Below are 72,089 nucleotides of genomic sequence, written 5' to 3' on the forward strand. Positions count from 1 at the left end.
TCCTTTCAATGGTGCCCTGTTCCTAAGAGCAAAGCATTAACCCGATATTGCCCTGAGTTGCGTGACAAGGAGCACTTGCTCCCTCTGGTTGGAAGAAACACACACAAATATCAAAAACCCGCTACGTGTTACTTTCACCGACTCAACTCCTTTTCCATCAAGCCTGAAACCACAAATGGATCTGCCAAAAGGCAAGGATCCACTTTCTCCAAAAATCTCACTCCTACTAGACCAGATTCTACTTTATCATGTCCATTGATGCCAGGTTTGGGCTCCGACCTATTCACCACACCTTCCACTTCACTTATCTTGCCATCACTCACTTCCATTTCACCTCCAGCACTCAACTTGGCATACTGCTCACTCTGTACTTGACACCAGTCTTCTTCACCCCCATCTCCCTTTCTTCCACAATCTTCATCAAATTCAACCTCAGCTTTCCTCATTCTCTTCGACGCCTTCTTCCTCTTTTTCATCTTCCATTCCTCACAGCTAAAAACAGAAGACTGTCTCCTGCAGCTTAGGTAGAGGCAGTAAATCCCCACACTCATAACAGAAGTTCCTGTCGTTCCCGCTTGTCTCTGTTGCCATTTTCCGCTCTACTGTCCCCACAAAATCCATGCTCCTGGATCCGCCCCTGCTATGTAGTTAGCTAACGTTAGTTAATGTTAGTTAGCAAGATGCTAGCTACAACACAGACCCCAGGGACATTCCTTCTTGGCCTCACTTGGAATAAAATGCACTTTATCTGCCAGGAATGTAACTAATATCATTGGCATGTGTTGCTAGGAAAATACAGCAGGCAAAATATGAATCGCTTCCTCTTTTTTAGTGAGTAGGAGATGAGAAAGGCTTGGACTGCCCACACGAAGTCCAGCAATGATATGGAGAATCATGTTTATGTCATAGCCAAATCTAGTGTAAGTGAACGTTTTAAATTACACACACACCTAGCAATCTCATCATGGATCATCAGACTACTCTGTAACATTGTATATGAGTAACTGAAATTATTGGTAAATAATGATGACCATCTCTCATCTAATGTTATCGTATGAAGTATGTTAAGTATGTTATCGTTCACTTCTGAAAAGGAAGAATACTTGTTCCTGGTAGCAAGGTTGATCATTCACTTAAGGGACATTCGTACGTACCCCACATACTTTTTCTATCTGCTATGTAGTTCTGGTTCACATTCAGATTTTAGAGACAGCTATTCTGTCGAGTCGAGTTACGTAATGGACTGTGTTTTGTTTCGCAGATAAAAAGGCGCAAGTAGGAGGTCCTGGGGCCTGTTTCAGAAAGCGGGTATAGAGTTAGTTGACTCAGAGTTTAAGGAAACTTTTGGTTTTCGGTTTCACAAAGCCAGTTCAGCTTAACTCTGAGTCAGTTTCTATGGCAACATACTCTGTGAAGCTAACCTGCTCACTGGCAGGTTTTCTTCAACTAACCCTGAGTTTCTCCTCCTCTTTAGCTGAAGCCTGCAGACTGAAGGAGGTGTCATCTACTCAGACATGGCGTGTCCTTTTCTTGAAGAGCCAGTTGATATTGAAGCAGAAATCTCAGTTGGGAGAGGGTGATCAGACCCTGCTTGGATGTTGTATCATTCCCTGATGATTATCTGTTTGAGCGTTTTCGTTTTTCTGCACAATTGATCATTCATCTGAACAATTTTCTCAGGCCTCATATCGTTCATATAACACATCGTGGTCATGCTCTCAGTTCGGAAAACAAATTCTTTGTGTTGCACTTCGTTTTTTTGCCAACGGGAGTTTTCTATAGAAACTCGTGACGCTGAGCATATTTCCAATACACTGAAATGTTTACTGTACACTTTTGTGGTGTTCCCAAGTCACAGACCCACAAGACTCAAAGAATTCCACAGAATTGCAGGTATCAGTCTAAGCAATAATTAATTAATTTAGTATGAAGCTTTGAGACTTGAAGCACTAATCAGTTAATTTGATATATTTTAAGATTTCCAGGTGTGATTGGCTGCATAGATGGCATTCATATTCCTATCACAGCTCCTTCAGTAAATGAAGTAGAATATGTGAATAGGAAGTCTTTCCACAGCATTAATGTGCAGGTAGGCCTAAATAGTAGCCTTTGGTATTCCAAATGAAAGTTACATCAGAATACAGCTACTGCAGCTAATTACTGTTCTGCACTGTGAGGTCATATGTGATGCAGCCCACATCAGCCACGTGGAAGCAAAGTGGCCTGGGTCTGTGCATGACTCGCACATTTGTGTGTATACACTGAGCGCTAGATTTGCCCGTGGTGAGTTATATATATATATATATATATATACACTGCTCAAAAAAATAAAGGGAACACTTAAACAACACAATGTAACTCCAAGTCAATCACACTTCTGTGAAATCAAACTGTCCACTTAGGAAGCAACACTGATTGACAATAAATTTCACATGCTGTTGTGCAAATGGAATAGACAAAAGGTGGAAATTATAGGCAATTAGCAAGACACCCCCAAAAAAGGAGTGATTCTGCAGGTGGTGACCACAGACCACTTCTCAGTTCCTATGCTTCCTGGCTGATGTTTTGGTCAGTTTTGAATGCTGGCGGTGCTCTCACTCTAGTGGTAGCATGAGACGGAGTCTACAACCCACACAAGTGATTCAGGTAGTGCAGTTCATCCAGGATGGCACATCAATGCGAGCTGTGGCAAAAAGGTTTGCTGTGTCTGTCAGCGTAGTGTCCAGAGCATGGAGGCGCTACCAGGAGACAGGCCAGTACATCAGGAGACGTGGAGGAGGCCGTAGGAGGGCAACAACCCAGCAGCAGGACCGCTACCTCCGCCTTTGTGCAAGGAGGTGCACTGCCAGCGCCCTGCAAAATGACCTCCAGCAGGCCACAAATGTGCATGTGTCTGCTCAAACGGTCAGAAACAGACTCCATGAGGGTGGTATGAGGGCCCGACGTCCACAGGTGGGGGTTGTGCTTACAGCCCAACACCTTGCAGGACGTTTGGCATTTGCCAGAGAACACCAAGATTGGCAAATTCGCCACTGGCGCCCTGTGCTCTTCACAGATGAAAGCAGGTTCACACTGAGCACATGAGCACATGTGACAGACGTGACAGAGTCTGGAGACGCCGTGGAGAACGTTCTGCTGCCTGCAACATCCTCCAGCATGACCGGTTTGGCGATGGGTCAGTCATGGTGTGGGGTGGCATTTCTTTGTGGGGCCGCACAGCCCTCCATGTGCTCGCCAGAGGTAGCCTGACTGCCATTAGGTACCGAGATGAGATCCTCAGACCCTTTGTGAGACCATATGCTGACACATGCACATTTGTGGCCTGCTGGAGGTCATTTTGCAGGGCTCTGGCAGTGCACCTCCTTGCACAAAGGCGGAGGTAGCAGTCCTGCTGCTGGGTTGTTGCCCTCCTACGGCCTCCTCCACGTCTCCTGATGTACTGGCCTGTCTCCTGGTAGCGCCTCCATGCTCTGGACACTACGCTGACAGACACAGCAAACCTTTTTGCCACAGCTCGCATTGATGTGCCATCCTGGATGAACTGCACTACCTGAATCACTTGTGTGGGTTGTAGACTCCGTCTCATGCTACCACTAGAGTGAGAGCACCGCCAGCATTCAAAACTGACCAAAACATCAGCCAGGAAGCATAGGAACTGAGAAGTGGTCTGTGGTCACCACCTGCAGAATCACTCATTTTTTGGGGGTGTCTTGCTAATTGCCTATAATTTCCACCTTTTGTCTATTCCATTTGCACAACAGCATGTGAAATTTATTGTCAATCAGTGTTGCTTCCTAAGTGGACAGTTTGATTTCACAGAAGTGTGATTGACTTGGAGTTACATTGTGTTGTTTAAGTGTTCCCTTTATTTTTTTGAGCAGTGTATATATATATAGCTATATCCAATTGTTTCCTCCTATTGCAACTGAAAATGTCAACTGTATCCTCGTATTATCATAGGAGAGTTCGATGGTTACCTGCTCGGTGACAGAAGGTACCCCTGCCAGCCCTATTTGTTGACCCCTTACCCTGATCCTGAGCCCGGCTCTCAGCAACGTTATAACTTGGCTCACTGCAGGACACGAGCCAGGGTAGAGATGACCATTGGGATGCTCAAGGCCCAGTTCCAGTGCCAAATTTGAACATGTCCAGTAAGCACACATTTGGAGACTTGTATGTACAAAGGCATTTAGGTGTTACTTTCAAATAGACAATATTAAATACTGCCAGTGTTGGGATGGCTGAAAATGCTACTTTTTTTTTGCTTTGAAAATTTCCCTAACTACTTAAATATCACATGTTGAATGTAGCCACTGAATGATGTTTAATTAGATAGGGTAGGCTAAACAACATCACAATTGCGTGTAATGAAATTATACCTCACCTGTTTGGAGTATATTTTTATATTTCATCTTCAGTTACTGCCAAGTACGTTTTGTGCTTGTTGGGTTGCACCTGCATAAATATTAAAACACACACACACTATATAAATGTTGAATAAGTGGAACACTCAAGATAAATGCTTTTTTTTTTGCCACGCCAGCTCACTTTCTTTTGCAGCTGCTACGGGATTGCCTTTTTTCTTAAATATATACTCATATTCTGCATACACATTCATTAATATTTCTAACTCAACTGGGGTGAAGTAGGAGGTTTGAGACCTTTTTTCTCCTGTTGCCATGATTAATTATGTTATTTAATTAATTTCCCAAACGCCACTTTACCACTCTATATTGCTATAGAATGTTCACAAATGTCTTACTATACGTCATTCACAAACATTCTATGAATTTATGAAAATGTGAACAGGGCACCGCTCAAAGCGGTGTTCAGTGGGGTAGCGTTGAGCGTAGAGGTGGCTCAAAGGAAAAATAACATTCCTGGTGTTTGTGACGCCCACCGTTTGGTGATCCATAGACTCAGTGGCAATGGCGAGACTGAGAATAAACTGTCTGTTTTGTAGATCTTTGACACAGAGTTTCTATCTGTTGAGGTCAGGTTAGGTTGTACTGCTATGAAACCTCTACGGTGCTTTAGGTGCCAAGGATTCGGACATGTTGCAGCAATGTGTAGAAGGGAGACCCCAAGATGTGAGAGATGTGCAGGAGGAGTGTACAGTTGAGATAGAGAAAGCACTGTGTGTCAACTGTGGGTGCACCCATGCAGCTGGGGATCCGAAGTGCCCTATGAGAGAGAGAGACAGGTTGATATTGCCAGAGTTCGAGTGTGGCAGTAAGTTTCCTATGCTGAGGCAGTGAAGAGAGTAGAGGATAGCCCAAGTGTGAGTGATTAGACTGGGAGCCCCCCCAGTGAATAGGCCTGAAGAGAGAGTTTTAGTAAGGTTGGATTTCTTGTGTTTATAGCCATGGTGATCAACTGCACTGTACTGATGGAGTGGGAATCACAGGAGATAGCTGTGGTAATTGCAGCAGCATAGTTTTCCCCCTAATGGTCTTCCCTATGCCCTGTATGAACTTGTTCATTCCCTTTGTTATTATTCTGAAGAAGGCCATTGAAGGCTGAAACGTCAGTCTTTTAAACTTGTCTAATAAAACGATGTATTTTTATGGTGAGCAAGCGTTGCGCCTTTTCCTCTCCAAGGTTGCAGCAGCAGATACATATTTTGGGTGTGAGACGTTTTAGTGCATAAGATCTACAGGAAGTTGAGAGAAGGGGTTCCATCCTCCCAGGTCGACAGCCTGGCATGACCATTTAGGGCCAAGTAGTGGGATAGGGTGGTGGGTTTTTGGGATAGTGTATAGGTGCAGGGTTAGATGGTAGAGCAATTTAAGATTTCCCCATTCCCCTGTGACCAAAATGTGCAAACTGCACTCCGACCTGCGAAAGGCAGCAATACGCAACACAGCGTCTAGTCTGCCGGAAATTTACACGAAGAAGAAGACGTCTGCAATGGAGGTCCCAGGACTAGATAGCGACTGGAGAAGCCCTGCATTCCGACAGAAAGTTGTTGCACAAATGTGAGACAATTGTGTTTTATTAATACTGTTTGTAAACGTTGTGATTTTTTAGTTACTCCGCTATTATCACTACAGTGGCTAGCTAGCTCACCACAACTTCAGTCAGCGCTAACGAATTAGCAGCTAGCCGGGGCAGCCGCTAGTTGGCTTTATGGATCAGTCCATTAGCGGCAGCTCTGGTTACTAGCCAACTAGCTATGAAACATGCTTGTTATGAGGCCGTAAACCAACCTTAATCGGGGTTGATGTAGTTAGCTACATGTGTCCATATTTGCCATAAAGACCTAGCTAATTAGAGTTTTTCCCGAGAAGTTTTGAGACGTTTAGCTGTTTGGGCTATCAGCTAATGGTTAGTTAAACTAGCTAGTTACTATAGCCTTCGCTGTCTTTGCTTCGCGTGCTATGTAACGTTAACTTCTTCGGAGAGGTTTAACGGCGGTTGGCATCCAATTTATGTTGCATTACCGCCACCAACTAGATTGGGATAAATCCATTATAATTTGATACACAAAAGGGGGGAAAAAATTAAAACCTACACTCATTAAAACCCACCACCCTATTACACGATTTAACCCTATCTGGCCCTACCCCAGGACAATGGCCTGCGAGGACAGGACCTCAACACACCCTGTAACTCTCCTGAAGTCAAATCTCGTATTCACACATACTTCTCTGCTGTACAGTTGGTAACCATAGCTATGAACGCTAAGAATCCAAGCTTACTGAAGCATGTCACTCATTGACCTATCCCTCTGTGCTGGCACAGATCTACTATTATTAATTAGCAGGGATTGTCTCAGTATCCCTCACCCTGGATCCATCTTCCTCTACATTTTTCACTGCCTCAGCATACGACACCCTCTGCACTACTCTAACCCTGGTAACCTCAACCCGCCTCTCTTGCACCGGACACTTCTGATCTCCAGCACCATGTCCAGTCTTACAATTAGCACATACCGATTCTTTCCCCAATACTACACATTCCTTTGTATCATGATTTTCTGCACACTTCTCACACCTAGGAACTAACCTCCTACACACTGCTGCCACGTGCCCATAAGCTTGACACCTGTAACAATATAGTTGCGTGACGTGTAGTGCCTGCTCTCTCTGGTTGGAAGAAATGCACACAAATGTCTCAAGCCCACTATGTGTTACCTTCACTGACTCAACTCATTTCCCACCCAACCTGAAACCACAAATGGATCCACCAAAAGGCAAAATTGCACTCCTACTGGACCAGATCATTCGTTTTCATGTCCATCGATGCAGACCTCGGGCTCTGACCACTACACCACACCATCTACTTCACTTAATTCGCCATCACTCACTTCCATTTCACCTCCAGCACTCAACTTGGCATACTGCTCACTCTGTTTGTACTTGACACCAGTCTTCTAAACTCCCTATCTCCTTTTCTATCGCCATCTTCATCAAATTCAACCTTTGCTTTCCTCATTCTCTTGAACACCTTCCTCTTTTTCCTCTTCCATTCCTCACAGCTAAAAACAGAAGACTGTCTCCTGCAGCTTAGGTAGCGACAGTAAATCCCCACACTCATAACAGAAGTTCCTGTTGTTCCCGCTTGTCTCTGTAGCCATTTTCCGCTCTACTGTCCCCACAAAATCCATGCTCCTGGATCCGCCCCTGCTATGTAGTTAGTTAACGTTAGTTAGCAAGATGCTAGCTACAACACAGACCCCAGGGACATTCATGCTTGGCCTCACTTGGAATAAAATGCAATTTATCTGCCAGGAATTTAGATAATATAATTGGCATGTGTGCTAGCAAAATACAGCAGGCAAACTATCTGAATCGCTTCTTCTTTTTCAGTGAAGAGGCGATGAGAAAGGCTGGGACTGCACACACAAAGTCCAGCAATGATATGGAGAACCATGTCTATGTCAAAGCCAAATCTAGAGTGAGTGAACGGTTTAATTTACACATACCTAGTAACCTCATCATGGATCATCAAACTCTTTAACATTGTATATGAGTGACTGGAATTGTTGGTAAATAATGTCCATCTCTCATCTAAGTGTGTTATTGTTTACTTCTGAACAGGAAGAATACTTGTCCCTGGTAGCAAGGTTGATCATTCATTTCAGAGACATTCGTACGTACCCCACATACTTTCTCTATCTACTATGTATGTCTAGCGCACATTCATATTTTTCGAGACAGCTATTCTGTCAAGTCGAGTTACGTAATGGACTTTGTTTTGTTTTGCAGATAAAAAGGCGCAAGGAGGTGGTCCTGGTGTGTTGTTATTTTGCAAAACATGTTCTCCGTTACTAAAATACATTCAGAAGAATATCTACATAGCTACACATGCCACTGCACATGTGTAAATGTACACATTGCCTCCCCTCTTCCAGATCCCATGAATGCCCTGACAAATCTCCCAGGTGTTCCAGGGGTTCCTGGGGGCATCGGTATGGGGCCTCGGCCACCTGGTGCGCCCATGGGTGGCATGGGGCAGATGCAAATGGGTCAGCATGCCGTGGCTGGAAATCCTCAATCGAGTGAGTGTATCCCTGAAGCTATTTAATTTTCTCACTTTATTTCATGTTTATACCATGGCGTTGTTGAATACTCGTTTCTGATTGGCTTGAAGGGCAGTCTAGAGCCTGCATTATTTCACTATAATGCACGGTAGAATTCACATGTTCTATGTTTGAGCTGCTTTTGAAAGCAAAGGTTGAATTTAAAACATTGTTATTATTGAGTTAGATTTTCATAATAGCAGGCTAGGACTGATGGTTTGGTTAGTTAAACTAGCAAATCTGTTTGGCAAGGCAACTACTGTAGCTATTTAGTAAACTTGCTAGCTACTTCAGTGGATGTTGAACACATTTCTACCTGCAAATGAACACATTTCCTTCAGCAAATGTGTTAAAGTGGAACTGACAGCATTTGAACTATGTTTCTTTCATATCTGCAAAGTATAATCAGTCAATAAAATTCCCAGTTCATGCTTCAAAACCAACTTTGAGTTTTTAAAAATAGGTTATATTTGACAAATAATTCCATGACACAGTAAGGCATTGTTGGCAGAATAGATGGATGCAGTTCAATACATGATTAATATAATTCACCAATACTTGGTAGTCCAAAAAATATTGCTATCAGGTTGTAAATCAGGTGGCCTGGTACAGTGTTTGCTGCCTCCACCCAATCGGGGTGCACCGTTTGTTTCAATGACACAATATTTTGGTCAAAAACGGACGAATGTAACTACAATCAAACTAGCAAGGGCAATGATCACAAGTCAGTCATAACGTGGATAATAGGTTAGTGCACACGTGTAACAAACAAAGCCCGTGGGCCGACTTGGGCACACAAGCGAGTATAAAGGAGGCAACAGTTGAGTCATCTACTTTATGAAACTACAGGCTGATGCGCTTGCATCGTTGAATTCAACTTCAACTGCGCTGCTTTCGTGTGTCCCATTTAGAGCTTACAGCGCAGGGAAACTGTAGACAGACAGACACATGACACAGTCCTAGCTAGGCTGCTAAAATGTTGCATTCTGGTTTTGGTTTTTAAAGCTGGACAATGACCAAAAACTAAACCTGCAACAAAACACCCTGCAAAGAAGAAATATGTAGGCCTATTACAGCAACATATTAAGCAGTAGCCTAGGCTGGCTACTCAACTACAATACATTTTAAGTGCACCATACAGCAATGCTGCCTTCAACCGCACCGGGGATTCATGCAGTACAAGAAAATTGAACTACATGTTAAGTTTAAATGTTACAACAACCTATAGATAAGTTTTTGTTATTTGGAGTAATTAAATACTTTTTGATTAGGGTCACAACATTATGCACACCTGCAGGCATGGCAGCAAAGCTGGACAAATATTTATCTTTTGTTTAAATAAGTCAAAATGCTATATACGGCATCCTTGGTACATAAGTGGACATTATAAAGGGCCATATTTTGGCCAGTTTGGGTCGAAGTTGCACGTAAAAAATACATAAAGAGGCCATGTCTAGCCCGCAAATTCATTGTTTTTTTAATATGGCCCATTCGCTGATGGAGTTTGACACCCCTGGCCAAGCATATTTATTTATGTAGCTAGCTAAAATCACAAAGCCTAACATTAGCTAGTTTCTAGGAGGATGTCATGTCATTGGAGGAGTGGGTGAGTGACTTTCATTGTTTTTGGGTAGCTACAGCTAGAGATGCAGGTGGCCTTTGGTTAGCTAGCAAGAAATGTGAATCGCTTTGCTAGCTATCTAGTTAAGCTGAACTTAGAACGACTTATCCAGTGTCACGAACCGGCTCAAACCACGTAACAAACAAGGAGACAACGCGGAGATGGGGAATAACAAAATATATGTATTTAACTAAAGTAAACTAAATATAATGAACAATGGTGTGTGTAGTCAGTAATCAGTAGTGTGAGTGGTTGCGTGCATAAATGTGATAATGAGGGGTGTTGAAAGGTGCCAACGCAAACACTAAAAAGAGCCACAAAAATGCCACAACCAAAATTTGTGTCTGCATGGCGAGAGTCTCCTCAATGAATGGGGAAGAGGTGCATTTTTCCTGGGACACACCCGAGCCCAGGTGTGTCCCATTTCACTGACGACCCTCCCGACCTTGCCCACCGACATCCTATTAAGGTAAACAAAAGCAAAGAGAATTCGGCAGACAGTGGGTTGTCACCCCCCCCCCCCCCCCCCATAAAACCAGAGACCAACAAAGACCCCGGAACACCATTCTAGTCACACAACAAATTAATCCAGCCTTTGCGTCCCCTTGCCCCAGCCAACCTCGTCCTCCCCAGACCTCAGCAACCTTTGTACAGGAAGCAACCTTTAAGAGGAAAGAAAACGAGACCAGCAGAGAACAGACAGGAGCGACAGAACAGGACAATACCAGACAAAATAAAACACTGTAAAGGGAGCGACCACAGTAGAGAAGTTCCTACAAAAACTATGGTAATAACCAATCATTCCCAAGAAACGCATCAGTTCCTTTTTAGTAGTTGGTGGTGGAAAAGCATCAATAGCTACCACTTTAGCCCAAACAGGACGAACTTCACCCTGCCCAACCACCTTCCCACGGTATGTAACGGTCGCCTGAGCAAACTCACATTTAGCCAGATTGATCGGGAGGCGACCCGCAGCTTGGCGGTCGAACAAGGCTTGAATACGGGACAGATGTTCCTCCCAAGTATCTGCATATATCACTACATCGTCCAGATAAAGAGCGCACCCGGCCAGACCGGAGACAACCCTGTTCATAAGTCGCTGAAAAGTGTCAGGTGCATTACGCAGGCCGAAACTCATAACTGAATACAAGTACAGACCAGAGGGTGTAATAAAGGCAGAGATTTCACGTGCCCTACTCATCAGTGGCACCTGCCAATAGCCCTTTAACAGGTCATATTTCCTCAAACTTAGCTGGCCAACTTGATCAACGCAGTCCTCCATCCGAGGAAGAGGAAATTAATCTGGCTTAGTGACATTGTTTACCTTCCGGTAGTCCGTACAAAATCTGTTTGTCCCACCCGGTTTACTGACCAAGATACAGGGAGAAGCCCAACTGGAGAAAGAAGGCTCTGCCATCTTACTCTCCAGCATGTACCTGACCTCAGCATCCAGACAACGCAGTTTCTCTGAAGAAACTCTATAGAACCGCTGATGAATGGGGTCAGCATCTCCAATGTCAATATCATGTTCTATTAAGTTTGTATGGGTAGGTGTATCAGAAAACAAACATGGAAATCTCCGAATCAGACCAACCATCACTTTCCGCCCATCAACAGGTAGATGAGAGAGAAGGCTGTCTAAAATATCCAGTGTCTCTGAATTTTTCAATCTACAATCGTCGGGACCAGGAACATCTTCCTCCTCATGCACGAACCTAGCATGACAAGAACCCAGGGAAATAACGGTATCGGCCAAAAGAACAGGTTTACCGTCCTCTGTAGACTCCCACTGTTCAGTCTCAGAGGAACACGCATAATATGGTTAACAAATTTACATGGCACAGTTGGTGTGCTTTTCTCCGTTCTGGAGTGGCAACTAGATACTTTTGCTCAGTGTACTGGCGCACCACTGTATATGGACCTTGAAACTTGGATTGAAAAGGAGAACCAACGCTTGGCAGCAGAGCAAGAACCTGGTCACCTGGACTAAAGTGACGAGGCTCAGTTCGCAGATCAAATATGCCCTTCATCCTCTCCTGTGAAGATGATAGCTTCTCTTTAGCCATTTCACCAGCGGTGTACAGGCGTCGCCGGAAATCACACACATATGATAAACTGGGACTGAGGGGGCATCCAGTCATCCTGGAGAACAGAGAAGTCCACGCACCTTATGTCCAAACACAAGGTAATTTGGACTGAAACCTGTGCTCTCCTGTGAAACCTACCTAGCGGCTAACAGTAACCAAGGCAACCCCTCCTCCCAATCCATCTCAGTACAATAAGCTCTCAAAGACTAAAGTGTTTGATGGAAATGTTCCAGTGCTCTGTGACTGCGCGTGATAGGCGCTAGACAAATTGTGTTCAATATGGAGCTGATGGAGAACCTGACCAAACAGATTGGAAGTGAATTAGATCCTTGATCACTCTGAATGACCTTAGGGATTCCAAACAGTGAGAAAAACTGAGTCAAAGCTTTTAACACAGACTTAGTCGTGATAGACCAGAGAGGATAGGCAGCAGAAAACCTAGTGGTCTGACATTACAGTGAACAACTACCCTTTTTATAACAAGGCAGAGGAGCAACAGTCAATAATCAGATACTCAAAAGGTTGGCTGAGTACAGGAATAGGAAACAGTGGTACCGGCTTAATAGCTTGATTAGGTTTACCAGTTAATTGACAGGTGTGACAAGTTTTAATGAACTCATAAACATCCCTCTTTAACCTAGGCCAAAAGAAATGTCTTAACTTCTTGACGCACGGATCCCTTTAGCGGGATCATTTTCGTAAACAACCGCTGAATTGCAGAGCGCCAAATAAAAAAAAGCTAAAAATATTTATATTCATGAAATCACAAGTGCAATATAGCAAAACACAGCTTAGCTTGTTGTTAATCCACCTGTCGTGTCAGATTTTGAAAATATGCTTTACAGCAAAAGCAATCCAAGCGTTTGTGTGTGTTTATCAATCACTAGAAAAAACATTAAGAACATCTAGCAGCAATGTATATTGGTCACGAAAGCCAGAAAAGCAATAAAATTAGTCGCTTACCTTTGATGATCTTCGGATGTTTGCACTCACGAGACTCCCAGTTACACAATAAATGTTCCTTTTGTTCGATAAAGATTATTTTTATATCAAAAAAACTCCATTTGTTTGGCGCGTTATGTTCAGTATTCCACAGCCTTAGGCAGGTCATCAAGGCTTGACGAAAATTCCAAAGTATCTGTAAAGTTCGTAGAAACATGTCAAATGTTTTTAATAATCAATCCTCAGGTTGTTTTTAACATCAATAATCGATAATATTTCAACCGGACTGTAAACTATTCAATACTGGAGAGAAAGAAAATGTCAAGCAACCAGTGTGGAGCTCATGAACTAATGTAAGGACCTCCGTCTATCCACTGACGAGTTTTTGATAAATCTCGCAAATTTTTCAGAATAAAAGCTTGAAACTACAGTGGAGGAAACAAGTATTTGATACACTGCCGATTTTGCAGGTTTTCCTACTTACAAAGCATGTAGACGTCTGTCATTTTTATCATAGGTACCATATCATAGGTATCATCACCCTCGGTGCACAATAATTCAATCGCTTTAGCCACATGTTGCGATTTATTCATTGTTTAAATATTCAAGGGTCCCTTAGTTATTTAAGTACATGGATGACTTGTATGCTGTGTGATGACATGCAGGAATGATTGATGTACTGTACATTGAAGTAGGCCTTTATGCCAATAAGTTAGTTACGCTAAAACAGTTACAGTAAACATGACTCTTCGGCTTACAGCTCCATGTAATTTCAATAACTTAATTTCATTAAAAACCTTTAACCCACCTGCCCCTGAATTTACTGAAATATGTGTATTTTACACTCAAGCAGTAGGCCTACATTAAGATAACTATCATAAAAGACAAATTACTGAGCATTTCATCAAAGCGCCATGAACGTCTGCTGTGCGCTATGCATATTAACAGTAGAATATCCAGGACTCAACAAGTAGCCTACCAATAGCTGGCAGTCTATAAATACATTTAATATACACAATCACAAAGAAATCCATTAATATTTTGTTTAAGGTCATTCAAAAAAAGATAATACTAAGACAATTTACGTGCATGCAAGCGGCAAGCAGTGCTGCAGTATGATCCAACTTTTAAATGAGGAACACACCTTCCACATCATTCAATATTTTCCATAGAACGCATAGCGCCTCGTTGATTATCCCTTACTTATTTGAATTCTGTCTGTTAGCCCACAGAAACAATTGGATCAGTAGCTTACCAGTCATGACATTTTGATTTTGTATCAGGGACCTCCAAACTCATATTTCTGTGTCCTCCGTGAGGCTCAGAGCATGTGAGCGGAGATGAGTGGGAGCTAAGCGGGCACAGTTTGACTGGAGTGCGGGAAAAGACGTGGAGTGCTCTGTGAGATGAGCAGGGTGTTCAACTGCCCAACTCTGCTTACATGCACTGCTCCAGACTCTTATTTCTATGTGCTCAGGTGTCGGGCTTTTCCTCCAGGGCTTTCCCCAAGTTTTCAGCTGGAGGATGTGTCTGTTTTGTCCACATCCTCCCTGTAGTAGGAGGTCCAGGGCAGATGCAGATGCAGCAGATTGCCCAGCAGCAGGCCCAGCAGCAGTCCATCCAGTTCCAGCAGTTCCAGGCACAGCAGCAACAGACAGCCATGCAACAACAGCAACAGACGGCCATGCAGCAGCAGACAGCAATGCAACAACAGACAGCCATACAGCAGCAGCAGTTTCAGGTCCAGCAGCAGATGAAGCTGCAACAATTACAGCAGCAACACCATCAGAACCAACAGCTCCAACAGCAGCACCAAAACCAGCAGCAACAGCAGGCCCAAAACCAGCAACAACAGAACCAGGTATAAGCGTAAAAGCCCTGCCATGATAGCCTGCCTAGATGTACAATTAAAAGCAAACAGAGGCATGCAAGAAGGCAGTGAATTGGTTTATCTTTTGGTAAACAAGTTTGACATGAGAATAAAATATTTTTGGGGTTTCAAATAATGGGCATCTTAAGTATTTACACACCCTCCACATCTGTTTTCAGATGCACCCATCAAGGCACCAGCAACAGCAGATTCAGTTACAACTCCAACAGCAGCATGCACAGTCCATCCAGCACATGGTCCAGCAACAACAGCAGCAACAGGTTCAGTCTCAGTCTCAGCCCCAGCCGACCCAGCTGCCCCCCCACTCCCAGCAGCAGCAGGGCATGGTGCCCCAGTCTCTGGCTGGGCAGATGGCCCCCACACAGCATGTGCCCATCAGCTCGCTCAGTCAGCAGCAGCAGCAACAGCAGCAGCTCAAGATCCAAGCCTTGCAGGTAAAGCAGAGGTGGTGTTATTGAAAAAGATTAACTTAAAGTTTAGTTCAATCTCTGTAGAATAGTGGTGACCTTTTGTTGTCCACTCTAAATTCATAATCTATAGTATCTGGGATAACACACATTCCAGTAACTTGTTTACACACCCCTCTGCTTGCTTGCTTCCCTATGTGTGTGTATGTGCCATGTGTTTTTTGTATGTGTGTGTGCTTTGTGTGTGGCCAGGCTAGAGCATTGCAGCAACAGCAGCAGCAGCAAGTCCAGCAGGCCCAGCAGGCAGCGCAGCAAGCCCAACAGGCGGCGGCTCAGGCCCAGCTAGCGGCAGCTGTACCTGGCCAGGTAAGAGCACTGCAAGCTGATGTGGTGGGACTGATTGACTGCCACTGGTCACTGAGCCTGGCCTGGAGTGAGTGCATGCTTTCAGATTTACCTGTTTGGAATGACGACAGGGTTGATTGAATTTTGGGTCGCAAGCTCTACGCTGCCCTACCAAGCAAAAAGGCAGTAACTGCTCATAGCGTGGAACTGAGAAAAATTTATTTACCTTGGTTTCACAGCGGCTTTATGCAGTTACTGCTAACATGACCCCCATTTTTTTCTCTAACACAATACAATAGAGGCAGGATACTTGTCCACATGATTAAGCATTTAATGTAGCAAAAATGACATTAACAAATTTTCGACGAAATGAGCAGTTACTGCCGTTTTGCTTGATTATGGCAGTACATATTTAGTTTTCTGTGTTGCCTTTTGCCATACTAAAGCTGATGCCATAGCCAGAAGGTAGTAGTGGTTGTTATATCACATAGCATTAGCTAGAGAGACTTAAGTTTGCATCGATTCATATAATGGCAACTTTGCTGCTTAATGGCTCAGGTTTGGTTTGAACAGAATGATGAATCTCCTACATAACCCAGGGAATCAATTTAGTTGGTTTTCATTTGCATGTACAGTGCCTTCAAAGGATTCACACCCCTTGTCTTTTCCACATTTTATTTTGGAACGGCTTGAATTTAAAATTGAATACATTTATATTTTTATCACTGGCCTACACGCAATACCCCATAATGTCAAACTGGAATTATGTTTATTGACATTTTTACGAATGAATAGAAAATGAAAAGCTGTAATGTCTTGAGTCAAGTATACAACCCCTTTGTTATGGCAAGCCTAAATACGAGTAAAGAGTAAAAATTTGCTTAACAAGTCACATAATAAGTTGCATGGACTCACTCTGTGTGCAATAATATTCTTTAACATGATTTCTGAATGACTACCTCATCTCCACCCCACCACACATACAATTATCTGTATGTGTGGGGTAGTCAAGCAGTGAATTTCAAACACAGATTCAACCACAAAGGCCAGGGAGGTTTTCCAATGCCTCACAAAGAAGGGCACCTATTGGTAATTGGGTAAAAATATAAAATGCATTGAATATCCTTTGAGCATGGTGAATTTATTCATTACACTTTAGATGGTGGATGAATGTTCCTGAGTGTCCGAGTTACATTTTCCACTCACAGCTGTAATTTCTGCCAAAGCTGCTTATAAAAAGTATTGACTCGGGTGTGATTTATTTATGTAAATTAGATATGTCTGTATAAAATGTTCAATACATTCGCTAAAATGTCTAAACATGTTTTCACTTTGTCATTATTGTGTGTAGATGGTTGAGCAATATATTTAATCTATTTAGAATTCAGGCTGTAATGCAACAAAATGTTAAATAAGGGGCATGAATACTTTCTGAAGGCACTGTATGGTGCTTTTTGAGAATTCCCTGATAGGCTTGGTACTCATCTTATCGCTTCCTGGCAAAAGAGTGATAGAGCTAGGATTAATTTCCACAAGACACTTCCCCATCCCTTCTTTCTCTACCAAACTAGAATTAATGGAGACCTCTTCACCCCAACACTAATTCTCCTCCCTATTGAAGATTTCTCAGAATGAAACCCACAGATGGGCTGCTGAGAGAAATTAAATTCTCTCCCAGAGGATGTCTCTTTATTATACCTCAGACCTACTTTAGAATGTCTTGTTCCCCCTTCGTGCATGTGTGCTGTTCGTGCAATGAATGCTGTAACTGCATGCCTACTCTGTCCTGCAAACCAAATATATCCTTTAACTCAGCTGCTACATCTACTAGCGCTACTCTTAGATGCAAAGACATGGCATCATCAATTATTGAAGGACACCCACCATCTCATCCAATTGACCAATAGACACAGTTGGGAAATCACTGCCAAGCCTCTTACTGGGGGAAACAATGGGGTTCCACCATTGGTGGCCATTTTAAAATACTTAAAGCTAGACATACTAGATTACCAAAAATGATTATCTGTTATTTGTAGTCAGTTGACAGATGTTTACCTTCTGTACTTCGTTAATCCATTTAAATAATTGTCATACACACTGCATAGTTTGGCCTTTTGAATATAGAGGGAGCATGTTCCCACTGGCTGCAGCAGGCCTCATCACTGTTGTCATGGTATCACTGCCTGGCTGTGTCTCACACCAGGGTTAAAGATATGACTAACTGTGTGATATGTGTCAATGACTGTGCGTGCATGTGTGTCAATGAGTGTGTGTGCGCGTGCATATGTTTGTTCTTGTGTACCTTACAAGTGTTGTTCCTGGGAGCTTGCTTGCATATGCGTGTGCAACTGCATTGTTGTGCATGCATGCGCCTCATCTCCGCTGATGCACTGCATTTCTTGTTTTGCTTGTGACATGTCTGTTGTCCCCTCTGTCCTCCTCCAAGATGATGATGCCCCGCATTGGGATGCAAATTCCACCCCGGTTGCCCCGCGCTGCCTCGAACCCCGCCATACCTCCAAACTCTGCTGCCGTGGGAGGACAGCAGTTACCACAGGTATTTTCGCCAGGGTAGAGTGACCAGGCAGTACTCTGACCCTGACCTCTATGGTGACCACCACCTCTCCTAAAACCATTCCCTCTGGTGTGCTTCCTTATGCGAACTCTTAACCCTCAGTGCAGCCCTCTAATCTCCTCCCCACTCTACCCAAACCACCTCTGCTGCTCCTTACACAGACCAGTGGAATTAGATCTGATAGTGAATGTCTGTTCTCATGCTCAGTATGTAGTTGATTCATGAAAAGAGAGTTGTACCTTCTACAAGCAGGTTCCGATTTGGAATCCATGAAGGGTAGGCCTTAGAGCTGGGACAATAAACCCAAAATTACCGACACCAACATTGCCTTCCTCTTACCGAAGCATTTTGTGTACGTCTGTAATTATTTGTGATTTTGCTACACAACATTCCTGTAGATTGTTCTGAAACAATTTTTTCCCACAGTAATAGCCTATGCATTATCTGCTATGAAAGTATCTGCCTGTCCCTGTTTTGCTGTTGGCTGCTGTGTGAGTGAGCCACTCCCTCTCCCCACTGTGCACGGAGGAGGGAGAGATGCATTCTGAGAAGCACAAGTATATGACCGTTTCTCAAAATGCAATTGTGGGAAAAATACAGTTTTCAAAGCAACTACTGTTCCAGTTCCAGAGAGGAGTGTCACAGCTTTCTGTGAGTATATAATTTATTTCTCATCTCTTAATACTGAGTTCATGGCACCACTTTATAACCGGAGTAGGCTGTAAGCCTAGTATGGTTTCGATGCGCCCGAAGAGTGGAGCGCGCAATTTGCAGTGAATAGGCCTACATCAAGTAGCCTAGGCCTAGCGCTGGAAAGTTTTTGAAGGACATTAGCCTACATTTACTGATAGATTAATTACTTAGCCTACATGGCTATATAGCAACAATATCATATTTAGCCTGTAGTCCGATGTGCACAAAGAGGCTAAATTAAATCTGATAGGCTAATCGTGTGGCTCAGTTGGTAGAGCATGGCGCTTGCAACGCCAGGGTTGTGGGTTCATTCCCCACGGGGGGACCAGGATGAATATGTATGAACTTTCCAATTTGTAAGTCGCTCTGGATAAGAGCGTCTGCTAAATGACTTAAATGTAAAATGTAAATGTAATCCTAGGCTGGATCCTATTTTGACTGGTTGCACATCAAAATAACAATCATGCATTCCCTGGATATGTTAGATGAAATAGCTTACTTTTTTCATCATAAGCTACCATCTGTTATCTTACTGGGTACTGGAAGAAATTTGTCTAGAGCCCTGCTGCTAATGTAAAGTAAATGTCCATGACATCTTTTTTTTAATAGTTGTATTTATTATTATCCAGCAAAATAGTTACATTTATCACAATGACTTTTTGTACATATCGCCCAACTCTAGCACCTCCCCACAAAATAATAATTTAGTAATGATTTATCAATATCGCAAACTGGTCAATTTATCGCAATATGGATTTTTGTCCATATCGCCCAGCTCTAGTAAGCCTATAGATTTTGTTGGAAATGTAGTGTATTATTTTGCTAAGTATTAGGGCATCTGGCCAGTATTCATTGTTGTGTTTGGTAAGTACCAATAAGACACTCAATTATATTTTCTTCCCATCTTCCTCAGTAGGCACTCAGGCCCTGATCGGCGTAATGGCTTGAAGCAGGTTTTTTCCCCCTGCTATTAAGGTTGGATGGTAATGTGATGCAGCTTCCAACCAGCTGAACAGTTGCTTAGGTTCCTCTGATGTGAGCTCCCTTTTCTTTTCACCTCCTCCAAAGGTGCAGCAGCACCAGATGATGTCATCGCCCTCGCCGGTACAGGTGCAGACACCCCAGTCCATGCCCCCCCCTCCCCAGCCACAGCCATCGCCACAGCCCCCATCTTCCCAGCCAAACTCAGTCAGGTGAGCAAAGTTGGCATGCTCACTCTCTTATTGACTAGAATATGGCATTTGAAAGTTTTATTTCAGGTGTAGTCTTGAAATGGACTGACATTCTCTGGTGTCAACTGTGACCCTGTATTGTGTTTCTTCACAGCAGTTCTGGTCCCACACCATCGCCGGGGGGCTTCCAGCCTAGCCCGTCCCCCCAGCCCTCACATAGCCCAGCCACCGCACGCACCCCGCAGAACTATGGTGTCCCCTCCCCAGGACCTCTCAACACTCCAGGTACTGTCCCAACTCCTCACTGGAGCAGAGGTGTGGTTCTAAGCCCCTAAGCCTCACCTATGATTGTTTTCCTTACTAAAGTTGACATTCTTAATTGTCTTTATGTAGGATGTTGATTTGTATGGAGCTTCTTTAGTTTCCCATTTGCCGGTTATGCCAAATATTGGAAGCCCAATCAAGCCCATTCTCAGTGCCCCTGTATATGTATACACATATTGAATGTACAGTTGAAGTCGGAAGTTTACATACACTTATGTTGGAGTCATTAAAACTCGTTTTTCAACCACTCCACAAATTTCTTGTTAACGAACTATAGTTTTGGCAAGTCGGTTAGGACATCTAATTTGTGCATGACACAAGTAATTTTTTCAACAATTGTTTACAGACAGATTATTTCACTTATAATTCACTGTATCACAATGCCAGTGGGTCAGAAGTTTACATACACTAAGTTGACTGTGCCTTTAAACAGCTTGGAATATTCCAGAAAATTGTCATGGCTTTAGAAGCTTCTGATAGGCTAATTGACATCCTTTGAGTCAATTGGAAGTGTACCTGTGGATGTATTTCAAGGCCTACCTTCAAACTCAGTGCCTCTTTGCTTGACCTGGTTAATCCTTGGGAGCAATTTCCAAACGCCTGAAGGTACCATGTTCATCTGAACAAACAATAGTACGCAAGTATAAACACCATGGTACCACGCAGTCGTCATACCGCTCAGTAAGGAGACACGTCCTGTCTCCTAGAGATGAACGTACTTTGGTGCAAAAAGTGCAAATCAATCCCAGAACAATAGCAAAGGACCTTGTGAAGATGCTGGAGGAAACGGGTACAAAAGTATCTATATCCACAGTAAAACGAGTCCTATATCAACATAACCTGAAAGTCCGCTCAGCAAGGAAGAAGCCACTGCTCCAAAACCGCCATAAAAAAGCCAGACTACGGTTTGCAACTGCACATGGGGACAAAGATTGTACTTTTTGGAGAAATGTTCTCTGGTCTGATGAAAAAAAAAAATGGAACCGTTTGGCCATAATGACCATCGTTATATTTGGAGGAAAAAGGGGGAGGCTTACAAGCCAAAGAACACCATCCCAATCGTGAAGCACGGGGGTAGCAGCATCATGTTGTGGGGGTGCTTTGCTGCAGGAGGGACTGGTTTAATTCACAAAATAGATGGCATCATGAGGACGGAAAATTATGTGGATATATTGAAGTAACATCTCAAGACATCAGTCAGGAAGTTAAAGCTTGGTCGCAAATGGGTCTTCCAAACGGACAATGACCCCAAGCATACTTCAAAAGTTGTGGCAAAATGGCTCAAGGACAACAACGTCAAGGTATTGGAGTGGCCATCACAAAGCCCTGACCTCGATCCTATAGAAAATTTGTGGGCAGAACTGAAAAAGCGTGTGCGAGCAAGGAGGCCTACAAACCTGACTCAGTTAAATCAGCTCTGTCAGGAGGAATGGGCTAAAATTCACCCAACTTATTGTGGGAAGCTTGTGGAAGGCTACCCGACACGTTTGACCCAAGTTAAACAATTTAAAGGCAATGTTACACTCAATTAGTATTTGGTATTTAAACTTCTGACCCACTGGGAATGTGATGAAAGAAATAAAAGCTGAAAAAAATAATTCTCTGCTATTATTCTGACATTTCACATTCTTAAAATAAAGTGGTTATCCTAACTGACCTAAGACAGGGAATTTTTACTAGGATTAAATGTCAGGAATTGTGGAAAAACTGAGTTTAAATGTATTTGGCTATGGTGTATGTTAACTTTGGACTTCAACTGTATATGAGTATTCTGATTGTTGTCCCATGTGGTTGTCTGGTGATGTGTAGGGAACCCCAGTTCAGTGATAAGTCCAGTCGGGGCCTCTCAACTGGAGGACCAGCAGTACATGGAGAAACTCAAACAGCTTTCCAAATACATCGAGCCGCTGCGCAGGATGATCAACAAGATAGACAAAAACGAAGGTATACACTCACGCCATGCTTTCTTACTTTTATGTCCACTCTTGGCTGTTCCCACTCACTAAAGGGAGTTTGTGTTCTTAACAGATAGGAAAAAGGACCTGAGTAAGATGAAGAGCCTGCTGAACATTCTCACTGACCCCAGCACAAGGTAAAATAATACAAGTGTGTTGCTTATGAGTGTGTCAGTGCCCATCCATGTTGGTCTTAACAATGGTTATAGAACGTATCTCCTCTCCCTGACTTGCAGGTGTCCTCTCAGGACCTTACAGAAGTGTGAGATAGCACTGGAGAAACTGAAGAATGATATGGCTGTGGTAAGCGTGAGACCCGGTTTTTCAACCATGGTGAAAATCTTTGTGCTGTTATATTGCTCTTTGGCTCTCAAAATGTCTTTCTGTTGTGAGTTCATAAAGGTTAAGACTTTATTCTAAACTTGTTTTAGCCGACACCACCCCCTCCACCTGTGCCCTGCACCAAGCAGCAGTACCTATGCCAGCCCCTCTTGGATGCCGTCATGGCAAACATCCGCTCTCCTGTCTTCAACCATTCCCTGTACCGTACCTTTGCCCCAGCCATGACAGCCATCCACGGGCTGCCAATCACGTGAGTTTACCCTAATTACTCCATGTCCAGAAACCCTACAGGATGGACAGATTTCCGTCTGACATCTTGGAGCGACCCTGCTTTAGATCTGTCCATGTCTCTGTCATCGATACAAGACCATCCTCATTTCCTACAGTGCATTTAGAAAGTGTGTGAAAGAGTACAGTAGCAGTGGGATCAGGCCGTCATCTGACACTCATCTCTATTCTCTCCCACTCTCCACTCCACAGGGGCCCCACCATCGTGGCCCGGAAGAGGAAACACGAGGATGATGACCGCCAGACAATCCCCAACATCCTGCAGGGGGAGGTGGCCCGCCTCAATGCTAAGTTCCTGGTCAACCTGGACCCCTCATTCTGCAGTAACAACGGCACGGTGCATCTAATCTGTAAACTAGGTGAGTTTCGGGCAGAGGTAGGCAACTAGATCCAGCCACGGTTACATTGAGACACGATCACGTCTCCCTTTTTATTCGTGGGAACAGATTTCCTAAATGAAACAAATTTCTAGCTTAATTACTGATTTTACAAAAACGAAAATCCTTACGGGCCGGTCTGCCGACCCCTGGTTTAGGGCGTTAAGAGATGAAGGCTGGGGGAAATCACATTATCCTCCCTCAAAGATAAAATTGATGTCTGATGCTATTCTCTGCTTTTCTCTTCCAGACGACAAGAACCTGCCAAGTGTGCCACCTCTCCAGCTCAGCATCCCTGCAGACTACCCAGACCAAAGCCCTCAGTGGGCAGACGATGGGCAAGTGTATGGTAAGACACACTGGCTCTCTCTGTACCAATACTCAACTATGGAGCCTGTTTTAGTCAAATTGACTCTATTTTAACTTTGGTTGTAATGAAATGTTGCCCAATATTACCTAGTTTAAAATGTGTAACAAATTAAATGTTCAGCAAAATAACAATTATAATTTTTTAACCATACTGCCATGTCAGTAGCCAGTCTTTTAGGTTTCATGCATTTTCTAGTTGATTAATGCATCACTTTGTCTTCCTCTCCAGGTGCCAACCCCTTCCTAAAGAACGTTCACAGAAATATGACCTCCAAACTCCTACAGCTCCCAGACAAGCACTCTGTGACTGCACTGCTCAATACCTGGGCCCAGAGTGTCAGACAAGCCTGTCTTTCTGCAGCGTAGATAAGAGGCTCACCTCTTCATCAAACCTCTGCTGGAGACAACATAACTTATCACAGACTGTGCAAACTGAAAGGGGTGGGCTACCTCACCCTGGAATGCCAGCTCTCCCCTACCACCACTAGGGTGTGCTGCTGAGGCTTCAACACAAAATGGTATTATGAGAAAGTCCATTTGGGGTGTGTTCTGTAAAGAATTCTAAGGTGAGAAAATGTATAACCAATAACTGAACACTTTGCTGTGTAAAGCTTTGAAGTGTGTATATGTACTCGTAAGGGAATTTGTCTTTTTGTTATCAAGAATAAATACTTTTCTGCTCACCTGTTTTCATTAACCAGATCCATCCCCATCATCCTTTACCATAAGACGAAATTCAACTGACTTGACCAACCTACCAACAACGGAACACCAAAATAAGTTTAATAGGGAGAAATAAAAATGTATGTACATTGAAATATTAACTTTATATACAGTACCAGTCAAAAGCTGACACACCTACTCATTCCAGGGCTTTTCTTTATTTTTACATTGTAGAATAATAGTGAAGACATGAAATAATGTAACAAAGTGTTAAACAAATCAAAATATATTTTATATCTGAGATTCTTCAAAGTAGCCACCCTTAGCCTTGATGACAGCTTTGCACTCTTGGCATTCTGTCAACCAGCTTCATTAGGAATTTAATTTATTTTTTATTTTACCTTTATTTAACTAGGCAAGTCAGGTAAGAACAAATTCTTTTTTTCAATAACGGCCTAGGAACGGTAGGTGAACTGCCTTGTCCAGGAGCAGAACGACAGATTTCTTACCTTGTCAGCTCAGGGATTCGATCTTGCAACCTTTCGGTTACTAGTCCAACGCTCTAACTACTTGGCTACCTGCCGCCCCAATGCATTTACAACAGTCTTGAAGGCGTTCCCACATATGCTGAGCACTTGTTGGTTGCTTTTCCTTCACTCTGCGGTCCAACTCATCCCAAACCATCTCAATTGGGTTGAGGTCGGGTGATTGCGGAGGCCAGGTCATCTGATGCAGCACCATCACTCTCCTTCTTTGTTCACCTACTCTATCTCACAAAGACATGGCGGTTAGAACCAAAAATCTCACATTTGGACTCATCAGACCAAAGGACAGATCTCCACCGGTCCAATGTCCATTGCTCGTGTTTCTTGGCCCAAGCAAGTGTATTCTTTTTATTGGTGTCCTTTAGTAGTGGTTTCTTTGCAGTAATTCAACCAGTCTCCTCTGAACAGATGATGTTGATTTTTCTGTTACTTGAACTCTGAAGCTTTTATTTGGGCTGCAATCTGAGGTGCAGTTAACTCTAATTTATCCTCTGCCGCAGAGGTAATTCTGGGTCTTCCTTTCCTGTGGTGGTCATCATGAGAGCCAGTTTCATCATGGCGCTTGATGGTTTTAGTGACTGCACTTGAAGAAAGTTTCAAAGTTCTTAATTTTCCAGATTGACTGACATTCATTTGTGCTGTTCTTGCCAAAATATGGACTTGGGTCTTTTACCAAATATATTCTGCATACCACCCCTACCTTGTGTTGTGACAACTGATTTGCTCAAACACATTAAGGAAAGAAATTCCATAAATTAACTTTTAACAAGGCACACCTGTTAATTGAAATGCATTCGAGGTGACTACCTCATGAAGCTGGTTAAGAGAATGCCAAAAGTGTGCAAAGCTGTCAAGACAAATGGCTATTTTGAAGAATCTCAAATAAAATATATTTAGATTTGTTTAACACTTTTTTGGTTACTACATGATTCCATATGCAGGTAGCCTAGTGGTTAGTGTTGGGCCAGTAACTGGAAAGTTGCTGGATTGAATCCCCGAGCTGACAAGGTAAAAATCTGTCGTTCTGCCCGAGCAAGGCAGTAAACCCACTGTTCCCTGGGTGCCGAAGACGTGGATGTCGATTAAGGTAGCCCCCCGCTCCTCTGATTTAGAGGGGTTGGGTTAAATGCGGAAGACACATTTCAGTTGAATACATTCAGTTGGACAACTGACTACGTGTATCCCCTTTTCCCTTCACTATTTTCTAGAATGTAGAAAATAGTAAAAATAAAGAAAAACCCTGGAATTAGTAGGTGTCCAAACTTTTGACAGGTACTGTTAACATTCATTCAGTGGTAATTGAAGTCCTTCAATGGCCATAATAGGAGCCGGTCCTGATCTTATTTAAAGAGGCTTTGGTTCTGCGGTGCTGGCTGGCCTGCTGTACTGTTTGTCCCTCTCAATGCACTGTTCTCCTCAGCCTGCTCCTCTGTACAGCCTGGGTCCTTTTCTGCCTCTCTGCGATGCTGGAGCTCAGGTGCTGTTTGAGGGCTGGGAGGATCACCCTCTCTGTCACCCCTGCCTGGTTCCCAGACCTGGAAAGGGTACAGGGACATGGAGGATAGCTGTTCCACTACCAAGGTTATTGTTTCTGTATAAGAGATTAGGAAAGATTCACTTACATTCTCTTGGGAAGTGGTTGAAGTGCTAGTTGGGGAAACTTCTCTGCCTTGCTGAGAGGGAAATCAAATGTATTGTACAATTTACCTGTATTTAAAAAAAAAAAAAATGTAAATGACTTAATCAGGCGAAAAAGATGCCTACTAAACTGCTGTTTACCTGGTGCTGTCAGCAAGGTAGGCCTTTGTCATGATGTAGTTCTCAGGAGTGATTTTCTTGTTGAACACAATGTCTCGGAGGACAGCCTTCACACGTATAATCTATATGAAACAAACCATCAGGGAGAGTGATACCTCACTGAAAAACACTGACAGTCAGTTCTCCATGTAAACTTTACATTGAGTTATGGAGAACATGGTCAGAAAACAACTAGCTATTGGTCAAATGACAAATCATGCATGCCCTTGTAAATGTAAGACATTTATGTAGTTTATGGTTTTACAATGTGAATCTATTTTAATTGTCTGCTGCACGAAATGACCGGTTTTAGTAGAATCATTCTAAACCAGTGGTCGCCAACCGGTCGATCGCGATCTTCAAGGCATTCCTAGTCGATCACCAAATATTTCTTTAGAAAAGGCAACGAACGATAAAGGCTTGCGCTCCTTTAAAAAAAAATTGTGTTGACCTGTTACTGCACTTGATTCAAAAGACCTGCGCACCAGGTAAGCAAAGTGTTCCCATGAGACAAACTCCAGACTGGCAATTCTGTGACTAAATCGAGTGCACCTACTGCGCTGCCCAGTTGGATAGCTCAAATCACTGTGGTTACAGAGCTTCCATGACCCTGGCCACAGCGAAGTTAAATAGGCTACTAGCCTACATAAGATGTAATAACTTTTTAAAACCATGACCACAGAGAGACTGTCAATGAATACAGCAAAAAGCTGCTGTTTTTATGAGTGAGTTTAAGTTTATATTCAGCACTGTCACTGTTTTTATTCAACACTATTACAAAACACGCTTCTCTGTACTTTTGCTCAGGCTGCAACTGCAATGAATGAGTAGCCAAGTATCGATAGCCCTGCGTTTTATTATTTATTAGCAGCTCGACGTGTCGAATTTAATATTAAGGGATATTTAACTTTCTCTGGTCATAGGAACAACATTAATTTTCTGCATGAGGCAGATGCGGTGCGACTTGAGTTTCGACATCAGGTGGAAGACTGCCCCTCTCTCTGGTCAGTCTCACCGGAGCAAAGGAAGGAGAGAGCAGTTGGGAAAAATAGTTTTGAACGGTCATCGTCCTGATTTGACCTCGTTGACCATCAGATGCAGGTACCATTAGCCCAGTAAAATAAAAAAGATAATTATTTCAATTCATGCTCCACAGTGCCTCACAAGTGCTAAACCAACTGGTATATTTTGTTATCAAAGCTTGAGTTTTGAAATATAATATGGTCTGATTAACAATATTGGCAGGCCAATCATATAGCCAATATGCTGTGATAATGTATTAGGCTTACTGCCCAAACCTTATTCCTACAAAACTGTATGAGGTTAATGTAAAAAAAAAAAAAAATCTGAGCAGTAGATCTCCACTTGCTTTTTGACTGCGAAAGTGATCTGGACTCAGAAAGGGTTGGTTACCACTGTTCTAAACCATAGCTATGTTGGCCAATGCTAAGGGACTGTGCAATAGCATCAATGTGTCAGAGGATGACATCTGACCTCCTGAGACTGCAGGTTGTTGGCTTTGTAGAGCTGCCGTATGATAACCTCACATTCCTGCAGGGTGGGGGGTCGGGGGGGATGGGATGGGCTGCTCTGGATCCGGAGTGGCTGTAGAGAGGTGATGAGGCCTCCCCTCAACTCTGTCTCGTGTTCTTGCTTTGCCACTCCAGTGGTCTCAGTGTCGGCGTGAGCCACACAACCGTCCCCCGCTATACTGCTTCCGTGGGGGTCAAACAAGTGTTTTTAGACGAGACACTTTTGGAGAAGATGAACTAGGGGGTAGAGGTATGGATGCTTACCTGAGCCATGGGTCTTGAGATGGGCATGTGTCTTGTAAAGGTTGCTCCAGGTAGATCACTCTCTCTGTCTGGGCCTCACTGCCCTGTGTCGGTGGCCTTGTGCTCCGGCGGCTTGATCCTAAAGAAATACCTTCCCCAATAGGTAGGCATATGCGCCACACAAGCTTACACAATCATTGTTCTGTTCATTGATTTCTATTATGGGAAACTTAAAGAGATGTTGTGAAAAGTAAAATCTAACGACCACAGATCTGAAAGTCGAAGATCCAATGCTTTCTTGGTCCCAAGAGGATTATAGACCTAGCCCACTTGTTCCAGCATAGAGGTTGTCAAAGATGATTGAAGCCTACCTTTTCTGCAAGACTTTGAAGGCTCCATGATCAGCTTATACTGCAGCTCTGTAACATCAAAGTCAAAGAGAGGTCATGTAGAAGACATGACACAGAACAGAAGTAGACATGACAGGTGGCAGCAACAGCATACCTCAACTGTCGTGCTGTTTATAAGCTCTTGTAACAAGGTCATTTGAGCAACCTTGGCACTATGTGTCTCGCTGCTCTGACAGAGTGAAGACAGCGGACCCATGTGATTCTTTTTAACTGGATTGAAATATCTCTTTGTGGGGGGATAGGATGCGGAGGCGATATAGAGAAGCTTGTCTGTTCTGTAAAGTGATACTGCATTCCACCGCCTCCCACGGTGAGATACTCACCATCCTTTCATTTTCCTCATTCATTTTCCTCATTCAACTGTATCACTACGCAACCACTAGCGCTAGGCTATAGTGTGTCACCTCTGTCAGCAGTGCCTCATCCTCAGATCCCTGTGTGATTATCATGCTAAAAAGCGTGCAAACAAACATGTATTACAGATACAGATTCCCACTAAAGAAAACTTTATCATATGCAAATTATTGCTGGCTAGTGGCTACCCATAAAATGTAGGCCTATTAGGCTGTATGGAAAGAAAAGCAGTAGTCTAGCTTAAATGGTGGCATTGGTATAGTTAAGGGGAAAGGCCATACATTGTATATGCTATTTTAACTCAGTAACGTGATGTATAACGTTACTGTGCAAAGATGAAAATTATGGCGCTCAAACCATGACAAACAAATCTGCTGCCTATGATGACGCTTTTGGAAATCAAAAACATCAGCAAAGACACGAGGACAGGTTTGACTCACCTTTATTTTCCCGTCTGAGGTCATCTATTTCACCGTGTAACTTCTGAAGAGTGTCCTTGTGCTGTAGTTGCAGGAACTGAATATTCCTCTGAAGCGATGCAACGCGAGTATCCATGTCCCGGTGAGATGAGACCTCTCCCCCACTGTCCCCACGGGGTGATTCCGACAGCGGTTCAAGGTGGTTAAACGGGAAAGGACGTGGTTGTGGAAAGCAAGGCTTGTCAAGACATCCAACGCGGGACCAGTGGGGTAGATTTCGCACAGGCGGAAGACTGTTGCCTGACATAGCTAAGCTATACGGTTAGCTAGCAACACGACAGTTTTTTTAACTGGCTAGCTAACTTAGCTACATAGTAGATAGCTACACTAACAAGCAACAACAGGTCATTCTATCCGCATGAATAATCGTGCAGCCATTACCCCTTATCGTACACGTTCCCGGTTAAATGGATTCTTCACCTCCACAATATGCAAAGTTTAGAAACAATTTAACGAGATAGCTAGGAAAAATTAAAATACACCGACAACGATTTATTTCCCTTTTCACTGTCCTTCGTGGACATGCACTACTCCCATACAACGTTGCCATGACAACCATTATGTGTAGCTCCGGTGGCGGGAAATAAAAACGTATCTGAACATTCTACCATTCGAACGCAGCATTGTGTCACTGTAAATGTCTGTCTCGTCTTTGCAAGATCACATATAGACAAGCATACAGAAACGATAGAGGCAAATCATTTCATCTTCAATTAAATTTTCATTACTTTATTTCTTAGATGTTAAGTTCCCCATTTGGGGGACTTTGAGCGGGCCTGGACCGGTTCCGACTGACATTTTGGTGTACAAAGCACCCTGTGAATGCCATATGGTCCTATGTGTAGCAGAGTTTCCAAACCCAGAGTAGCAACATCGCGAGACTGGGGGTGCTGAAGATGGCGGCGACTGCAGACGAGATTTCATTTTGCTCCGAGTAACCTTACATTTTAGTACGTTTGAGAGGGATAAACGTTAACAGAACTTGGCTTATAGTAAACACAATAGAGAACAACGCTTAGTTGACCTCTAATTTGATCTGAAACTTTGATAAATGGAAGAAAAAAATGTGCGAAAGAGCAAAGGGAGGAGAAGGCAGTTGCTAGCTGAGCACTTACACATTGCAGAAAAACCACCACCTGACTCCTCAGGAGAAGAAATTGAGGATTCTGGACATTCGGTTGATTCTGAAAATCCAGTCAATTGTCCTGCACCCAAAAAGACACAGAAAGAATTATCTTTGCGCGAACTACAGGTTAACATAATCGATGCTGTCTCTGCAAAGATAAACGAAAGAGCCGATGGTCTGGAGAAAATGATACGCGAAAACACATCAAAAATAGTTGACCTCGAGACCTCTCTGAATCATGCATACAAGAGTATCGAAGAGCTTAAACTTGCAAACACTGCTACTTATGAGAAATGCACAGCACAGGAGAAGACCATCGCAGGCATGCAAGAGCGCTTATCGGAAGCAGAGCGATACTGGAGAAGGTGGGGGGGCTACGGCTTTACGGTGTCCCGGAGGACCAGGATGAGAATGTGAAGCGCTTAGTAAGAGACAACTGTAACCGTGTGGCACCGGACTTCCCCGATGGATATATGGGTATGGCTGTGGATGTCTCTCATCGTATTGGGAAGAAAAAACCTTTGAAGAAATAGCACCATTTTTACTTGAAGAGGCTTTAAAGAAGGGAGAACTACCTGCCTCTCTGAAGCAAGGGGTTATTAGTCTTATACCTAAACCACACAAGGATCTCTTAAAACTTCTTATGGCTGCAGTCCCGTTAACGGGATCGATATGACAACAGCCAGTCGAAGTGCAGGGCGCCAAATTCAAAAAACAGAAATCTCATAATTAAAATTCCTCAGACATTCATGTGTCTTATATCATTTTAAAGGTAATCTTGTTGTTAATCCCACCAAAGTGTCCGATTTCAAATAGGCTTTTCAGCGAAAGCACTACAAACGATTATGTTAGGTCACCACAAAACCACAATAATCACAGCCATTTTTTCCAGCTAAAGATAGCTTCACAAAAACCAGTATAGAGATAAAATTAATCACTAACCTTCGATTATTTTCATCAGATGACACTCATAGGACTTCATGTTACACAATACATGCATGTTTTGTTTGATTAAATTCATATAAAAAAATCTGAGTTTACATTGAGGCGACTAGATTCACTAGTGGCAAAAACATCGACTTTGCATAGCCACATCGTTTCAACAGAAATACTCATAAATATAGATGATAATACAAGTTATACACATGGAATTATAGATATACCTCTCCTTAATGCAACCGCTGTGTCAGATTACAAAAAAACTTTACGGAAAAAGAAACCCACGCTATAATCTGAGACGGCGCTCAAAAGTAAAACACCACAGCCGCAAAGATGGCGTCAACATAAACAAGAAAATATATGATAAATATTCCTTTACCTTTGATGATCTACATCAGAAAGCACACCAGGAATCCCAGGTCCACAATAAATGTTTGTCTTGTTCGAAAAAATCCTTTATTTATGTCCAAATAACTTCTTTTGTTAGCGCGTCTGGTTTACATATCCAAACGCTAATTCTGGTCAGCGTTATATCGGACAAAAAGTGATATTACCGGTCGAAGAAACATTTCAAACTAAGTACACAATCGATCATTAGGATGGTTTTAACATATAGCTTCAATAAAGTTCCAACCGGAGTATTCCTTCTTGTCTTCGTGAGCAATGGAACGTAAGTGACTTCGCATGATCAGAAAATGGCTGCTTGATGGACACCTGACTGATTCTGCTATCATTCTCTCCCACAACTTCATAGAAGTCTCATTATAATTTCTATTGATGGTTGACATCTAGTGGAACCCCTAGGCAGTTCAACATCATTAATAGCTCAAGGGGATTTCATTAGGGACTCTGGTGAATACATACAAGCTCAGATTTCTGGCTTCCTGTTTTGATTTCAACTCAGGATTTTGCCTGCCAATATGAGTTCTGTTAATCTCACAGACATAATTCAAACAGTTTTAGAAACTTTAGAGTGTTTTCTATCCAATACTAATAATAATATGCAAATATTAGCAACTATGACTGAGGAGCAGGCCGTTTGATATGGGCACCTTTCATCCAAGCTACTCAATACTGCCCCTTCAGCCATAAGAAGTTAAATAATGATAATTGGCGTCCAATCACACTCCTAAATAACAACTACAAAATTATAGCCTTAATCTTTGCAAAAAGGTTAAAGTCTTGCTTGAATGATCTGATTGATGAATGTCAATCAGGGTTTATGAAAGGGCTCCATATATCTAATAATCTGAGGCTGATGTTAGACTTGGTTGAGTATTGTGATCTATTGAATGACTTCCCTGTTAGCCTATTTTTGGATTTTCAGAAAGCATTTGATACAGTAAGTCACAATTTTATCTTTGATTGTCTTAAGCATTTGAAATTTGGTCATTTTTTTGTTGATGCTATTAGAACTCTATATAATGGTGGCAATAGCTGTATCAAACTCTGTCATGGAACATCCTCAAGGTTTAACATTTACAAAGGAATACGACAAGGTTGTCCAATTTCACCTTTTTTATTTCTGTTAGTATCTCAAATTTTATGTTCATTAGTTCATAAAAGTCAATTTGAAGGCATTACATTCCAGGCCAGAGAGATCAAGATATCCCAACTGGCGGATGACACCATTTAATTTTTTTAATTTTTTAAAAGTGTGTCACAAGCTAGATTAGCATTGGATATCGTGAAGCAGTTCTCCAAAATCTCAGCTTTGGCATTAAATCTTTCCAAATGTGAGATGTTTGTTTTTAAAGGAGCTGTCAATCCAGCAGATTGTAACATCTCTGAAAAAGATACTGTAACCTACCTCGGTGTAAAGATCATTCACAGCCTTAAGATTTTTGGTGATCTTAATTTGAACCCTGTAACTGAATCTGTCAAAAGAAAATCTCCTCATGGTTAGGGAGTGATTTAAGTCTTCAAGGAAGGGTGCTTTTATCCAAAGCTGAGGGGCTATATCGTGCATCCTATCTTTTTTCATCTATTTTTCATCCATTCCCAAATCCACTTGCTGTACCTTAGATAGGCTTTTGTATAACTTCATAAGGAAAAACAAGCCACATAAGATAAAAAGAGATGTTATCACCAACAGGGTTTGTGATGGCGGTCTAAATGTCTTAGACTTCACTCTCTTCATTCAGATATCAAAGGTAAACTGGATTAAAAGGTACATAAAAAATCCTCATAGTTTCTGGAATATTATACCTCATTTTGTTTTCAGAAGTTCGGAGGGCTTAATTTTGTACTACAATGTCCATATATTGTGGGTAAACTTCCTGTGAAACTGGTGGCTTTTCACAAGCAGGCTTTAATGTGCTGGGCATTGTTGTATAAACTCAGCTTTTCACCTCATAAATGTTTTATATGGAACAATGGGTCGATATTACATAGAAACAAGATGTTATTTAACCATAAAAGGTTCTCGAAAAACATTGTCCTTGTCAGCCAATTAGTTAATATTAGTGGGAATCTATTTACACAGAGAGAATTTATGGAAAGATACAACTTTGAGGTTTCAAGCAAGGAATATGACAGTTATTAAAGCTATACCTAGTGGGATAAAAACTTTACTTTAGAATAATGCATCTTTTGGAATATCTCCGATTGTAAGCGATATCCAGGTGAATGGCATTGGTCTACTAGATATGAAATTCAACAATAGTTTATGAAGGGATATTTTCTACAGGAAGTCTATTCCCTCTGCGATTTTTTGTTGGGCTTCATCGTTTGATGTAAAGTGGCGCCATGCTTGGCTCACTCCACACAAATTTATGGTGACCAATAAAGTAAAGGAGATCTCCTTTAAGATTATCCATAGATTCTATCCGTGTAATAGCTTGATTTCTAAATATATACCTGATGTTACCAGTGAATGCAGTTTTTGTGAACTAGAAACTGAATCTATTGAACACTTATTTTGTCATTGTTTATATAGTGAAGTGTTCTGGACTGATGTAAAACTATATCTTGGCCCCAAATTGCATACAACCATTGAAATGTCAAAGTTTGACATTATTTTACTACACTTATTCCACAATTGAACGTAAGTATGTCATAACTCTCTTTATTTTGTTAGGAAAAAATGTCATACACAAATCAAAATTTATGAAGAAAAAGGCCCTTTTCTTAATTTTATCTGATTTGGGAAACTATTTAGAGTCGTTAAAACGTATACAAAACAAAATGTCAACATTTTTTATTCGCTACATGTCTGTATTTCAATTTATATAATGTGGATTAGTTTAATTTTTTTCTAATTTCTTTGTGGAATCCCTCTGGCTGTTATGTTTTGCATGTTACTGTTAATAAAATTAAAAAAATTAAAACATTGCGAGACTTCCCGGCACGTTTTTCTCGGAAAGCTGTGAGTGCTATTATATGATACAGTATCAGTACTTGTTGCATTTACACAGGGGTGGAAAAGTACCAAATTGTCGTACTTGAGTATAGGCAAAGATACCTTAATAGAAAGTGACTCAAGTAAAAGTGACAGTCACCCAGTAAAATACTATTGGAGTAAAAGTCTAAAACTATTTGGTTTTAAATATACTTAAGTATCAAAAGTAAAAGTATAAATATTTTCTAATTCCTTATATTAGGCAAACCAGATGGCATGAGTTTCTTGTTTTTTTTCTTAAAATTTATAGATATCCAGGGGCACACCCCAACACTCAGACATAATTGACAAATAAAGCATTTGGGTTTAGTGAGAACACCAGATCAGAGACAGTAGGGATGACCAGGGATGTTCTCTTGATAAGTGCAAAAATGTGATAATTTTCTTGTCCTGCTAAGCATTCAAAATGTAACGAGGACTTTTGGGTGTCGTAGCGAGGCTATATAAAGGGGGTGCCGGTACCGAGTCAATGTATGGGGGCACAGGTTAATCATCCTCTGCCTGCATCCCTACCTGTAGCCTACCTGCCTCTGGTACAATGCATTTCCACCTCACTCTATTAGTCTTGATTGTCCATCTTCTGGAATTAAAATGAGATATTCAAACAGATCAATCTTGCTGGCAAAACGTCATTAAATATTGCGGTCATTTAGCTATAGTTATTGTGTATATGATGAGCACCCAGATGCTGTGTAGGCATCAGAATAATATCAAACGGAGACAAGTTGGCTCGGTGAAAACATTTACGGGCCGCCTTGGTGTTGGCTACTACACTGAACAAAAATATGAATGCAACATGCAACAATTTCAAAGATTTGACTGAGTTACAATTCATATAAGAAAATCAGTCAATTGAAATAAATTCATTCGGGCCTAATCTATGGATTTCACATGACTGGGAATACAGACATGCATATGTTGGTCACAGATCAATCAATCAAGTTTATTTTATATAGCCCTTCGTACATCAGCTAATATCTCGAAGTGCTGTACAGAAACCCAGCCTAAAACCCCAAACAGCAAGCAATGCAGGTGTAGAAGCACGGTGGCTAGGAAAAACTCCCTAGAAAGGCCAAAACCTAGGAAGAAACCTAGAGAGGAACCAGGCTATGAGGGGTGGCCAGTCCTCTTCTGGCTGTGCCGGGTGGAGATTATAACAGAACATGGCCAAGATGTTCAAAATGTTCATAAATGACAAGCATGGTCAAATAATAGTCAGGAATAAATGTCAGTTGGCTTTTCATAGCCGATAATTAAGACAGATACCCTTAAAAAAAGTTGGGGGGGGGGGACAGTCAGTATCTGGTGTGACCACCATTTGCTTTATGCAGATTGATCTCCTTCGCAAAGAGTTGATCAGGCTGTTGATTGTGGCCTGGGAAATGTTGTCCCACTCCTCTTCAATAGCTGTGCAACGATTCTGGATATAGGCGGGAACTGGAACACGCTGTCGTACACTTCAATCCAGAGCATCCAAAACATGCTCAATGGGTGACATGGCTGGTGAGTATGCAGGCCATGTGGTAGAATTGGGACATTTTCAGCTTCCAGGAATTGTGTACAGATCCTTGTGACATTGGGCTGTGCATTATCATGCTGAAACATGAGGTGATGGCGGCGGATAAATGTCACGACAATGGGCCTCATGATCTCGTCACGTGCATTCAAAATGCCATTGATAATATTGCCATTGTGTTCGTTGTCCGTAGCTTATATCTGCCCATACCGCCACCATGGGGCACTCTGTTCACAACGTTGACATCAGCAAACCATCTGGCATCAACTGCCATAGTTGAGACCGGGATTCATCCGTAGAGAGCACACTTCTCTAGAGGGCCAGTGGCCATCAAAGGTGAGCATTTGCCCACTGAAGTTGGGTACGACGCCAAACTGCAGTCAAGTCAAGACCCTGGTGCGGACGACAAGCACGCAGATGAGCTTCCCTGAGACGGCTTTTGACAGTTTGTGCGGAAATTCTTCGGTTGTTCAAACCCACAGTTTCATCAGCTGTCTGGGTGGCTGGACTCAGACGATCCCTCAGGGAAGAAGCCAGATGTGGAGGTCCTGGGTTGGTGTGGTTACACGTGGTCTGCGGTTGTGATGCCGGTTGGACGTACTGCCACGTTCTCTAAAACGACATTAGAGGCGGCTTACGGTAGAGAAATTAACATATTATCTGGCAATTATCTAGAGCATGGCATCATAAATAACTACATTATCATTTTTAGATCATTCAGTCACAATTTACTCATTATACATTACGGTATTGATCCTCTCGAAGACGGCCAGGGTATGAGTTGAGAAACCTGCCTATTTTCCTCAAAAGTATGCAATCTCACGATTTCAATGCTATACAATATTACAGAGAACAAGTTAATTATCTCACATTGCTGAAAATATTTGTAATGTTGTACTTGTTCACATAATTCATGCTAATGTTGGGTTATTGATCTAGCGTCCAATTGACTCGCATTCACTTCTTGAAGGAGTGAACTCCTTGTCCCAGAATCGCCCAGAATGAACCGCACGGCCCATTGACAACGCATGGGTAAGGTTCACAATGGCCGTTAATACGATTCCAATGGAGTTTCCCATCTCCTCAAAAGTATCTTTGGCCCAGGGAGACGGCATATGAATGATGACAGTCTAGCGAGTCCAGCCATTGTGGTTTCATCTCGCTGTGATATTCTTGGCCGGACTTAGAGCTCTCCACATTAACAAATACTAAATTATTTCATAGAATTGAAAGAAGACCATTTTCTCTTGGTCACAGACGGACAAAATCACTTCATGCTTAAAGAAAAGGTTCACCCATTTTGAACGTTAAATAGTTTTTGTGCATCTGAGTGATGTTCTATCGATTCCCTGGGTCATTTCATGTATTCATGTGTATCTGAGTTATTGGCGTTCAAGCATGCAGAAATGCTTGAGGGATCACGTTGATAAAGTCGCTCTCACTACACTGGAAGTTAATAGGAATACGACTTTTAGATTGCGAAAATGTCTATCATCAGTGGCGATTTTAGCATGTAAATCTTGGTGGGGCAAACCTAAAAAATAATCTATGCATGCCAGCAAAGCCACTACACAACAGAACACTAAACAATACATTCATTGCACTGTAATGGTTACAAACGGTGCCCACATACTGTTAGTCCCAACAGCAGTCCCAACACCTTACCACTACTACACCTGGCTATCAGCTGAGCCTTGACTGGTAGCAAAACAGTTCATTCAGCCTCATTTGCTGCCTTTTAAAAAAACATAGCTGATATGGCTGACTTGCTTAAACAAATGTGGTTTCTACTGTCAATTGAGATGTACAAACTATGGCATAAGGTGACGACGAGCGAATAAGAGGCAATCCGTAATTTCAATTAAGAAATTAAGGAGCGAGCTAGGACAGGCGTAGTCAATATAACTGTTTGTTCAGCACTTTTGAAATGTACAGCGACAGAATTCAGAACATGGGTCGTTCTTACAGTATTCTCCCTGTACACCAAGTTAGAACCGTAGGGTAAATAAAAGGGGCATATAAGCAGACAATGAAAGCTCTTACAATATTAGAGAATTACATTTCTTAATAACAGGCTATAGGCTACATGTGCTCCACCAAGTCAGAACAGTAGGTTAAATTATGAGGGGAAAAGGGACCAAATTATAAGGGTGAGGCACATGGGCTACTACCAGCTTACTACACAACATACACTTAGTATTGCTTTCTTAGCTACAGTATACATATCTCCCTGGCATATTACATAATTTATGCAGCAGCATACAAGACATGCTGTTCTGTGCTCACTTGAACAGGAAGGTGGCGCGGAACTCTGTAACTCTGAAAAAACAAAGTCGAATCACGATGACGTCAGTGATCTTCAGGTCGGAGCTCTAGAAAGAGGCCGAGTTTCCGACTTGCAATTCCGAGTTGGATGACCGTTCAAAACGTATTTTCCCAGTCAGAGCAATTTTTTTTCCCAGTTCCCAGTTGTCTTGAACTCACTGAAGTTTGAAATGTCCCAGTTCCGAGTTTCCAGTTGTTTTGAGCACGGCAGAAGTCATGCTGGATTGACAGCAAGACCAATGTCGAATGTTTATCCTTTTAAGCTTGGAAAGAGACCTTTAACCTCAGACTTGGACCACACACCCACTCCTCTGAATAGCAGGCTAGTGATTGCTTTGCAATGCTTGCAGTTAGCCACTGATTCCTTCCAAACCAGTCATTGTTGAATTTGCGATTTCCAACTTGTTGTGTAATGTTTATGTCCAATGGCTGATGAGCACGGATACATTTGTATCTATAATTTCTCTTCATATGACAAGAATTGAAAAGGATTTGCCAGTAGATTGTTGACTTGATTCATGATGATGACTCCTAGCTAAGATTTGTAAAGTATGACTTTGACGCTGTCCAATCAAAGCTACTGTAGATGTAACGTGATTTGACGTCATTTTATCTGTTGCCAATGACCTTGAGCCTTCTTGGATGGGCCCTCGTAATATAACTGTATGGCAGCACCCAGGGGGCTTGAATTTTCGAGCTCTACCCATAGATTCTGCGTTGACGTAGGGTCCCCATATGTGACAAAACACCAAGCCAGTCACGGAGCAACTAGAGAACATTACTAACCTTTACCTTGATGATGCGGCAGGTAGCCTAGTGGTTAGAGCATTGGACTAGTAACTGAAAGGTTGCAAGTTCAAATCCCTGAGCTGACAAGGTACAAATCTCTCGTTCTGCCACTGAACAGGCAGTTAAAACCTTTTCTCAATAGGGGGTGCTGTTTACACTTTGAAGATTTTTCGTTCCCAGATTAAACTGCCTCGTACTCAATTCTTGCTCGTACAATATGCATATTATTATTACTATTGGATAGAAAACACTCTCTAGTTTCTAAAACCGTTTGAATTATTTCTCTGAGTGAAACAGAACTCATTCTGCAGCTCACTTCCTGTCAAGAAGTGAGATTTCTGAAATTGAGGTCTCTGTTCCAGGGTCGGTTTATAAATTCCCTTATAAGCTATGGGGCTACATGCACAGCATACGCCTTCCCCTAGATGTCAGTAAGCGGTGAGACTTTGAATGGAGCGGATAGCACCATCTGGGGGAGTATAAAACCTCTTGGAACGGAAGTACCGACCTTTTCGACGAGGCGCCTGACGCAGGAGGGAAACCGGCATGGCATCTTCAAAAGCTTTCGGTTTAGCAGTTCTATATCTCCGGCTCTGATTTAATTTGTTTTTTTGTCTTAAAAACTTCATAAGGTAGTTAATTTAAACCAACTTATAGCAGTTTATAGCAGTTTATTGTGATTTTCTGGAGTTTCTTTGTCAGGCGTTATCACGAGTTGGGCACCTCTCCGGTACATCGGCGTTAGCAGCTAATTTCTACAGGAGTAGAGGACATCTTTCAACCAAAAGACGATTGTTCTGGACAAAGGACCACTTGCCCAAGATTCTGATGGAAGATCATCCAAAAGTAAGAGCTATTTATGATGTTAATTCGTATATCTGTGGAAAAATGTAAAATTATTAGTTCGCCATTGATTTAGGCATGGTCTCGCTGTAACGCACGCTGAATGTTGAGTAACGTTAATTTTAAAAATCTAACACAGCGGTTGCATTAAGAACTAATGTGTCTTTCATTTGCTGTCCAACCTGTATTTTTTAGTCAAGTTTACGATTAGTTATCGATTAGATTAGGTGCCTCTCCAAGATGGCGCCGGCCAGATTGCCTGAAATGTTGCTACTAATCACATTGTATAACCACGATTTGTGCTGCTAAATATGCACATTTTCGAACAAAACCTATATGCATTGTGTAATATCATGTTACAGGACTGTCATCTGATGAAGTATATCAAGGTTAGTCAAAAATTATATATCTTTTGCTGGATTGTTACGATCGCTAACCTTTGCTACTGGTAAACGGCTTGTGTTTCCGGCTATTGTGGTAAGCTAATATAATGTTAAATTGTGTTTTCGCTGTAAAACACTTAAAATATCTGAAATATTGGCTGGATTCACAAGATGTTGGTCTTTCATTTGCTGTACGCTGTGTATTTTTCAGACATGTTTTATGATGAGTATTTTGGTATTTGACGTTGGTCTCTGTAATTATTCTGGCTGCTTCGGCACTATTTCAGATTGCAGCTGCAATGTAGAACTGTGATTTATACCTGAAATATGCACATTTTTCTAAAAAAACATATGCTATACAATAAATATGTTATCAGACTGTCATCTGATGAAGTTGTTTCTTGGTTAGTGGCTATATATATCTTTATTTGGTCGAAATTGTGATAGCTACCTATGCAGGAAAAAAATGGTGGGAAAAAAAAGTTGTGTCTTTTGCTATCGTGGTTAGCTAATAGATTTACATATTGTGTCTTCCCTGTAAAACATTTTAAAAATCAGAAATGATGGCTGGATTCACAAGATGTGTATCTTTCATCTGGTGTCTTGGACTTGTGATTTAATGATATTTAGATGCTAGTATTTACTTGTGACGCTATGCTAGGCTATGCTAGTCAGCTTTTTTACTGTGGGGGGTGCTCCCGGATCCGGGATTGGGACCAATTAGAAGTTAACAACAAGCTAAGCTGTGTTTTGGTATATTTCACTTGTGATTGCATGATTATAAATATTTGTAGTAATATTTTTGAATCTGATACGTTTGGGAATTTTCTTCTGCCTTTCAGCACCGGAATGAGGCTGTAGTTTTCTGAACATAACGCGCATAACAAAATGTTTTTGTTATGAAAGTAATATTTATCGAACATTTTTTTTTATTATTGTGTAACTGGGAGTCTCGTGAGTGCAAACATCCGAAGATTATCAAAGGTAAGCGATTAATTTTATTGCTTTTCTGACTTTCGTGACCATGCTAATTTGGGGCTAGCTGTTCTAGCATTGATTGATACACTCACAAAAGCTTGGATTTCTTTCTCTGTAAAGCATATTTTCAAAATCTGACACGATAGGTGGATTAACAACAAGCTAAGCTGTGTTTTGGTATATTTCACTTGTGATTGCATGATTATAAATATTTTTAGTAATATTTTGCACCCTGCAATTCAGCGGTTGTTTAGGAAAATGATCCCGTAAAAGGGATCCGTAGCGCAGAGAAGTTAACAAACTATAGTTTTGGCAAGTCGGTTAGGACATCTACTTTGTGCATGACACAAGTCATTTTTGCAACAATTGTGTACAGACAGATTATTTCACTTACAATTCACTGTATCACAATTCCAGTGGGTCAGAAGATTACATACACTAAGTTGACTGTGCCTTTAAACAGCTTGTAAAATTCCAGAAAACGATATCATGGCTTTAGGAGCTTGTGATATGCTAAATGACATAATTAGAGTCAATTGGAGGTGTACCTGTGGATGTATTTCAAGAACTACCTTCAAAACGCAGTGCCTCTCTGCTTGACATCATGGGAAAATCAAAAGAAATCAGCCAAGACCTCATAAAAACTGTAGACCTCCACAAGTCTGGTTAATCATTGGGAGCAATTTCCAAACACCTGAAGGTACCACGTTCATCTGTACAAACAATAGTACACAAGTATAAACACCATTGGACCACGCAGCCGTCATACCCCTCAGGAAGGAGACGCGTCTGTCTCCTAGAGAGTAATGTACTTTGGTGCGAAAAGTGCAAATCAATCACAGAACAACAGCAATGGACCTTGTGAAGATGCTGGAGGAAACAGGTACAAAAGTATCTATATCCACAGTAAAACGAGTCCTATATCGACATAACCTGAAAGGCCGCTCAGCAAGAAAGAAGCCACTGCTCCAAAACCGCCATAAAAAAAGCCAGACTACGGTTTGCAACTGCACATGGGGACAAAGATCGTACTTTTTGGAGAAATGTCCTCTGGTCTGATGAAACAAAAATGGAACTGTTTGGCCATAATGACCATTGTTATGTTTGGAGGAAAAAGGGGGGTGCTTGCAAGCCAACGAACACCATTCCAACCGTGAAGCACGGGGGTGGCAGCAGCATGTTGTGGGGGTGCTTTGCTGCAGGAGGGACTGGTTTAATTCACAAAATAGATGGCATCATGAGGATGGAAAATGATGTGGAAATATTGAAGCAACATCGCAAGACATCAGTCAGGATGTTAAAGCTTGGTCGCAAATGGGTCTTCCAAATGGACAATGACCCCAAGCATACTTCCAAAGTTGTGGCAAAATGGCTTAAGGACAACAAAGTCAAGGTATTTGAGTGGCCAGCACAAAGTCCTTACCTCAATCCCATAGAAAATGTGTGGGCAGTACTGAAAAAGCGTGTGCGAGCAAGGAGGCCTACAAACCTGACTGAATTACACCAGCTCAGTCAGGAGGAATGGGCCAAAACTCACCCAACTTATTGTGGGAAGCTTGTGGAAGGCGACACAAAATGCTTGACCCAAGTTAAACAATTTAAAGGCAATGCTACCAAATACTAATTGAGAGTATGTAAACTTCTGACCCACTGGGAATGTGATGAAAAAATAAAAGCTGAAATAAATCATTCTCTCTACTATTATTCTGACATTTCACATTCTTAAAGTAAAGTGGTGATCCTAACTTGCCTAAAACAGGGAATTTTTACTAGGATTAAATGTCAGGAATTGTGAAAAACTGAGTTTAAATTATTTGGCCAAGGTGTATGTAAATTTCTGACCAACTGTACCTCAGCTGCAGAGGATAAGTTAATTCAAGTTACCAGCCTCAGAAATTGCAGCACAAATAAATGCTTCACGGAGTTCAAGTAACAGACATCTCAACATTAACTGTTCAGAGGAGACAGTGTGAATCAAGCCTTCATGGTCCAATTGCTGCAAAGAAACCACTACTAAAGGACACAAAAAAGGAGAGCAATGGACATTAGACCGGTGTAAATCTGTCCTTTGGTCTGAAAAGTCCAAATTTGAGATTTTTGGTTCCAACCGTTGTGTCCTTGTGAGACTTAAAGTAGGTTAACGGATATCTCCGCATGTGTGGTTCCCACCGTGAAGCATGGAGGAGGAGGTGTGATGGTGAGGAGTGCTTTGCTGGTGACACTGTCAGTGATTTTTTTAGAATTAAAGGCACACTTAACCAGCATGGCTACCACAGCATTCTGCAGCGATACGCCATCCCATCTGGTTTGCAATTAGTGGGACTATCATTTGCTTTTCAACAGGACAATGACCCAACACACCTCCAGGCTGTGTAAGGGCTATTTGACGAAGACGGAGGGTGATGGAGTGCTGCATCAGATGACCTGGCCTCCACAATCACCTGACCTCAACCCAATTGTGATGGTTTGGGATGAGTTGGAACACAGAGTGAAGGAAAAGCAGCCAAAAAGTGCTCAGCATCTGTGGGAACTCCTTCAAGACTGTTGGAAAAGCATTCCTCATGAAGTTAGTCGAGAGAATGCCAAGAGTGTGCAAAGCTGTCATAAAGGCAAAGTGTGGCTACTTTGAAGAATCTGAAATATAAAATATATTTTGTTTTGTTTAACACTTTTTTGGTTACTACATGATTCCATGTTTTATTTCATAGTTTTGATGTCTTCACTATTATTCTACAATGTAGAATATAAAGAAAAACCTAAATATAAAGAAAAACCTTGAATGAGTAGGTGTTTCCAAACTTTTGACTGGTACTGTATATATACCGTTCAAAAGTTTGGGGTCACTTAGAAATGTCCTTGTTTTTGAAAGAAAATCACATTTTTTGTCCATTAAAATAACATCAAATTGATCAGAAATACAGTGTAGACATTGTTAATGTTGTAAATGACTATTGTAGCTGGAAACGTCTGATTTTGTATGGAATATCTACATAGGCATACAGAGGCCCATTATCAGCAACCATCAGTCCTGTGTTCCAATGGCACGTTGTGTTAGCTAATCCAAGTTTATAATTTTAAAAGGCTGATTTATTATTAGAAAACCCTTTTGCAATTATGTTAGCACAGCTGAAAACTGTAGTGCTGATTTAAGAAGCAATAAAACTGGCCTTCTTTACACTAGTTGAGTATTTTGAGCATCAGCATTTGTGGTTTTGATTACAGGCTCAAAATGGCCAGAAACAAAGAACTTTCTTCTGAAACACGTCAGTCTATTCTTGTTCTGAGAAATGAAGGCTATTCCATGCGAGAAATTGCCAAGAAACTAAAGATCTCGTACAACGCTGTGTACTACTCCCTTCACAGAACAGCGCAAACTGTCTCTAACCAGAATAGAAAGAGGAGTGAGATGCCCCGGTGCACAACTGAGCAAGAGGACAAGTACATTAGAGTGTCTAGTTTGAGAAACAGAAGTCTCACAAATCATCAACCGGCAGCTTCATTAAATAGTACCCGCAAAACACCAGTCTCAACGTCAACATTGAAGAGGCGACTCATGCTGGCCTTCTCGGAAGAATTGCAAAGAAAAAAACATATCTCAGACTGGCCAATAAAAATAAAAGATTAAGATGGGCAAAAGAACACAGACATTAGACAGAGGAAGATTGGAAAAAAGTGTTATGGACAGACAAATCTAAGTCTGAGGTGTTCGGATATGTCTGTTGGTCAAAATGAATTCAATTCAATCAGAAAGAAAAACATTCGTGAGATGCATAAAAAATGAAAAGATGCTGGAGTAGTGCTTGACACCATCTGTCAAGCACGGTGGAGGCAATGTGATGGTCTGGGAGTGCTTTGGTGGTGGTAAAGTGGGACATTTGTACAGGGTAAAAGGGATCTTGATGAAGGAAGGCTATCACTCCATTTTGCAACGTCATGCCATACCCTGTGGACGGCGCTTAATTGGAGCCAATTTCCTCCTACAACAGGACAATGACCCAAAGAACAGCTTTTTCCAAACTATGCAATAACTATTAAGGGAAGAAGCAGTCAGCTGGTATTCTGTCTATAATGGAGTGGCCAGCACAGTCACCAGATCTTCACCATATTGAGCTGTTGTGGACCGTATGGTACGTAAGAAGTGCTCTTCAAGTCAATCTAATTTGTGGGAGGTGCTTCAGGAAGCATGGGGTGAAATCTCTTCAGATTACCTCAACAAATTGACCATTAGAATGCCAAAGGTCTGCAAGGCTGTAATTGCTGCAAATGGAGGATTTTTTTACGACAATTATTATTTAATTGAAAATCATTATTTATAACCTTGTCAACATCTTGACGATATTTTCTATAATTTTGCAACTCATTTCATGTATGTTTTCATGGAAAATGTATAAGGGAAACTAGAACTTTTGAACAGTAATGTGTGTATATATATACATATATATTTTTTTTACATTGTTTGCAAACTGATATGTGACACATATTAATGCCAAAATAATATACAAAACCAATTGTTTTTTTGCTAAACAAGTGGGGCTCATCTGCTCTGAATGACGGGTCGCCACTGTCTATCATAAAACATTTTTAAACGTTTTTTAACTTGGCAAGTCAGTTAAGAACTAATTCTTATTTACAATGATGGCTTACTTGTAAAGCCCCAGGCCAAACCCTCCCCTAACCAAGACGACACACGGCCAATTGTGTGCCGCCCTATGGGACTCCAGTCCACGGCCGGTTGTGATACAGCCCAGGATCGAACCCGGGTCTGTAGTGATGCCTCTAGCACTGCAACTGCTGCGCCATTCCGGAGGCTGTATTCTCTCGAATGAGCCATTGATCATATTTTTGCTATATTTCTACCTCGAGAATTTGATTTAACGGAGGGTCTAGCACATTCCTCCTATTTGTCTTCCTCTTTAGATCAGGGTGCATTGCATGGTGCCGTTGCCAGAGATATTATAGAAAGTTGCTAGAAATCCAATTAATGAAGGAACGTATAACGCCCCACCCGGCAGACTGCTGCGTCACGCGATTGCTAAATGTATGCCGCTTTCAGATCAACTGGGAACTCGGAGAAATACGAGGTAAAATCATATCAGTACTCTAAAAGGAGGGCTGAGTTCTCAAGTTGCAATTCCGAGTGGGATCACCGTTCAAATCGATTTTTCTAAATCGGAGCTGTTTTTCCCCCCGGATTCCCAGTTGTCTTCAATTTCCTGAACACGGAAGTCCGAGAATTCCGATTTACCAGTTGTTTTGAACGCGGCATATGTCGAGAAACGGGCCTATTTTCATCGAAAGTATGTAATGTCACGATTCCAAAGCTATACGATACTATGTATAGCAAGTTAATCTCACATCTCAGAAAATATTTATGTTGTGATAATTCGTAGAATCCCCCAGAATGCACTTCCTCAAAGGTATATACCGTTGCGAATGAGGACTATGAGGCACATCGATCAGCAGGTTGAACATGGTGAGATTGTAGACTCTTAAATTGATAGTGCAGTTTGTTTAGGCGACTTTACAACTAGCCACAGTACATGCTGATATTATATTTGGTTTTTCAAGTACAAATAAAGTTCATATTATCTGTACTTGAGCTTGTGTGAGGACAACTCAGCAATTTATAACTTTTTAAAATATTTTTTTAACAAGGTCAGTTCTAGACCTTTCTAAAACTAGGCAACATTAACAAAAAATAAATACGTTCGGGTATGTCTATTTCGGCAGGAACCTACATTTTCCTCTACCATTGAGGTAAAAATACTAGTGCAAGAGTCTTTATTACACCTGTAAATCTTGTAGTTTGAGGATAATCCCCACCATCCTTTCATTGTTCAAGTGACAAACATTCAATATCTTGTTAGAATTTTAAATCAAACAACTATCCTTAACATATCAACCAGTAAAACATTTATATTTAGCATAACGTCATCCAAACAACAACGCAATTGCATTTATTTACAAGATTAAAAAGGAACAACATCTATCACAATAGGTGGCCAAGCATGAAGGCAAGTGGCAAAAAAAGCCATTTCATTCTCCTGCTACTGGGACTTGAGTTTATCTCCAAACAGGGCAACTTAAGAGTCCGTAGAGAAAGCCTCCTGTGAGGATGAGTAGTGTGCTGGACATGGGGCCAAATGAGAACAGTGCCACAAACAGGTAGAGCAGTAGAAGCATCAGCAGGGTTCTGTAGCTCGCCAGCATGCGCAGGCTTAGCCGCGGCCGTCGGTTCCTCTCTGCTGTTAGTCGCGTCTCTGGGCTCCTGCGCATGCCATCTGCCGCGGCCTCGGGGCTGGCCAGGTAGTGCCGTCCCAACTCGCCCAGGAAGTCCGGCCGCGAGCACAGAGCATCCATGTGACCTCCGAACTTTGGATGGGAGAGGGGCAACAATGACAGGCCAAAACAGACAGAATTCTGACTTCTATGAAAACCCATATTCTCTTAGTTCATCTTTTGGGTGTATATAACAGATGTACATATTTCAGAATAGATCATGATAGTTAACAGCACTGCTGAGGTCTCACAGTCAAATAGGAGATGACAGGTTCAGGGTATCAGTTTTGCAAATTGCAAAGAATTGCCATGTCACATACCCTCTCATTCACCAGAGATGAGATCTTGAAGAACAGTCTGACCAGGATAGCGTTCTCATAGCTCCTGATGGGCTGAAGCTCCGGGTCCCCTTGGTACTCTATCTCAAATCTACGCAGTCCATTGATGACCTGCAAAAACATCACATATTTAACTGTGTGAGAGATGTGGAGACACATCCCTTATGTGTTGGGGTTTGGTTATTAAAGTTGAATAAGTAGTCTGACCTGCATCCGGCCCAGGTCTGTGAGGATGAGTCCGTTCTTCCCTTGAACACAGTCTGGTAGCTGCTTGGAGTTCCCATCGTCCTGACCAGAGCCTAGGGTTGCCATCAGCTGAGACAGTTGTCCTACATTCAGCTGTAGACAAAACATAGCATGAGTTGAGGAATTAAGTCTGCATTAGCTGATGCTAAATGTTCAGGAAAAGTGATGTGTAAACCTACCCGAAATATCTGACAGAGGTAGTCCAGTGACCTCTCCAGAAACTCATGGGTCTTCTTAACACACACCCCAGTGTCATCCACCTCTCCTCCATTGAAGGTGTAGTTGAGGTCAGGGGAGCCCATTCCAAACCAGGACATGAAGGAGTTGTTGGCCGCCACCTCAGCTGACTGATCTGATATCTTCTTGGCGGTCTGCCTCGCCTGGTTGATGATCTGAATGAGCTTCAAGACCTACATCAAAGAGGATGACAACTGACCACGTTTATATTTGGTCCATCTAAGACAAAGGGCAGGCCTAGGCAGTTGGGTCTTGTGATAAACAAGAAGACCGTAGTCTTACCAAGACAGTCAGCAAGCAACTGCAACACAGAGTGCAGTTCAGAGATCTAATCTTGCAGAATGTAGCTAGCTCATTTTACTAGCACTGGGAATATCCAGGGTCCTCACGATACAATATGTATTGCAATTTGATACTGCAATTTTATTGTGATTCGATGTTCCAAATATATTGCGCACTATACAAAACACTAGGACCACCTTCCTAATATTGTGTTGCACCCCCTTTTGTCCTCTGATCAGCCTCAGTTCGTCGAGACATTGACTTTACAAGGTGTCAAAAGCGTTCCACAAGGATGCTGGCCCATGTTGACTTCAATGCTTCCCACAATTGGGTCAAGTTGGCTGGACTTCCTTTGGGCAGTGGACCATTCTTGATACACACGGGAAAATTTTGAGCTTGAAAAACCCAGCAGCGTTGCAGTTCTTGACACTCAAACCAGTATGCCTGCCACCTACCCTGTTCAAAGGCACTTAATTTTGTCTTGGCCATTCACCCTTTGAATGGCACAGACAATCCATTTCTCAATTGTCTCCACGCTTTAAAATAAATATTGGTTCTTTAGCCTGTCTCCTCCCTTTCATCGACACTGAAGTGGATTTAACAAGTGACATCAATAAGGGATCATAACTGTCACCTGGTCAGTCGGTCATGGAAAAAGCATGTTCCTAATGTTTTGTACACTCATCGTATGTTTGCTACAGAGGGACAAGACAGCCATAATAAACATTTGTTTTCATCAGTTATGGAAATGAAAGTGCTGAAAACATGTTGGCTCGAGCTATAGAGGAGAAATACCGAAGCTTCGGTGCAGGTACAGCCGACTAGCATATTGATACTGGTCATATCAATATAATACCCCCCAACCTTCCATTTTACCCAACTGAGACTAGTTAACTAATACAATTAGTGAACAGTAAATAGTGCTGAGTTATTAGTGCTTTTTGAAGTTGGTTCAGTTAGATTATTTTTTTTTAAATGATCTTGGTTTTCCATTTAGATAATTTGGGTTGAATGCTGTAACACATAAAACAATTAAAGTCCCATGATGGTAGTGACTGACCATTACTGCTTATCACTTAACCATAATTTATTCACATTCAAATATTTCAGGTGTATTACATTTTTTATTTGATTACTTTATTATTTAATTCCAAGTCATCTCTATATGCTGTCTGACAAATCACTATTTTGTACTTCTTCAAAGTAAACTTTTATGACTGCTGAATAGCAACTATCAATCACTTAGATAATGTATTTTCAGGTAGACATACCTCGAAGCAACAGCTGCACTCTAATCCCCTTACAATTGCACATTCGTTGTCTCTTCCATAGCAGGCGTAAAAGAAACAGACTGGACAAGTAGATGCACAATGGATTATGGTCATTGTAGTTAATTACCATGTTTTAATGCACAAAACTATGTAGAATATTGGCCTGTTTGAAAGTACAACTCCTTACTACGTCACACAGTTCAGGCTGGATCTGATTGATCTCTAGAGAAACTGTGCAATGTGCGCATTGAGCTCACAGAAAAAAGGAAAAAGAAATGGAATTCAAATAATTTAACTGACGTTGGTCAATTAGGTGTTTAAAAGCGGAAAAAGACATTGCGGTTAAAATCGCTCAGCACTAAGAGTAAGCCAAGCAAATTCAATCAAGTCCACACAGATTGTGCTGATAGCTGGTGACTAATGTTAGCTCACTAGTGGCGTGCTTAGAAATCTCAGATCTTTTCTCCCAAAGGTGGGCTCAATTTCAGAACTGGGATTTGCAAACTATCTGGAATTGAAATGAACTCTATCGCTAGTATGGTCCCCTCCGCTCCACTCACCGTGCCCCTCAGCTCCGTGCCGAACATCTGTTTATACTGACAGTCCTGGCCCTCCAGACCATACACGTGGCTCTTCACCCTGAACACCCTGTCTGTCACCACAGGCTGCCGGGCCGATAAAAAGCTGCCACCGTGGCCCGGCGAGAGGAAGCCCTGGTGCTGCCGGTGGTGGAGGACATGCTCCGGCTCCAGAAACAGCTGCTCTCCTGGGGAGAGACAGGAAGTGGAAGGACAGGAAAATTACATTAGGACAGGGCAGTGACAGCTCAGACTGCTGTAGCTGGACCATTACATTAATATTAGTGCATATACGTCACACAAGTATCATAAGGCTGGGTGACTGTTTTTGTCCTTACCTTTCTGAATGATCTCTGATAGGTTTGGCTGAGCGAAGACTTTGGCCACCCTGAAGACCATTAGTGCATTTTTGACGTTGACCAGGTCTGTGCGTACCACCCTGTTTAGGAAGCCCTGAAAGAGCTTGGTGTACATGAGCAGGTTCTCCTGAACAAACAAGCTCCTGAATTTTTTGTTGAGAAAAACTGGTTAGGAAGATTGATATAAAAATTTGAGGCAGCAATAAGACAAATACCCAATTCCTTGTCAGTACCTCAGAGTCAAAGACTTGAAGGAAGCACTGCAAACACATTTATTCAGCCTGACCCATCTGGTGATCCAACAAATAACTCACCATTTCTCAGGTACACCTTTGTTCTGGTCTGTCTGAAGATTGGTCTTCTCTCCTGTGTACCTCCATGGCTGGATGTAGCTAAGCCACGTCTCCAACACCTAAACATAGAAATACAGTGGTGCTTTAGAGATAAGAGCACACAAACATTTTTTTCTCCATTATAGAGGTGGTGAGTTGTATTGGTTGGACCCAATGAAAAGTTGTGATTGACACAAACACCTCACCCAAGCTGAGAAGGTTGAGGATTGAGCTGTGATACCTACCACTCTGAAAGAGGCATCTAAAGGCCAGTGACCAAAGCAGTGCTGGAGGAACACATATAGCTTCTGCTGGACGAAACGATGGACCACCACCCTAGAGACAGACCAACGACAGCGCCATAGTGAATTAGAGGCCAAACGAGATCCAGACCATTTAAAGTTACAGTAAAGTTTGAGAGAATGTCGACCCTAATGTCTGACCCTGGTGGTGCTCACTGCTCAGCTCACCTCTTCAACTCCTCCAGGGGGCTGGTGTGGGAGTGAGCCGAGGAGGAGACCTGCTCAGGTTTCAGGCTGCAGGAGAAGGCATGGAGGTGCTTCACTAGGAGACGAACCACCAGAACGTGCTCCTCTGTCGGGGTGAATGGCTCCTGAAACAGCAGCCAGTCATACACAAATCCACAGGGACAGCAGCCAATCATAAGAAGCTCCTCGGATAACAATAACCAATCACACAGCGGGCTTGGAACATAACCCCTATTCCTGGTACTGTTTCTCAAATGACCCTGCTGTTGAAAAAGTCTCTGGAAAAGGCATTCAATGTTTCTAGCTCAGAAACAGGCACATACTTTAAATTGAGATTCAGGCCCATTATTCTTAGAATGAGGTAGACAATTTGATGATGAATTAATTGATTTAGGGCAATGTGGTTATTGAGGTTTTGAATACTGTAGTATTGTTTGCGCAGAATGGAAAAATGTGAAATGAGAAAGACAAATGGTACACACATTAACCACATAGTAACATAGCAAGACATGCTTTAAAAGAAAAAGGGTGTGCGCACATGCGCACAAATTAGAATGTCAATCTCTTCAAATTCTCCTTTCAAGGATATTTCTCTATGGGCCATATTCTACTGTGAGATGTTGGTCTGACATTATGTCAAAATGGTGTGCTGTCAAAATGGGGCCCATCCAAGGATAGGTCTTTGACTGGTTGCGTTCAGGCAGTTGGTTTTATAGAATGCACTAACAGCATTCAAATGCTTTCTTGAAGAGAAGTACCCTTGACCTTCCTGTCCTAACCTTAACGCTACTCTGTCTTCAGGGCCTAGGTTTACCTCCAGCAAGGCTAGTGGGATTGAATGAAAAGGGAAAAGTACTTGGTATGTGTCGAGGGTCCCAGAGCCAGGAGGGGTCAGGGGTTGGCACAGCATGCTGGACATACTGAGGCGATACTGCAGCAGCGCCAGCTGTACGACCCATCACAACCAGGGGAGGAAGAGGGAAACATTACAGTGGGGGAAATAGGAGAGAAGAGGGAGGTGAACATGAGAATAGAAAGGATAGGGTGCATCCACAAAGAAAGAGGTGAAGACCAAAAAGGGGAGAAAACAAGTAGAAACAAAAGATAAAGACAAACAGAAATATATTGACCACATGAACACAATGCTATGGCAGCTAGAGTGATGTAGTAGCCCTTTCACACCAAACACAGGAGGGATAAAAACCATTCATCTCTACAATGAGGGAAACAAAACATGGTTAAAAACAGATTTGTTAAAGGTTTTTGGGAAGAACGGTTCAAAGGTAAAAGGATTGTTTTGGTCCAATGGCCATGACCAGTCGTTTTTTTAGGGGGGAGAGGGAGTACTGCATCTCTTACACTATGGAGTAGAGGTCGACCGATTATGATTTTAACGCCAATACCGATTATTGGAGGACCAAAAAAAGCTGACACCGATTAATCGGCCGATTTTTTAAATGTATTTGTAATAATGACAATTACAACAATACTGAATGAACACTTATTTTAACTTAATACATCAATAAAATCAATTTAGCCTCAAATTAGTAATGAAACATGTTCAATTTGGTTTAAATAATGCAAAAACAAAGTGTTGGAGAAGAAAGTAAAAGTGCAATATGTGCCATGTAAGAAAGCTAACGTTTAAGTTCCTTGCTCAGAACATGAGAACATATGAAAGCTGGTGGTTCCTTTTAACAGGAGTATTCAATATTCCCTGGTAAGAAGTTTTAGGTTGTAGTTATTATAGGACTATTTCTCTATACGATTTGTATTTCATATACCTTTGACTATTGGATGTTCTTATAGGCACTTTAGTATTGCCAGTAACAGTATAGCTTCCGTCCCTCTCCTCGCTCCTACCTGGGCTCGAACCAGGAACACATCGACAACAGCCACCCTCGAAGCAGCGTTACCCATGCAGAGCAAAGGGAACAACTACAAGTCTCAGAGCGAGTGACGTTTGAAACGCTATTAGTGCGCACCCCGCTAACTAGCTAGCCATTTCACATCGGTTACACCAGCCTAATCTCGGGAGTTGATAGGCTAGAAGTCATAAACAGCGCAATGCTTGAAGCACAGGGAAGAGCTGCTGGCAAAATGCAGGAAAGTGCTGTTTGAATGAATGCTTACGAGCCTGCTGCTGCCTACCACCACTCAGTCAGACTGCTCTATCAAATCATAGACTTAATTATAACATAACACAGAAATACGAGCCTTAGGTCATTAATATGGTCGAATCCGGAAACTATCATCTCGAAAACAAAACGTTTATTCTTTCAGTGAAATACGGAACCGTTCCGTATTTTATCTAACGGGTGGCATCCATAAGTCTAAATATTCCTGTTACATTGCACAACCTTCAATGTTAAGTCATAATTACGTAAAATTCTGGCAAATTAGTTCGCAACGAGCCAGGTGGCCCAAACTGTTGCATATACCCTGACTCTGCGTGCAATGAGCGCAAGAGAAGTGACACAATTTCACTTGGTTAATATTGCCTGCTAACCTGGATTTCTTTTAGCTAAATATGCAGGTTTAAAAATATATACTTCTGTGTATTGATTTTAAGAAAAGCATTGATGTTTATGGTTAGGTACAGTCGTGCAACAATTGTGCTTTTTTCGCAAATGCGCTTTAAAAAAAAATAAAAAATCAGTTGGCTGTCTTTGTTAGGAAGAAATAGTCTTCACACAGTTCGCGACGAGCCAGGCGGCCCAAACTGCTGCATATACCCTGACTCTGTTGCAAGAGAAGTGACACAATATTCCTAGTTAAAATAAATTAATGTCAGCAGGAAATATTAACTAAATATGCAGGTTTAAAAATATATACTTGTGTATTGATTTTAAGAAAGGCATTGATGTGTATGGTTAGGTACACGTTGGAGCAACGACAGTCCTGTTTCGCGAATGCGCACCGCATCGATTATATGCAACGCAGGACACGCTAGATAAACTAGTAATATCAACCATGTGTATTTAACTAGTGATTATGATTGATTAATTGTTTTTTTTATAAGATAAGTTTAATGCTAGCTAGCAACTTACCGTGGCTTCTTACTGGATTTGCGTAACAGGCAGGCTCCTCGTGGAGTGCAATGTAAAGCAGGTGGTTAGAGCGTTGGACTAGTTAACCGTAAGGTTGCAAGATTGAATCCCCGAGCTGACAAGGTAAAAATATGTCATTCTGCCCCTGAACAAGGTAGTTAACCCACCGTTCCTAGGCCGTCATTGAAAATAAGAATGTGTTCTTAACTGACTTGCCTAGTTAAATCCACCAAATCGGTGTCCAAAAATACCGATTTCCGATTGTTGTGAAAACTTGAAATCGGCCCTGCCGATTAATTGGTCGACCTCTACTATGGAGGACCACATACTTTAACTATACATTCTAACAGAAGAGATTTGAGAGGTGTATGGATAATGAAAAAGTGTTGGCTAGATTATATTGAAGTGATGTAGAGATGGCAACCAGCTGAGCAGCCAAATAAACAACAGAAGGGTACTGAAACAGTGAATGGAGCCACAGACAGCATGCACAGGTCTAAGAGAAGCAAAAGCACTACCAGATACACATGCAAAAATCAGTGCAGTAAATTTGCACTGCAGTTGCCCATATGCCAATAATTCAGCAACAAAAGAAAATCCTCCAAACAAAAAGCCTGCCTTTCAGATAAAATTAGAAATGCCTGATCCCATGCCCTTTTTGATTGGGTTGACATTGAACTTTGATAGTATTCATGTTTCATAATCTATGCAAATAATGATCGTCAAGACAAACTAAAGCCAGACCTCCCTCTGTCTGATTTTCCAGTTACCCTCAAAGATGCATTAGGAATAAAAAATAAAACTCATATACAGTATACCTATGCAGTGAAAAAGGAGATGGATACAAATCACATTTCTATAGCCCAGGTGAGAGAGTGCACATCTTATTCAGATAGAAATATTCCCCTCTAGTTAAAAAGAGTACAGTGGGACCCGTTTTGTGTCCCAGTTGTGAAAGCCAGGGGACAGGTTGATTTGATGCAGATCACCATGTGAGGCAAATGTCAGTGTGTGAGTGGGGGTGGAGTAAGGCCAATCATGGTACTCGATGGGGTGAGCCCTGCTGTGGTTCAAGTGAGGGGAGGGGGGGGGGGGGGGGGGCAGTGGTGATCAGCCAGTCAGCCGTGCGGTGCTGCAGTGCAGGTGAAGGGGTTGAGCCTGGTAGTGGGAAGTGCCATGTGTGACATGCTCTTACCTTCACCTGGGGGGACTGCAGCTTCTGGTACATCTCCAAGGAGTAGTGATGCAGCCACATCTCCACAAACACCTGGGGATAACACACACACGTCTTATTCCCGATTCCCTAAACACCTGACTGACAGTCACACCAAATCCATTCATGGCTGACAAATGATGGAGGCTCACCTGTAGTAATGCCTCTGACCTCCAGATCTCCTGGGCTGCAGGGTCAGCAGTGACTGAGGGCTGATGGGATATGTGGCACTTAAGGAGGCTGGTGCTGTGGATGCCATACCCTGCAAAAGGCACGCTGGGAGCCCTGGACACCAAAGACATGACAGTGCGCACTGAGTTTCCTAGCATTAGGAAGGAAAGAGAAACTAAAAGGAGGAAAAGGAATAAGAAAGTATGTGCTCTTATTGGATAAGTTCAGGTAGCATCCTTCAAATGTTATCACCCCACTGATCACAACCCTGTTAGCACTGTCACACCTGACTTTGGAGTTCTATCCCCACTGTAGAGTACCTGGGAGCAGGTGGAGACACAGAGCCTCTTTTGTAGGTGAATGGAGAGGGGGGAACACTGCCCTCTGTAGGGAGGAAATACTTAAGGTAGGTGTCCACTAGCACAAAGTATGCACTATCCAAGCTGCTCACATGCTGTCCTAGAGAGTAGTTCTGAGAACACAACATCAAAACACTTGTGTGAGGTCAAATAATATAGTCTGATTCATGTATCACAAACTATCAAAATAAGATATTGTTATGACAGTTGAGCATTGTTACCTTTGGTGTGATGAGACTGGAGGCAAACATAAACATGTAATATTCAAAGGGATCTGAAGAGGGTTAAGGACATACCACCAGACTATAAAATACACTAAATCACAAACATACATTGTCAACAATGTTTTTGAGAAAGCGAGGGCCGAGTGAGTTTGAGCGTCAAGGATACTGAGTGCCAGGCTGAGTTTCTGCAGACCAGACAGAGGAAAATGCAGCTTGTTGTTTAAAAGTGGGCAATCTGGGAGGACGCCTTCCTGTATGGACACCTTTACAGGACCCTGCAAGAGGGGGGGGGGGAGAAAAAAGAAATAAAGTGGTTAGTGTAAAAAAAAGTTGTGGAAGACCTTGCTATGTATCAAATAAAAAAAGTTACGTTTAAAAAGAGATGCGACTTACAGGCAGAAAGCTGACTGGTATTTCATATTTGTACTCCTCTGCTTGAAGCTTATACACAAGCTTCATCATTGAACCACTGAAAATCACATGACCATAAATAAATCAGTAAATTACTGCTTTTCTAAAATTCAACGTCATAAAAGGTAGACAGTGGACAGAAAGACACGGGAACACAAAGACAGACATAGGATGACAGACTACCTAGGATTGAGAAAGTCCATAACGATGTTGTACTGATTGCTGCATGCCTGCAGAAATCGCAAGTTCCAGCCCACGATGACGCCATCCAGACTGCCAAAAACACTCTCTACCAGCCAGGGGAAGATCAGGTGCAGCTCCTGCAGAGAGATATTAACTGAGGATTAATGTTATTAGGTAACATGGTTGAATTGAACCAGGTTCAGGCACAAGGCTGACTGACTAAACATTGACATAGTTGGATATTGATGATCTGACCTATTTACAGAAACATGCTCTTCCTCCACTGCCCCCTCCACTGCCCCCCCCCCCCGTCTGTATAAACAACACTGGTTTATACAGACAAACTGTACCTTTGCAGGGTAGTCATCAATGACCTTCACCAGCTCCTGGCAACACTGAGGAAAAGGCTTGGTGGTCGAGTCAATTTTCAGGTTGGCCTGTAAAGAAAAGACAACATAATTACTGCTGCCACGGTACTATGCTAGGTATTATGTGACAATGACTTGGCTCATGACAAATTCAAGTAGGCAACAAGAAGTTCACACGTTGCTCATGACGAGCAGCAACACAATATAGAAGTTATAACTAACCAGAAGGAAACTGGGCTGTTGCATGGCTGGGGCAGCCATAGAAAATTTAAGTTAGACGAGACGGGGTCACGATTCAGAATCCAATTGACACCTGGATAGACAACAAAGCAGAAATGGTTCAGAGAGGCTTTGTTGATATTGTGATTATCTATATCCAACAAATTAGAAGCATAGCTAACTACAGTTAGCTGGCTAGCTACCCAGTGAGGAGCACATATGGCTACAAAACGCTTAAACACCGGAAGCAAGATAGCCAATAAGCCAATCAAATGTAAACGTGGCTGAAACTATAACCACCAGTAATTACATAGCTTTGCGTTGGATAACTAACGTTACCTAACATCAGCAAGCTAGCACTAACGTTTGCTTGCTAGCTAGCTAGCCAGCCAGCCAGCTAACTAACTGTTTGTGAGCTACCGTTAGCTGGCTTAGTTTAGCGCCTAACCCAGTTGACAGTGTGGCAGGCAGCAGCTAACAATGCTACGGGCTGACAAAGCAATTTGTTTTCAAAATAGCCTCATCTCAACATACACTGGGTTAACTTAAAATGTTTCTTACCTCCCTCGACAAAAAAATGGCCAGACTTTCCAGTTCATCAAATATATGTATAGCTCCTCGTCCTATCTATGGGTTCCAATCTACCGCGTTTCTATCAGAAACAGCGAAGCGAAATTATGTCATTTCCCTAAAGGATGTGGTACGCGAACTCGTGTGGATCGTGCCTGAAGGAAGAGCCAGGTACAATCTTGTAGGTAGATGGCAGTGTTGCCACCTCCAAAAAGTTTTAGTAGACCTAGGCCATAGAGATAGATAGAGGACTCATCTTTGTATCTGTGCCATTATAGCGTCTGTGAGCCTCAATGGCGCTGCCCATGCTATCTCCATTTTAAAGTAGTACATTTTCTTCTTCACAATAGGCTGATCCCTCCTGATGACCCGGTTGGACATGACTCCAACAGGGTCACCCGGAGGCATCAGCTAATGAAGTTGGAAGTCCCCCCCAGTTGACTACTTTAGAAGCACTCAATGGCGCTGCCCATGCTAGTACAACCTTTTGGCCACTAGAGGTCTCTATCCTTCTCTATGTCAGGGTTAGGCAACCCTGGTCCTGGAGTGCTGCAGGCACTTCATGTTTTTGATTTAACCAACCTGGAAGACCAGGTGTGTTGAATTTAGGCAATCACTAAACTGATCAATTAGCTCAGTTGGTCTGGTCTGGTGTGGTGTATAGTTGGGACAAAATCCTGCGGCACTCCAGGAACCTAGGTCGAGGATGAAAGCTGGCTCATAGGCTACATGGAATTGTGATAAAGTAATATTACTTACTGCAGGGTGGGATTACCGAATGGTTGTGGTCCCCCAGGAGGTTGGGGGCACCCCCAGATAGCGTATGATAGCCAAATGTGTAGAATTGCAGAAAATTAGCTTTAAAAGCTCAAAATTCTCTGTCAGCCTCATGGCAAAATGTGTAGAATGGCAGGAAATTAGTTTTAAAACTGATACATTTTCTCTTAGCCTCATGGCAAAATGTGAACAATAGCATGAGATGAGCTATAAAACAGCACACTTTTTTTCTCTGACCCATGGCAAAAAGTGTGGAATGGCTGGAAATTAGCTTTAAAATTGCTACATTTTCTCATAGCCTCATTACAAGATGTGTAGAATAGCATTATAAAACGGCACATTTCTTCTACACAAAATGTGTTGAAATGTACAAAGTTAGCTGTCTCCCCACCAATTAAAAAAAAATCATTTTTCCTCAAAAAGGCCCATGGGCCCCAAATGCTGCAGTCCAGCCCTGACCTACTGTTAAATATTGTTACATTTACATAAACTTTCTAAGTATATCAACAATCAATCAGGTGAATCAATCATCATGGATGGTAGATTTTTTCAAACCCCTTGACTGAAAGAAACTAACTCAAGATAGGTGCAAAGTATGCTTTTTGCAAGTACAAAGTTAAGTGTGCTTAGTGTGGCCTAGTATGTGGCATAACTATTGGTTTGTGTGTATCTTTATGATGTGTTTTAATTTTACAGTGACATGCCCCTGTGTTAATGGAGTATTAAATCCCAGCGGAACAGCCTTACAAATCGTATTACATCCTGTTTTGATTTAAGTGCGCGCATCCCTCACAAATACCCTTTGGAGTCCCCTGTCCTGCCGGGAAATTAGGCAGTGTGTCAAAATTATTAATCAATTGCTGATTAATAATTCTAATTTCATCACTTTAAACTGCAGAGCGTTATTGCAGGCGCATCCCGGTCTAGGCGTTCAATAAGCTCCTGTCTTTCTCTGTGGGGTTTATCTGATCTGATAATACCTCTGATTAAAGGGACTCTTTACATTTAATGATTATATTTGTTCATAAGGATAATGCAAAAACAAACAGGATTACAGGACAATAACCAGATTTCTAAGGATAATACAACATTTAAGCACCAAATATCCCCTAAAAAGAGATCCCCTATAGTATTTATGCTCACAGAAAGTTGAATGAGGTACTGTATGCATCCCATGGTCCAATGACTCTCTGTCCTTTTGGAGCATATTTTAATATACTATTACTATAATACCCGATTAGGAAAAGAAAAGGCCCATGATCAGTGATAATACATATGGCAGTGGAGGGAAAGCACATGAATATAATAATAATCAGATTAATTTCCCTCAACTCCAAACCCCCCTCCACCACATTTACATAATACCACTAATGTGGGTTTTTACTGGATGGGATACAGCTTTTGTCAGATTTGACTTTTTATAGCAGTTGGAATTTACGCAGCAGGTTAGGAAAATTAACGTATCAGGTTAGGATAATTAGGTTACGGTTAGGAAAATGATTAGGGTTAGCTAAAATTCAAAATAAATGTAACTTTTTAGTTAATTTGACAAAAGCTGTATGTATCCTTTAAAGCCATGACCACTAATGTGTGACCAAGTCCCCATTAACCCATGGCATCCCGGAGAGAACAATTTTAGGCTACAAAGACCCCGTGTGGCATTGTGAGCAATACCTTTTCACCTTTTCAATAAAACATTTTAACAGGTTCCTTAGCAACAGTGTTGAGAAACAAAAATCTTGCCCTAGTTCCTCTGCTTCCTCTATGACAGAAATGCTAATTGGCCTCATGGAAGGCACCACTTAAATGTGAAATGAAAGCAGATGAATAAAGCTGTATGTATGCATGGTATTCATGAATAATGTGAACCAATTCTGTTCACTTTGATTGCATAGGTTTAGTTGCATAGGTTTGAAAAATGTTTTTGGGAATGAGAATCAAGGAGGAGAGGGCACACACAAAGACAGTGATTTTCACTGAGACATTCCAAATATGGCATTATTGTATTCTGCATATGAATACTAACCTGCTTATTTCAATGTTGTTTTTAGACACACACCACGTACACACACTGCAGTTCATGTTGTGTATGTAATTGTTAAGATAGAAGACCCAACAGCCTAGTTAGTTGGGTTTTGTAGCACACAGCTGGACAGCAGGCGGAGCAGTGTTACCAAAAATATATATTTTTTATAATAATAGGGCTGTAGGCCCACAGTGCAAATGATGACTAACAAGAAAAAGCAAATGACTGAAAAAGGAAATTGTATTTTTTAGATAGGATAGGTCTATACAGACGACAGGTGGATCCACACATGAAACAAAAAGATATCCCAAAACAAGACTCTCATTTTTTACATTTTACATAATAAAATATAATGTGGAAATAATAATGCATTTTAATAAGCACAAAACATAATATTGTGTCACTGACACTTCAGAATGGATTATCCCAACTATGCGTGCACTACACAGGAAAAGTAATGGATGAGACAGGCGTGCTAGTGCGCTCCCCAGAAGAACACTCAACGTAAAACTCTCAAGATAGTGAGTAGCGGTAGAAATGTTACAAAGAAACAGGTCATTTTTTTCAAAATAAGCAACGTAATGACATGGTCTAAGCATGAATGTAAAGAACAACAATTTCGGACACATACTGAGCTCTAATCTGAGCATGAATAAATAGGCAACTTTGATGAAACCACACACATTGATTCAACATCTATTCCACGTTGGGTCAACGTCATTTCATATAAATAACGTGGAAACAACCTTGATTCAACCAGTGTGTGCCCAGTGGGATGTGACAGCACACAATATTAAATGGGCCTAGTCTACTACTAGCCCAGCAAAAAAAGTTATTCCAGTGTCATGTGAAAAATCAAGCATCCAGGCTAGCCTAAGTACCAGTCTGTTTAGCTAACATTCCACTCCTTGTACTCTCTGTTATATGACAATGATGTTTAGCATGACAGGAGGGGCAAGGAGTGGAATGATAGTCAAACAGACTTATACCTAGGCTGCATTTTACAGTAACCTCATTAGTAACCTCATTAGGATTGATAGAACAACATACGTTTGTGTTGACTGGGAATAATGTTGTTGACTCATCCTAAATTGGAGAACAAAACACACAAAAAAACACCTCAAACTTGTATCTCAAATAAGACAGTTCTTCTTCTATGGTGTATTGGTGATCGCACAATTTAATGTGCATCCCGCCACCTACTGTGCGGGATTTAAAAAAAAATAACAAACTAAATCAAACAACTTTTCTGTAAACATTTTTACAGATCTGATCCCTACAGCCTACAGGGCTTCAGATGTAAAATCTCAAAGTCTCAAAACCTTTTCTGCCGCAGCCACAATAATGTTCAGTTTCTTAGACTTCTTTGAGACTTGAGCCGTACAGTTTATAACTGTGGCAATCAAAGCCACAAAATCCACATTTTTAACACACATGTTTTCTTTTGACTGGCAGCAAACAACAGACTGTGATGCATCCACTACCATATCTTCACTAGCATCACTTGTTTTCTCAATTCTTTTAATCGCCTCCGCATAAGAGATTTGATTGATCACTTTTGCCACCTCAATCTCCTTTACCCTTACAGGTCATTCCAGGAATTCAGAATCATGATCCCCACAACAATTGCAACACCGTTGTCCTTCTACACACCGTTCTTCAGTATACTCTGTCCATCTGTACACTGCAGTGGTTTGGGGACAAAAACTCTTACAGCCTATCTTACATAACCAAGCTTTACATGCGTAGCTAGGTGCTCTTTATCAAAAAACAACAGGACTGACATTTTGTTATTTTTCTCCATTCACCAAGCAGGTCAGATGCCGGGCACCAACCACACCATAAATTATCTTCAGGTATTCAACCTGAACAGAAGGTGTCATCACCCCTAAGATGACTCCTTTGACGGGTGCTCTACTCCGTAGTTCAAAGCACAACACTTCTGTTGTCCGGATTCTTTTGAAGCCCACTGCAATCTTCCTCTGTTCTTCAGAAATACAATCAATCAAAATAAGACCACTCCTGGTCCCTTTGACACATTCCATTTTTTCCCACGCAAACTTCACCATTTTTGACACCTTAAAACGCGTCTCCTACATATTCATCCTTACTCAACAAACGCATTCCAACAAGAAGCGATTCATTATGATTCATACACTTGTATCCTCCACTCCAATTTTAGTCAGTTTCCTTTTTGTTCCAGTTTTCGACACAACTGTTGTCCATTCAGAACATTCATCTTCACCAACTTTGCTTGACGTGCTGCTTGATTCGAACTCAACATCCACTTCCGCCAGCTTACTCCCTCCTCACACTGCTCTCTCAGCTGCCCAAACAGACGGTTTCAAAAATGCTTGCTATTATCATCATCCTGATGAGGATGAGTTGGCCAATTAGTGGTCTACTCATATTATCAGTATACGCACACACAATTCTGTTGTTGGGTTACACCCACACAATTCCGACACAGAAAAGCAGCTTTTTAACATATACATAATTTTAAAAAAATTGTAAGGAAAATGTTTTCACTCATATTGTAATTAATTATAGGTAATATTTCATAGAAATCTGGAAACACTGGACAGTTACTTTATAGTCATAAAAAGAAACAACAAACCTGGGGCCTGGGGGTGGGAGCTTTGTCTCTGGCACAGATAATAAGAGAGCAATATTGCAATCAACCTGCTTAGGTCTGCGCATAGTTTTTTTCAAACCTGTTTTACTTGGGATTGAGGGGAGGACAAAATAAAGGTGACCGCTGTCACTTAAGGATAGGAATGATGATGGTGTCTAAGAATCGTTGACAGACATGTTCTCCACTTTGTTCTGGGCAAATCAACCCTTTTATCAAACGGGGCCTCATCTATCAGTGCAAAGACGAGTATTGAAATTATTTCGCCAGCCACAAATCAGACCAATGGATCGGCCTTTATTTGAGACAAGACTATCATCACTCTGCTGCTGCTGCAATGGGAGGAGTCAGGCATTTAGGGGTGTTCTTTTCTGTTCCCATTGATGGATGTCACCTTCTTGACCACTCTGTGACCAAGATCACCTGGAGAGGAGCCAAACCATCGGTTATTTTTCTCTCTAGCTCCATATTGTACCCCAAGGTGAAATCACGGAGGGGACTGTGGATCTGTTTCTGTCCGTTCATCACACGCAAGATCTCAGACAGCACTGGCCCAATTTTGACAAAACTTGGGTGAATGAGTCGTCTTTGCCATAGAAATACGGTATTTAAAAATGTATCTCAATTGGCCCAAGGGGGGGGGGGGGGGTGCCTCATTCTCAGGGGGAGACATGTTTACTGTTGCCTTGTTTTCATATGTCAATCAATATCAATGGAAAAAGACAGACCATAATAAAGGACATGGATAAATGAACTCTGTATCGTCAACAATACCACCCATGTCCTTAATTTGCTGCTCGTTTTATGATTGAAGATTCTATGCTTGACCTGAATTCTACTATGCTATACTATGTTTTTAGCATAATCTTTGATGATAAGTTGTTATAAAAATTGAATGTAGTCATGAAATGTACACTTTATTTATTAGACCATTTGAATTAATTGCTTATGTGACCTGATTGGTTGCAGGTGTGAATCTGGAGAATGCAAAGCCACCTGTTTCCTACAAAATGGTGGTGCATTTCCTGCTTGAGCTGCTTTTGTCTCCTAGTCCTACACCAGACTTGATAAACTGGAGAGGGGCCAAACCATTTGGCCTCTCTCCCTCTACATGTATTTTATTTTGTCAATCAATAAAAAAAGGAAGACCATAAATGAACTCTCTATCATCAACAATACTACTCTAGTCCTTAATTAGCTGTCCGTTTATTAATGAAGGTCCTCTGATGCTTGACCTTAATTGTACTCTGCTATACATTTTTAGCTATCCATAGCAATATCTTTGCGCTTAAATATCTTTCCTGTATAACATTAGAGCAGGTCCAATCACTGTAGATGTAGAAATTATGGTCTCCAGTATGATCTCAATTGACGTGATGATCGATTTGCCCGTAGGTCAAAAGCGAAGCACCGCCGCAATGCGTTACATTTTAGAGCGAAGGCTGCAGCAGAAGCAAACTCCTTTGTCGGCGACTCTTTTGTCCGCGCGCCCCCCTGCGTGTGCATGATTGGCTGAGGAACAACGCCTGTGCGTGGTTGGCTGGGGAACGACGACTAGATGGTGACTCGGTGGGGAAACTTTTCTGAAGGCTCTCATATATTGGTTCACGTATGCCCTAAAATAAGAATGTTTATATGGGCAGAATATTGTATATGCATTTGTTAATATGGGTAGAATATCGTATAAAAAAAAAAATATAATTCTTCCTTTAGACAGAATAAATAAATCCGGGTTGGGTGAACATCTTGAAAAACAAGCCTACTAACATTAATTCATTAATAAAAAACGTGCACAGTATACAGCTTTTAACCCTGTTATAGTAAATGTTCTTTCAATTTGATCTATATCATCTAATTATCAATATAATAAAACTAGGCCTATGATTTACTTGAATAGGCCTATAGCCTACTCAAACATCATAATTAGCTTTAGCAAGGAGTGCCGATTCATTCATTTCAAGCACATTATGATTAATGTTTTTAGAATAGGTTAATTATTAGAGCTTCTGCACGCTGTTTGTCAGCAGCACACTAAATCTTTCCATCGATTAGAGTGTTAGGCTATAGTGATCGGCACCGACAGCCTATGTAAAGTCATATCAGTATGCTACCAGCTGCATTTTGTCGATATGAAAAGGCAGTGTTGGAAAAAGTACCCAAGTATCATACTTGAGTAAAAATAAAGATAACCTTAATAGAAAATGACTCAAGTAAAAGTGAAAGTCACCCAGTAAAATACTACTTGAGTAAAAGTCTAAAAGTATTTGGTTTTAAATGTACTTAAAAACGTATTCTTAATAGGGGGCGCTGTTTTCACTTTGGGAAAAAATCCCAAATGTTCTAGATCATACAATATGCATATTATTATTACTATTGGATAGAAAACACCCTGAAGTTTCTAAAACTGTTTGAATTATATCTGTGAGTAAAACAGAACTCATTTGGCAGCAAACTTCCAAACAGGAAGTGAAAATTCTGAAAATGGGGCTCTGTGTCAGGGCCTGCCTATTCAACTGGCTTATATTTATGGATCTGTATGCACTTCATACACCTTCCACTAGATGTCAACAGGCAGTAGAAGGTTGAATGGGGTGTCTAGCTTGATGTGAGGCCGAATGAGAGCTTTTGGAGTGACAGGTCCGCTCTTTTGTCAGTTTTCAACTGCGCACAGGGGAACTCCACATTGTCTTCTGAAATGCGTTACGTATACACGACGAAATGCTCCGGCTCTGATTTTATTGGATACATATGAGAAAAACATAATAAAGTAGGATTTTCAACCGAGTTTGACCAGTTTATTCAACGTTTATTGGGACTTTTGGAATTTTTCGTTCCAGGCGCAACGATTTCTTGGACATGTGCCCTCCACATGGCTAGCCAAAGTTGCTAATTCGACAGAAGAAATGGACATTCTAAAACCAAACAACGATTTATTCTGGAACTAGGACTCCTTGCACAACATTCTGATGGAAGATCATCAAAAGTAAGAGAATATTTATGATGTTATTTCGTATTTTTGTGTTTTATGTTGGCTCCAACAAGGCGGAGAATTGTAGGGCGCTGTCTCACAATATTGCATGCTGTATGTTGTACTAAAGTTATTTAAAAAATCTAACACACCGGTTGCATTAAGAATCAGTGTATCTTTCATTTGCTGTACAACATGTATTTTTTAGTAAAGTTTATGATGAGTTCTTTGGTTAGATTAGGTGACTGTCCAAAATATCTCCGGACAATTTGGTGCATTGTGGCTATGTATTCACAATGTAAAACCACGATTTGTAGCTCTAAATATGCAAATTTTCAAACAAAACATAAATGTATTGTATAACATGATGTTATAAGACTGTCATCTGATGAAGTTGTTCAAGGTTAGTGATTCATTTTATCTCTATTTGTGGGTTTTGTGAAAGCTACCTATGCGGTGGAAACATGGTGAAAACATGGCGTTGTGTGTTTGGCTATTGTGGTGAGCTAATATAAATATATATTGTGTTTTCGCTGTAAAACATTTTAAAAATCGGAAATGATGGCTGGATTCACAAGATGTTTATCTTTCATTTGCTGTATTGGACTTGTGATTTCATGAAATTATATTATATGATATCCCTGTCGCGTTAGGCTAGGCTATGCTAGTCAGCTTTTTTGATGAGGAGGATCCCGGATCCGGGAGGGAGACTCGTTAGAGGTTTTAAGTATCAAAAGTAAAAGTACAAATCATTTCAAATTCCTTATATTAAGCAAACCAGATGGCGCCATTTTATTGGTTTTTATATTTACAGAAAGCCAGGGGCACACTAACACTCAGACATAATTTACTAATGAAGCATGTGTGTTTAGTGAGTCCGCCAGATCAGAGGCTGTAGGCACGACTAGGGATGTTCTTTTGATAATTGTGTGAAGTGCACCCTTTTCCTGTCCTACTAATCATTCAAAATGTAACGAGTACTTTTGGGTGTCAGGGAAAATGTAAGGAGTAAAAAGTACATTATTTTCTTTAGGAATGTAATGAAGTAAAAGTAAAAGGTGTCAAAAATATAAATATTAAAATAAAGTACAGATACCCCCAAAAATGACTTAAGTAGTACTTTGAAGTATTTTTACCTAAGCACTTTACACCACTGTGAAAAGGAGACGGGAATATGACTGACCTGCACTGCACATAGGAAAATGTCCAGACGACTGTGAGCTGATTGACCAATAGGCTAGGTGTTCTGAAAGCTTAATCATCTGAACAACCCCTTTTGGCCCATCAGCGGAACAAGTCTTGCTGAGTCCATGAGATGGTGTGCTATCAACGGCAGCACCAATTTATCAAATGTTCATATTGATATTTCAGGCTACCCTGTGAAAACAGTTTTCATGGGCACACAAATTCGAAGTGATGCGCTTGAAAAATCTAATGCTTCTAACCGAGTCTCCTAACTTGCGTTGTTCTTCAATAGGCAATGCCTAGGCTAATAGACCTACTTGTTGGATGCACGTATCCAGCTGTTTGTTAGGCATAGTGATATTGTCAACCATCATCAGCTGATTACAGTCAAGTGACAAACAGCTGTTGTGATATAGCACTTGATGCAAAAGAATCCGGTCCGGAAAAGAGTGTTCAGAAAGAATATCCAGAATATGTTAATGTCTTGTTTGTTGCACCAGTGAAGACAGTTTTGATCCACGTTAGATCCAATCCAATACCCCTACATTTATGTTGATTATCTGCTATTGTCTACAGATTTACAGTAGGGTCTACAATATTTAACAGAGGAACCACCAGGGTCTTAAAGATTTAACAGAGAAACCACCAGGGTCTAAAACACTTAACAGAGGAACCACCAGGGTCTTAAAGATTTAACAGAGAAACCACCAGGGTCTTAAAGATTTAACAGAGAAACCACCAGGGTCTAAAAGATTTAACAGAGAAACCACCAGGGTCTAAAATATTTAACAGAGAAACCACCAGGGTCTTAAATATTTAACAGAGAAACCACCAGGGTCTAAAAGATTTAACAGAGAAACCACCAGAGTCTAAAAGATTTATTAACAGAGAAACCACCAGGGTCTTAAGTATTTAACAGAGAAACCACCAGGGTCTTAAAGATTTAACAGAGAAACCACCAGGGTCTTACAGATTTAACAGAGAAACCACCAGGGTCTTACAGATTTAACAGAGAAACCACCAGGGTCTAAAAGATTTAACAGAGAAACCACCAGGGTCTAAAATATTTAACAGAGAAACCACCAGGGTCTTACAGATTTAACAGAGAAACCACCAGGGTCTAAAAGATTTAACAGAGAAACCACCAGGGTCTAAAATATTTAACAGAGAAACCACCAGGGTCTAAAATATTTAACAGAGAAACCACCAGGGTCTTACAGATTTAACAGAGAAACCACCAGGGTCTAAAAGATTTAACAGAGAAACCACCGGGGTCTAAAATATTTAACAGAGAAACCACCAGGGTCTAAAATATTTAACAGAGAAACCACCAGGGTCTTACAGATTTAACAGAGAAACCACCGGGGTCTAAAATATTTAACAGAGAAACCACCAGGGTCTAAAATATTTAACAGAGAAACCACCAGGGTCTAAAAGATTTAACAGAGAAACCACCAGGGTCTAAAATATTTAACAGAGAAACCACCAGGGTCTTAAAGATTTAACAGAGAAACCACCAGGGTCTAAAAGATTTAACAGAGAAACCACCAGAGTCTAAAAGATTTATTAACAGAGAAACCACCAGGGTCTTAAGTATTTAACAGAGAAACCACCAGGGTCTTAAAGATTTAACAGAGAAACCACCAGGGTCTTACAGATTTAACAGAGAAACCACCAGGGTCTTACAGATTTAACAGAGAAACCACCAGGGTCTAAAAGATTTAACAGAGAAACCACCAGGGTCTAAAATATTTAACAGAGAAACCACCAGGGTCTTACAGATTTAACAGAGAAACCACCAGGGTCTAAAAGATTTAACAGAGAAACCACCGTGGTCTAAAATATTTAACAGAGAAACCACCAGGGTCTAAAATATTTAACAGAGAAACCACCAGGGTCTTACAGATTTAACAGAGAAACCACCGGGGTCTAAAATATTTAACAGAGAAGGCATCAAGGCAATGAGTTAATGTTTTCATATGTTTCTGTGCATGGGATTGGACACCGAGGTCGGCTACTTTGCGTGACTGTGTAGGATAGCCTAGGCTGTTGTAGGAACACCCAAAGGTATGTCCTTTCTATTATCCAGGACATTTAATGACAACAAGTTAGTAGCCTAGTGGGCTTATAAATACATTATTTGGTGATTTTTAATGATGTAAATCATGATAATGATGATGGTAACAGATGGACTCTGGTCCCTTTAATCATAAACTATTGTTACCTTGTGTCTCTGAAATCACAATATTTCCATTTCTAATGTCATGTGACAAATTTATTTTTAAAATTGAAACAACCAAATGTCAGGTTTTACCAGATCTGAATATTTTAGAACTGTTTATTTTCATAAATCCAGTAGACTATACTACAAAGTATAATATTCTGACCATATGAATGAATTTATTTTAGGCCATAGCCTAAAGAACAGCAGTTTGCACTTTAACCTCATAGTCAATGTATCATTTCAAATCCTTTGCTGGAGTACAGAGTGAAATAAATAAATAATGTGTCACTGTCCCAATACTTCTGGAGCTCAGATTTAGATGGGGATCTTTTTATTTCTACCAATTATATTGACACACCGGCGTGTCAGTAGACTCAAAGGGGATATTATATTTAAAAAAAGTTTTTGACAAGTCTTGATCCCAGATGTGCATTCATGTACAGTACGACAGTGACCAGATCCCTCTGATCAATGATCATTCATTGGCATCGTTGCCTGGCAGCTTGCTTCCTCACATCTCAAATGATCAATTCCCTGAGTTATGGTTCCGACCAAAAGTCCATCCACAATCCAATCCTCATCTTAATTATGTTTTAACTACTCTGCTTTGATTGCTTTACATTCAATAACAGTGCAATTAACCCACTGCCATTTGATTAGTCCATTCACATCTAATCAGAGACTGTGTCTTATTTGATTTTACAGAGCGATGGAAAGGAGAATGTATTTTACAAATGTATGTAGATGCAGTGATCACACTCACAGTATAGATTGCACGTGTGTTGGCATTTAACCCGTATCGGTGCAAATTCAAGTCCCCACCTTATCCCACCCCAGCATAAAACGATCCAGACATACTGTACGT

The 72,089-nt window shown here is 41.5% G+C and overlaps 3 protein-coding genes and 1 pseudogene across 9 annotated transcripts; 2 read left to right on the top strand and 2 right to left on the bottom strand.

Annotated features, from left to right (window-relative positions):
- Nucleotides 1–1,514: 1,514 nt before the first annotated feature.
- LOC139543423 (putative nuclease HARBI1) lies at nucleotides 1,515–4,142 on the top strand (annotated as a pseudogene).
- A 1,530-nt stretch (nucleotides 4,143–5,672) lies between these two features.
- LOC139544018 (mediator of RNA polymerase II transcription subunit 15-like) lies at nucleotides 5,673–24,595 on the top strand. Of its 4 annotated transcripts, none has more exons than XM_071350681.1 (18): nucleotides 5,673–5,978; nucleotides 7,812–7,899; nucleotides 8,043–8,094; nucleotides 8,211–8,237; nucleotides 8,357–8,503; nucleotides 14,731–15,035; nucleotides 15,224–15,499; nucleotides 15,725–15,838; nucleotides 18,264–18,374; nucleotides 20,154–20,278; nucleotides 20,412–20,542; nucleotides 22,391–22,525; nucleotides 22,610–22,673; nucleotides 22,773–22,839; nucleotides 22,968–23,128; nucleotides 23,359–23,525; nucleotides 23,794–23,892; nucleotides 24,142–24,595. In XM_071350681.1, the coding sequence occupies exons 1-18, from the start codon at nucleotides 5,818–5,820 to the stop codon at nucleotides 24,276–24,278; spliced, it is 2,367 nt and encodes a 788-aa protein (XP_071206782.1). In that variant the 5' UTR covers nucleotides 5,673–5,817; the 3' UTR covers nucleotides 24,279–24,595. The 4 variants fall into 4 exon arrangements, with proteins under 4 accessions (XP_071206782.1, XP_071206784.1, XP_071206783.1 ...); XM_071350683.1 differs by having other exon boundaries at nucleotides 20,415–20,542; XM_071350682.1 differs by having other exon boundaries at nucleotides 14,734–15,035.
- A 79-nt stretch (nucleotides 24,596–24,674) lies between these two features.
- On the bottom strand, nucleotides 24,675–31,566 carry ccdc74b (coiled-coil domain containing 74B). Of its 4 annotated transcripts, none has more exons than XM_071350688.1 (7): nucleotides 29,897–31,563; nucleotides 29,064–29,111; nucleotides 28,714–28,831; nucleotides 28,412–28,631; nucleotides 26,900–27,000; nucleotides 26,743–26,793; nucleotides 24,675–26,655 (listed from the first exon to the last, which is right to left on the bottom strand). In XM_071350688.1, exons 1-7 carry the CDS (start codon nucleotides 30,180–30,182, stop codon nucleotides 26,520–26,522), a joined length of 960 nt encoding a protein of 319 aa, XP_071206789.1. In that variant the 5' UTR covers nucleotides 30,183–31,563; the 3' UTR covers nucleotides 24,675–26,519. The 4 variants fall into 4 exon arrangements, 3 of the variants coding, with proteins under 3 accessions (XP_071206789.1, XP_071206786.1, XP_071206788.1); XM_071350685.1 differs by having other exon boundaries at nucleotides 28,714–28,843; XM_071350687.1 differs by having other exon boundaries at nucleotides 28,412–28,628; nucleotides 28,714–28,843; nucleotides 29,897–31,562.
- A 16,581-nt stretch (nucleotides 31,567–48,147) lies between these two features.
- Nucleotides 48,148–59,540, bottom strand: LOC139544022 (sphingomyelin phosphodiesterase 4-like). Its single transcript, XM_071350690.1, is given in 21 exon segments — nucleotides 48,148–48,317; nucleotides 48,319–48,606; nucleotides 48,834–48,962; nucleotides 49,059–49,190; nucleotides 49,277–49,507; nucleotides 51,448–51,653; nucleotides 51,804–51,967; nucleotides 52,139–52,236; nucleotides 52,402–52,492; nucleotides 52,627–52,769; nucleotides 53,501–53,590; nucleotides 56,890–56,961; nucleotides 57,060–57,192; nucleotides 57,399–57,550; nucleotides 57,659–57,711; nucleotides 57,828–57,936; nucleotides 58,055–58,130; nucleotides 58,256–58,392; nucleotides 58,606–58,692; nucleotides 58,846–58,936; nucleotides 59,404–59,540. Coding segments are annotated over 20 exon segments (2,466 nt in total). The 5' UTR covers nucleotides 58,885–58,936; nucleotides 59,404–59,540; the 3' UTR covers nucleotides 48,148–48,281.
- Between the last annotated feature and the right edge of the window lie 12,549 nt (nucleotides 59,541–72,089).

This window comes from Salvelinus alpinus, chromosome 18, assembly GCF_045679555.1.
Source record: "Salvelinus alpinus chromosome 18, SLU_Salpinus.1, whole genome shotgun sequence".
Taxonomy (NCBI): Eukaryota; Metazoa; Chordata; class Actinopteri; order Salmoniformes; family Salmonidae; genus Salvelinus; species Salvelinus alpinus.

Coding starts and splice junctions, on each gene's coding strand:
- LOC139544018 (XM_071350681.1), top strand. CDS start 5,818: ATGTGCAAACTGCACTCCGACCTGCGAAAGGCAGCAATACGCAACACA. Junction 8,095..8,210: donor CATTCATTTCAGAGACATTC/GTACGTACCCCA, acceptor TTTGTTTTGCAG/ATAAAAAGGCGCAAGGAGGT. Junction 23,129..23,358: donor ATCCACGGGCTGCCAATCAC/GTGAGTTTACCC, acceptor TCCACTCCACAG/GGGCCCCACCATCGTGGCCC.
- ccdc74b (XM_071350685.1), bottom strand. CDS start 30,182: ATGTCAGGCAACAGTCTTCCGCCTGTGCGAAATCTACCCCACTGGTCC. Junction 28,844..29,063: donor TTCAAAGTCTTGCAGAAAAG/GTAGGCTTCAAT, acceptor CTATTGGGGAAG/GTATTTCTTTAGGATCAAGC. Junction 28,632..28,713: donor TCTCAAGACCCATGGCTCAG/GTAAGCATCCAT, acceptor CCCCCACGGAAG/CAGTATAGCGGGGGACGGTT.